The 72,089-nt window shown below is 38.2% G+C and overlaps 2 protein-coding genes across 2 annotated transcripts; one reads left to right on the forward strand and one right to left on the reverse strand.

Moving 5' to 3' along the window:
* Positions 1-14,036: 14,036 nt before the first annotated feature.
* Positions 14,037-14,404, reverse strand: LOC147618781 (uncharacterized). Its single transcript, XM_086774482.1, has one exon. The coding sequence runs from the start codon at positions 14,339-14,341 to the stop codon at positions 14,039-14,041; it is 303 nt and encodes a 100-aa protein (XP_086630608.1). The 5' UTR covers positions 14,342-14,404; the 3' UTR covers positions 14,037-14,038.
* Positions 14,405-16,804: 2,400 nt separating this feature from the next.
* Positions 16,805-50,503, forward strand: LOC147618782 (uncharacterized). Its single transcript, XM_086774372.1, has 2 exons — positions 16,805-18,541; positions 50,270-50,503. Exons 1-2 carry the CDS (start codon positions 17,009-17,011, stop codon positions 50,501-50,503), a joined length of 1,767 nt encoding a protein of 588 aa, XP_086630498.1. The 5' UTR covers positions 16,805-17,008.
* Positions 50,504-72,089: the final 21,586 nt, after the last annotated feature.

A 72,089-nucleotide genomic window follows, 5' to 3' on the forward strand; every position in this document is an offset into this window, starting at 1 on the left:
GCGTAACTTAACGTATCTGACTGTATCGCAGGAGTCCACCGATCCAGTTGAACCGGCCCATGGGTTAGGTGGGATCCCTTTATATAAAAATTTGGTTCTATTTTGTCCCGGGTACCAAGGAAAAGAGTTCCCAAGCCCCCTAGCCGGCGCTTCAAGCAAAATTCAAGGTAGTCACACCACTTACACACCCAATATGAAATTGCCTTTTTCATAGATTTGGCTATCTTTAAAGCAATCTTTTAATGAAACCATAGTATTACTGATCATAATCCTCTAAAATATCCAGTCCATTATTTTACAAAAATATCATCTGGACCCTCCGTTGAAGACCAGCTAGTCAACCAACTAGATCCAATATAAAATTCCAGTTCACATAAATAATTCCTTTCTAGTCCATCCATATCTTCCTCGACATATGCATGGGTGTCCTAGCAACCGCGAGCCTGTGCATCACCTGGTCAGAATCCTCTAGGATCCTACTTAGGTGTCCTAGCACTTCACTCAGGGACCACTTCGTCGGTCCTCGCCCATCGTACCACTAGAAGCGCACCATTTTAACCATACCAAGGCTGGTCAAGACTCGGCAGGCTTTGTCACGAGCGACGTCCTTTGCGACTCCCCACCACCAGTTGTTGCAAATGAATATCTCCTTAGTTAAATCATACACCAAATACTTCCTCCAGCATTCTGGCGTAAAGCAGTTTCAAAAACAAAGTTTCTATGCAAGTAAGAATTTCTCGTTGAGTTTGATTCCACAAAACCCTTTTTCTCACAAACCAGACTTTCTTAATGAAAATCATGAATCTCATATGAGGATAATTTACCCATCAAATTCAATAAGTTCCAACTCATTTCTCGATGAATTCGGTCTAAGGAAAACTTCTCTAATTCAACCGATAGTCTATTCTTCGTATCAAAGATTTGGAATTGGTCACGAGGTTTTGCTTGATTCAGATTCGAGAGATGGGCAAGTATCTTACTGGCCCGCCATACTCATTGTCGTGGTCTAACCATAAATTACTCGGTTTAATCCGAACTTTCATTCCTAAGGATTTTTTTCTTCTAATTAACTGAAAATTAACCGGTGACTTAGGGAAAATTCCAACTTTATGAAAATTCATTCCTTCCTAGCCACAATAGAATTAAAAAAATAGTTTTATTCGAGAATAATAGGAAAATAACTCTTCTTCCAATAATCCAATTGTGAGTATGTATTATTTTATTGATTTATCCGCATAGAAATATCTAAAATATTCTTTTCAACAGTTTGATCCTCAACCTTAATATACCAAAATTTCCTACATGAAATTATGGCAAAAACTTCTCTTTTAACATCAAAATTAATTTATGCATTTTTTAAACTTAAAATACAATGAAAATTCTTCTTTTAAATAAATAAAAATATCCATTTCTTGGAATATACCAAAAATTCCTCTTTTAACATTTAAATGTTTGAATCTCGAATATCATGGGAATACCTCTTTTTGCATCTAAATTTTTATGCATGAAAATAAATATATCAAAAATTATAATTTTCTCTAATTAAAAAATATTAATAAATACTATAAAAGTATTTTTCATAAAAATAATAAAAATCATTGATTTAGCATAAAATATCTATACCTAGAATATCATAGGAATTCCTCTTTTTGCTTTATTAAAATTATGCATAAAAATAAGATTTATCTTTTTTCTAGAAAATTTTGCCATAGCTTCACTGCAATTATTGAGAATGTTCAATTTTCTATTTTAAAATGAATACTTGTAATGGAAATATGATAGGAACTCTTCTTTTAGACTAAAATTAAATTATGCATACATAACATAATTATGAATAAATATCTTGATTACTCTAAAATAACCATTCCTCATTCCTAAAAATGTTAGCATAACCCTCTTTCATTTTAGAATGAGTTAATATGATTTTTCTTACTCATAATGAAGCTTAAAAGAATTAACCATCATTTTTACTAGATTAAAAATTATGAAAATATTTAATCTCTTTCTCTAGCTTATCAAGCCTAGAGTTTTGATTAAATTAAAGAGATTATCATTGAGAATCATCCTTCTAACAAGGATCTAATCATAAAGATAATTAATCTTATTTCAAGAGAAAACCATTCCATTGAAAGCTTCTCAAGCTTTAAAGGGGTTGAGAAGAAGAAAATCATTGAAAGGAATAAAAAAGCCATTAAATTAGAGCTTACCCTTGATTTTGGCTTGATTCTTGGGATAGAAGTGAAGCCCTCAAGCAAGTCCTTGGCCACCAAGAGGGGGAGGGTAATCTCCAAGAGAATATGGAGAATAGAGAAGCTCCAAAGCTCCCAAAAAAAGAGGCAAAATAGAGGGATAGTAGAAATTACATTAAAAATGAAGATAATACTGGATGTAATTCCTCAAAGATAAAAATACTGGATGTAATTCCTCAAAGATAAAAATACAAAAGAATGAGGGTCTATTTATAGGTGAGGGAGGCCACTAACCAAGTCCAACTAGATTCTAGAGGCTTCCAGCTTTAGTTTGACCCATATTTGGATCAGTTTGGCTCAGTTTGGCTCCCTTTTTGATCCAGTTTGCATCAAGAGAGAGGAGAGATAAAAATATCTCATTTTTTTGAATTAAAAAAGCTAAGTTATGATGATAAAAAAGGTGCCTACTTGACGGGGCTCTCCCTCCTTACTGAGGTGTCGAAAATTCATCATTTTATCAAAATATCTCAATTTTTAACTAATAAACCTTAAGTTTTAACTAATAAACCTTGTACTCAGTCAACTCTTCATCTTATGTGAGCATTTACTCATTTTTGGGGTATTTTTTTTATTCTTTGCATTTTTGTCATTCCAACACTTGGATTAATCCTATTGGCCCATTGGAACCTTATTTGGGCCTTAATCCAAAAATTTCTAAAAATGTGGACACTTAGGCTTAGGCCTTTAATACACACATTGAATTAATTCCTAATACACATTGAAAAATTTATTTTGAACTTCTGTTTCAAGAGAATTCATCTTAGATATTAGGAGAAACTTTATATAAAAAATATCTCAATTTGGAATTACCTCTCTCTAGGCGAAAACAAGGGAAAATAATATTTTCCTGCATTCTAAAATAGGGGATGATTACAAGGGATTGAGGTGAGAGCTTATACATCATTCAGGGCTAAGGAGGAATCTTACATCCTCTCCCACTTGAAAAATGCGAGATGTCCTCATCTTGCAAAGTGGGACTAATCCTTTACCAACTCTTCTTCTTTCTCCCAAGTGGCGTCCTCTAAAGGGAAGAACTTCCACTTGTTGACCAGAAATTCTGTGTGCTCCTAGTAAGAACCTTCTCCCAAACGTTAAGGATTTCTTCAGGACTGAGTACCATCTGACCTTGAGTCGGAGAAACCAATTATTCATCATCATCAAGCACGTGACTCGGGCTAGGTACATACTTCTTAAGTAAACTAACATGGAATACATTATGCACCTTGAGATGGGAAGGTAGAAGAAGTTCATAAGATAAATCTCCTACTTTCTTTATAACAGCATATGGTCCATAGTATCTAGGAGAGCTTCTTGTACTTCCCTAAAGATAAAGAACTTCTTTTGGATCGTACTCGAATGAAGACCATATCTGATTCTTCAAACACTCTCTCTAATCTCTTTTTATTAGCATACTGCTTTTGTCTATCTTGGGTAGCCTTAATATCTTTACGAATTGATTGCATTTGCTGGTCCATATCATCAAGCATTTGTCTGAACATTTCGAACCTAATCAATGGGTCAGACCAAGTTAATGGTGTAAGGCAATCTTTTCCGTACAGAGAGCTTTGAAAGGGCTCATCCCGATACTTCTGTGATAAGAAGCATTGTAAGCTTTGAAAGGGCTCATTCCGATACTTCTGTGATAAGAAGCATTGTAAGCAAACTTAACCAGGTGCAAATAGCTTAACCACTTCTTGGGTTCTCTACCTCAGCATGATCGAAGGATATCTTCTTTTACCTGATTCACTCTTTTAGTCTAACCATCTTTCTCGGGGTGATAGGTTGTACTAAGATCTAAGAAAGTTCCCACTGCTTCGAAGAATGCAGTCCAGAATCTCGATGTGAGGAAAACTCTGGCAACATCTACTATAGTGTAGGTTTCTTCTACTGGAATCAGATGGGCAACCTTGGTTAGTTTGTCAACTACCACAAAAATGGACTTGTAACTTGATTGCACTGAAGGTAGTCCAGTGACCAAATCCATACTGATACATTCCCACTTCATCTGTGGAATGTCTAGGGGATGTAGCTTTCCTAGCATCTTGACTCTCTCTGCCTTGACTCTGTGACACATTAAGCATTGCCGCACATGATCAAGTACATCCTTTTTGAGTCCTAGATAAAAGAAGCTTTTCACAGACATGTAGGTTTTTATGAACCCTGGATGTCCAACTATCAGGATACCATGGGCTTCTCTCATAATCTTTCCCTTCATTCCCTCATCCTTGGGAATGTCTAGGGGATGTAGCTTTCCTAGCATCTTGACTCTCTCTGCCTTGACTCTGTGACACATTAAGCATTGCCGCACATGATCTTGTACATCCTTTTTGAGTCCTAGATAGAAGAAGCTTTTCTTTACAGACATGTAGGTTTTTATAAACCCTGGATGTCCAACTATCAGGATATCATGGGCTTCTCTCGTAATCTTTCCCTTTATTCCCTCATCCTTGGGAATGCATAGCCGATTATTATAATACATGCATCCTTCATCCAATTTGTACCCAAGAAATTGACTCATTTCCTGAGGAGTCTTTCTTTCCCGCATCAGTAGGGTAGCAATAGGGGCAAAGAATTTGTCCTACATGATTTTCTCCCTTACTTCATTGATCAATGGATTTGACAACTGAATGTTATTGGTTGCGAGAGCAAGGAGGCCTTCCTACTGATGAGCGTATCGACTACCACATTTTCTTTCCCTGGCTGGTATTTAATCTCAAAATCGAATTCCTGCAGGGTCTGCATCCACCTTCTTTGGCGCATGTTGAGATCCCTTTGGGTGAAGATCCACTTCAGACTTTGATGATATGTCATCAAGGTGAATCTCTGTCCCAAGAGATAATGTCTCCACAACTTCATAGCATAAACTACTAAGAGTAATTCCAAGTCATAGAAATCATAATTTTTCTTGTGTGTTATGAGCTTTCTTAATTCAAAGGGTATTGCATGACCTTCCTGCATAAGAGCACTGCCTAAGGCAAAAACATTGGCATCTACCTCAAAAGGTTTGGAAAAATATGGCAACTTAAGGACAGGGTTGGTTACTGAAGATGTCTTTAGCTTATCAACACATAGCAGTCATATAGGGTACTCATCTTGAGAAGGTTAGTTAAAGGGGATGCTATCTGAGCATATATGGGTATAAAGATTCGATACTACTCGATTAATCCTAAGAATCCTCTGACTTCTTTCACCATCTTAGGCTTCGGCCAATCTCTACGACTGCTTGGATTAGTCAATCCAAATGGCATGACTGTGCATTCATAATGCCCATAGCAAGTATTGAAAGCTATCTTTGGGATATCTTGTTCCTTGATTCTGATCTGGTAAAACACGAATTTGAGATCTATCTTTGTGAACATTTAAGTTTCACTTAACCAATCCAGAAGTTCATACTTATTTTTAATTGTGAACTGATTCAATCCTTTGTAATCAATACAGAGTCTTAACGTTCCATCTTTCTTCTTCTGAAAGAGAACGGGTGCACCCCAAGGTGAAACATTGGTCTGACGAATCCTTGCTCTCTAGGAGCAGTTGTCTTAACTGCTCCTTAAGTTCTATGGCTTCTGGAACTGGCATTTTGTATGCACGTTGGGCTACTAGCTGAGCTCCAGGGGTTAACTCTATCTCATGATCTACTTCGCGAGTCAGAGGCACCTCAGTCAGCTCTTCTAGGAGAACACATCAACATAATCACTTAACAACTCTGGTTCCTTAGCCTTGAATTTTCTATCTACTGGATTCATCTTAACGACATAAACAGCTTGCCTCTTTCTGAGTCCCTTTAACAATTTAGAAGCTTTGACTAATTGCAGCACTAGGGATCCAAAAATTCCAGTTCCTTAAACTTTATTCCCTTGAAGGTCAAGGAAAGAGATGGCTCCATTGTGATAGTGAATGTCAGCCGCCTGATTCTTATGGAGCCAATCCATTCCAAGGATTCCATCATAGATTCCAAAGGGTAGGACTCTGAACTGGCAATTTGTTACGTTCCCATCTAGATTAAACTGTGAATACGGTTGTCTCAAGGTGTGTGAAAAGAATCTTTCCACTGGCCAATTCCACTTGCATAGGTTTTCCTGATTTTTGATTTAGGACTAACTTAGGTAGACATCCTTAGGGAAATAAAAGAATATGTACTACTTGAATCAATCAAAAGCTTGAATTTCTTACCCTTGTACTTTGTTGGAGTTTGGAGGATTGAGAATTGATTATTTTGCCCCTGATGCTCAATGGCGGCATAGATCTTTCCTTTTTCTTCCTCCACTTTCTCAACTATTGTGATGGCTCTAGCTGCTGCAATCTGAGATGGAACTCTCTCTCTTTAGTTTCCCTAATTCTGGGAGGGAGTTCTGAGACTACTTTGTATTGATGCTGCAGGGCTGAGCTGGCACTCTTATGGGGTTGCCCTGATTTTTTCGAGGGAGATCCTAATTGGACTGATACGAAGGAGTCGGTCTCTGAACTCTGGGACCTTGTCTTTCTTGGCCCATAGAAGGAGTTGGGCAATCCTTGAGCTCTTTCCTCTGGAGTCTGCATTCTAGAAAGAGTTGGAGTTCCTGAAAAAGAGCTTTGAGGAAAAGGTCTTCCTTCATTTCTAAAAGCTTCTAGTCTCCTCGTTCTGATTGGGAGCTTGGTGTCTCTTTGGAGGTGAAAGGTTGGAAGAACTTCCCGTTGTTTGAAACTTTTTGAAGGTCAAGGGAGCTGGCTTGGGCGGGACCTTAACAATAAAGGCATTGGCGAAGTCCTTCGCCATCCTTACTGCTTCAGCGATTGAAACTGGCTTGGTATTCTTTACTAGGGTATCCAAAGGTTCGTTCATTCCCCGAATGAACCTAGCCATCAGCTATTCTTCATCATCCAGCAGTGGCAGGTATTTGAGGAGGAGAGCGAATGCTTGGTGATACTCTTTAGTAGTTATGCTCCCCTGGGTTAACTCCAATTCATTCATCTTGGTTTTGAAAAAGCTGGGAGCACAGAATCTCTTCCTTAGGTAAGTCTTGATTGAGATCATTCCATGTCTGGGTATTCCGATCCAGATGGTTTGTCTTACAATGGTTTCTCCAGGCCACTCTCGCTGTTTCAACTATCTTCAGCCTTGCAAGAGCCAAGGTGAAAACTTCTCTTTTAACATCAAAATTAATTTATGCATTTTTTTACTTAAAATACAATAAAAAATTTTCTTTTAAATAAATAAAAATATCCATATCTTGGAATATGCCAAAATTCCTCTTTTAACCTTTAAATGTTTGAATCTTGAATATCACAAAAATTCTTGTTTTTGCATCTAAATTTTTATGCATGAAAATAAATATATCAAAATTTTCTCTTTTCTCTAATTAAATAAATATGCATAAATACTATAAAAGTATTTTTCATAAATATGATAAAAATCATTCTTTTAGCATAAAATATCTATACCTAGAATATGATAGGAATTCCTCTTTTTGCTTTATTAAAATTATGCATAAAAATAAGATTTATCTTTTTTCGGGAAAATTTTACCATAGCTTTGTTACAATTAATGATAATGTTCTATTTTTAATTTTAAAATGAATACTTGTAATGGAAATATGATAGGAACACTTCTTTTAGATTAAAATTAAATTATGCATACATAACATAATTATAAGCATAATTATGAATAAATATCTTGATTATTCTAAAATAACCAGTCCTCATTTAGAACTAAAAACGTTAGTATAACCCTGTTTCAATTTGTAATGAGTTAATATAATTTTTCTTACTCATAATGAAGCTTAAAAGAATTAACCATCATTTTTACTGGATTAAAAATCATGAAAATATCTAATCTCTTTCTCTAGCTTATCAAGCCTAGAGTTTTGATTAAATTAAAGAGATTATCATTGAGAATCATCCTTCTAACAATGATCTAATCATAAATATGATTAATCTTTCCAAAATAGAGATTTTCTTAAAGGAAACATTATAATTAAGCATAAAGACTAGCATTAATCTGATTAAACATTATGAATCATTGGAAAACTTGATTTCAAGAGAAAACCATTCCATTGAAAGCTTCTCAAGCTTTAGAGGGGTTGAGAAGAAGAAAACCATTCCATTGAAAGCTTTAGAGGGGTTGAGAAGAAGAAAATCATTGTGAGAGGAAAAGAAAAACCCATTAAATAAGAGGTTACCCTTGATTTTGACTTGATTCTTTGGATAGAAGTGAAGCCCTTAAGAAAGTCCTTGGCCACCAAGAGGGGGAGGGTAATCTCCAAGAGAGGAAGGAGAATAGAAAAGCTCCAAAGCTCCCAAAAGAAGAGACAAAATAGAGAGATAATAGAAATTACACTAAAAATGAAGATAATACTAGCATGTAATTACTTAAAGATAAAAATACAAAGGAGTGAGGATCTATTTATAGGTGAGGGAGGCCACTAACCAAGTCCAACTACGTTCTAGAGGCTTCGAGCTTCAGTTTAACCCAATTCGGACAAGATTTGGATCAGTTTGGCTCCCTTTTTGATCCAATTTGCATCAAGAGAGAGGAGAGAAAAATATCTAAATTTTTTAATTAAAAAAGCCAAGTAATGATGATAAAAAAGGTGCCTACTTGATGGGGCTCTCCCTCCTTTATTGAGGTGTAAAAAATTCATCATTTTACCAAAATATCCCAATTTTTAACTAATAAATCCTAATTTTTAACTAATAAACCTTGTACTCAGCCAACTCTTCATCTTATGTGAGCATTTACTTATTTTTGGGATATTTTCTTTTATTCTTTGCATTTTTGTCATCCCAACACTTGGATTAATCCTATTGGCCCATTGGAACCTTATTTGGGCGTTAATCCATGAAAATGTGGACCCTTAGGCTAAGGCCTTCAATACACATATTCAATTAATTATTAATACACATTGAAAAATTTATTTTGAACTTATGTTTTAGGGGAGTTCATCTTAGATATTAGGAGAAAATTTATATTAAAAAATATCTCAATTTTGAATTACCTCTCTCTAGAATATTTCCTCTCTCTAAGCCAAAACAAGGGAAAACATTATTTTTTTTGCATTCTGAAATAGGGGACGATTACAAGGGATTGAGGTGAGAGCTTATACATCATTCAGGGCTTGGGAGGAATCTTACAAAGATGAAGAGGGCATGCGCAAATGACAATGACTGAAGGGACCGTAAAGAAGTCCTTGCCTGAGAGAGTAGGTGAGAGGATGATCGCACAGGCTCAGAAACCATTAACAAGAGGTGAAAAGGCATGTCTAAAAGTGTCTTCTGAGCTGGTGAGGAGCTAGATTGAATTGTTCTCTTTGTGTAGCATGATTATCTACTACTGCTCAGGAAAGATTCCCTTGAAAGTCGATGTCGTGCGATGGTTACATGCTAACATTAGGGGAAATCAGGACTCATTTTGGAGCCCTATAAGATAATCTACGTCACCCTATTTTTTGTGGCCCAAAATTTAGAAAAAGGAAGGATTTTTTACCCTTTTTTTTGTTTTTGTAGAGAGAGATAATCAACATGGTGGTCTAGACCTTAAATGCTGAAGAACAAAGAGAATATACCACCATCCTATGGGTGCATAATAAATATTGATGGAAACACGCTCTCATTAATGCACTTTCTAAGCATGTTTATTTCCTTTTTGGCAAAGGATTTTCCTTCTAGTGACTTTTCTCTCCCATTTTAGACATTCAAGTGCATTTCTCGTGAGCTCGGGCTATTGCAAGCTCATCATTGTGCTACATTGTGACTTAGTTGCATCACATTGATATGGGAGAGAAGAGGAAGCCATATCATATGCATATTGATCTTGAAGAAGAATATGCACCTTTGAAGAAACAAAATCAACCACAGCTTTCAATCAATCAAAGAGAGAAGGAAGAGATGAGAACTTCAAGCTCAAAGCATATAGACTTGTGGTGTGATGGATCTATGTATCCAAATAATCCTTTAACCTCAAGCACACCCTCATTCTCAAATACAGCCTCATCAATTAGATGTGTTGGTGATAGTCACCAAGGACTACTTGGCTATTTCAATGCACTAAGCCAATCGAATAGAGTTCTAAAAGACTTGAATTCTGTAGCACAGTTGGAGTATAGTCATTTGTGATGACATGTGTACATCTCTCTTCAAGAAAGAAGTTCATAGCTCTTGTGCAAAATAGAGTCTCAATCTAAAACAATATAGGAGAGTGACAATAGAGGTTGCACATGTAAAAGAAACAAGCATTGGCATGAGAGAAAGAAAAAGGAATCTGAGTAACATAGAGCAACTTAATCCAAGTGGTAGAGGAGTCAAGAAAATAATACAAGCTGCAAGGTAATAAACTTCTACATTTCTATGATACAACATTTAGTGCATGTAACTTGTAAATTTATAACAAGACGAATTCATTTCAAGTGTCTCCTATATCCAAATAAAGAAAACATGGAATTGAATTTACTAGCCAGACAATATTCCAAGTTTTTATCTTCAAAGATGGTAGGCCAGATGCTCAAGGAGAAGAAGTATAAGAAAGTACGACGAACATTCATAGAACAGTATACAAAGAAAAGTCAGGTATTTCAAGCTCTTGATATACAAAAATGTCTTTATGATGTTGGCATAGGGAGAAAGGGGTATCCCGAGATTTTCAAGCTAATACACTCAAAATACAAAGAAAACAGAATTTGGGCTACACTTCTTCCAAAACCATATCATGTTAGGAGAGAACATGTGGTGCTCAATGAGCAAATCGGAACATGGCTTGGTCAGCCTTTTCACATCAAAGACACCTACCTTAATAATGACGAAGAAATAAGATATGATAAGACCAACAATATTTTCTTTGATTTGAAAATATTACAAAAGGCAATGGTCCAATTGTTTGGAACGACCTTGGTAGAGACTAGAGGAGTGCTTAAGTTTGTTATCAAACTTGATGAATGTGAAGTTGTGAAGCAAAGGAAAAAAGAGAGAATAACAATCACATAATGAACAAGGCATTGGATAACACAATACAAAAAGGGTCCCAGAATATTTGGTGGCTTGGGTCATTTGTGGTATGAAATTATTCTTTTTATTTTTGGCTAAAAAGGGTAAGAGTTACCTCCATAATGGATGGATTCAGGGATTGATGAAGGCCTAGTGAAGGACTCAGACTCAAACAAAGGACAAGTGATGAGGAAACGGCAAAAAATGGAATGAGAGTGGGAACATTGGGTAGGCTCGGGTAAAGGGCTCAAAGACATACTTTTTCCACGTGACCCAAACTGACGGAAAGTGCATGATTTGATTGACATCCTCAAACATTTTCCATGTTGTGCATTCAATGCCAATTAATGCTATATTTAATTGTGCATGCGGTCATGTTCGTCATCATGGGTCTCCCGACCTTTGTTGCTTCTGTGTCTTTGTCGTTGTCTTCGTCTGTATCTTTGCCTTTGTCTTCATGAATATGTTGTTGCTTCTATGTCATCGTCTTCGTCCTCATGACTATGTTATTCCGTGGCTGATTCCATGACATGGCATAGGTACTACAGTGTGACGTGCATTAGGTTTTTGACTGATTCCATAGTTTTTGGATTTCTATGTCGATATTTGCTATTGGGATCGTCGTCTGATTTCTATGTCATTTTCATGTTTCTCTGAGATACAACCTCTAAATAGGTGCTCGTTTAATGTAGGTACCTGAAAAAACATTGTATCCACCAAAACAACCACAACAACGTGTTGGGAGGTCATCTCACTGGTAATTATACTCTGTATCGCACTGTTGTGGTCGCTTTGGTGGATATAAAGTTTTAGAGGTGAGGCCCCTTCTATCTACAAAAACTACCACAATAACGTGAGGGGAGGGCATTCTACCAGTAAGTATGTGTCATATCACATTGTCGTGGTTGTTTTTGTAGCAAAGAGAAATGCAAGATGGGAAGTCCTTTCCATCCCCCCCAAAACTACCACCACAACGCGACACTAGGTCATCCTACCGGCAAGTATACCCCATATCTAGTTGTTGTGGTCGTTTTGGGTGTGAAGGTATGTTTCGTTTGAATGAAAAATCTTATGTTTTGATAAATGAAGGAATGAAGGTATGAAGGTATGTTTCGTTTGAATGACCACAACAATGTGATACAGACAAATCTTAGTGAGAGGATGACCACCATTGCATTGTTGTGGTCATGTCTTGTTTTCGTGTAAGAAAATCCAATGTACAGGAATACAAGTTTCTCAATTATCCTACACAGTGCGTGCAATGTGCAGATATGTACTCTTGTTGCAAGAGGAATATCTAGCACCACAGGTCAAAAGTTTGGATCTTTCTCATGCAAATTAATCAAACAATCTGATTAGAAAAGCTGTGGTGAGTTTAAAGTAAAGCTACAATGAATTAGAAGCTTAAAATTTGGTCAGTGCCGTGGAAGATTGTGTGGCCAACCATCCACCTTTGCCTCGTTATGCAAATTCACATGTTGGACATTCATCTATTTGATACTTCATTTGTTGCTTCCATGTATGAGATTTGTTTCTTTTTGGCGTTTGAATCTTTTTTTTCTTTTTCTTTTTTCTTTTTGTAAAAAAGGAAAAAATATTTGAGGGGGTTGTTAAAAAAGAGAGAAACATAGACAAAAAGTATTTGTAAGATGGGAAAAAAATACTAGTAGATTTCTTTTAAAAAGAGAAGTTTATTTAAAAAGTTAAGAGTGGAAAGGTGAAAGGGAGGGGTTAGTTTTATATTATATATATATCTATGCTAAGATTTCTGAGCTTGTCATGTGCCAAATTAGGAGTAGCTCTTCGTCACTAAAGTGCATCTCCACCACAACAATGACGATCGCCTTCCTATACCAACCCCTAGTTCCAACCTGTGTGAGGATCAGGTTGAGATTATTATTCTCAACCTGTGTGGCTTTCTATTTCCCTCCTCTCTTCCTCTTCCTATAGAAGATACTAGCCTTTATTGTTATTTCACATTCAAAACCAAAGTACAAAGTAAGCCATTAGTTATATACATCAACAAATCCATAGAGATACATGAACCAACAAGAGTATTATCTTATTTGCTAGGGCCATTTTGTTCAAAGTAGAAAGGAACACTAAGGGAAGGAACATCGTAAGTGACAAATTTAATAGCTTGAGACATGACAAACACAATTTTGTTTCCCTTGCAAATATTCAACTGTAATTGCTTACATATTAGGATATTCAAGTCAATTGTAAGGATGGCCCTACCATGCTCATTATCGATATGGTAGCTGGTGGTTAAAAAGAGCTTGTTTTTCAATATCAAAATAAAGGCAAAGTTTAAATGACTATTTGGCTTTGTTTAGGAAATTTCTATTTGGTTTGGTTTTCGATAGTATTACTATTCGCCAATTTATAAGTCAATTATATATGAGTTTCATTTGATACTTAAAAAAAAGCCTACTTAAATTTCACCCTAAATTTTCGACCTTTTCTTCATTTTAGCCAATAGAAACACACTAGAATACCATTTTTCGAGCACAGCCATTGGAAGGTCGTACAATCAGATCATAGACATGAGAAACATTGATACGACCAGTGTTAGAATAAACCATCCTTCAATGTATTTTGCATCAGTACAAATCGAAAAAAAATCAATTGACGTTCTCAATACATGGTGGCCATTATTTATTAGTACAAGCATCATATTAACCCCATACTCAATTACCTCCAACCCTAGCAAGCAGCTAGCTAGCTAGCGGGGGTGGTGGTCACTACTTATATAGCGGGGGTGCCCCGCTATATATAGCTACCCAAGCCTAACCACCAATGCCAGCAAGCAGCTGGCGGGGTGCCTCGCCAGCTTACTAGTTGTTTCCCCCAGCGGTGGTGTTGGTGGAGGTGGCTGTGCTAGTGGTGGCGGCGGCGTCACAACGGCCGTACTGGGATTGGCAGCCGCTGCCACAATAGGCACTATCATTGGGCCCGCCGCAAAAGCCATACTGGCTGCAGCACTCGCCAGTGGAGCAGAAACCGGTGCCGCCCTGTGGCAGCGCTCCGCAGCAAGGCTGTGAGCAGGCTTGCGCATCCACCATTCGTACTGAGGAGCTCCAAGCTGCGGCTGCCAATACTAGAAGCAGAAGCAAGACGGGAGCAGAAGATGAAGCCATGCAGCTCCTTGAGCACGTTGAACAAGATAAGCTGTGAGGATGGTGTGAGGTAAGCTATTGGGCGTGCTTGCATGCGTAGTGGTGAGGGCTTGAGCTCACCATTATATAGTGGGCGGACGCAGATAACACTAGGTCTGAATTTGTTGGGGATAAGACAAGTTGCACTTAGCCCATAGGCCTACCCTCACCGCCATTGCACAGCTGCTCTCTCTCTCTCTCTCTCTCTCTCTCTCTATAGACATCAGCTGAAAAGCATCTCTCCCACACACTTTCTCTCTCACACACGCACACCGACCTCTCTCTGGAGTGTGTGGCCATGAAGGTTATCCAACCGATGATGCTACTGACTCACTCTCATTGCAATTCGCTAGTGGCCTCTCAGCTCTAAAGCCTAGAGGCAACTGGCAAGACTAAAGCTGGGTATCAAGACTAAAGGTGCGAATCACGACAAATATTTGAAATAAAAAAGTAGAGAGGCGGACTGAGCTGGGGTGTGGGTTGGAAGCCCACTCGCCGCGGACTGAGCTATAGCGGAGCTGGGCGGCGTGCAGAGCAGTAAAGAACCGGCCCCACGTTGTCTGTGAAATTTGGCAGAGAAACATGCCTTACTATTTTCCAATGTTCATTTGTTCCTACTACCTTCAACTTGAACCGGCCACAACTGTTAGCTGAGACACATCTTTCCCGTGCGCTCACTGGGTCGAAGACTTCGGAACAGGGCTCGGGAAAAGGTAGGTTCACTTTATCCAAAACCTGCTCGCCATCGACATGGGCTGGTTCAATTCCGGACGAGGAGGCTTATGCCGATTGTTGATTTTTCGCCTCGAAAGGCTTTAGGCCGGTTCGCACGCGTGGGAGAAGGAAAAAAACACTACTCATATAATTAGAGGAGGTTTTAAAAATACAATATATACTATATAATATATATAGTACTAAGTATATGCTATATACTATATATATTATAGTATATGCTATATGCTATATAGTATATTCCACTAACTATAGTATATAGAGTCTAGACTCGAGTGATTAATCATTATAGTAAGTGTATCACTCATAATTTATGAGTGATACACTTACCTAATACGCCAGCCTGGTTGAGCGTTATCTCCATCCCGCTGTCGAGACTCCACATGGCAGGCACCCATGCACGGCCTTATCTGCATTCCAGGCTCCAGCTGAGCGCTCCCCTAACGGTTAACTCTGCGGCCTGCTGTTTATGCCAGCCTCCAGCCTCCAGGACCTCTTTCAAGTTTCGAATCGCCAAAGTTCAAACCCTTAAGGCTTAGTGATTCCTGAATACTGACTCGTACTCCCGACTCTCGAGTCCCTACGTATGCTGTCTGGACTCTGGAGTCTTGACTCTGTGCAGCGTGCACTCGTTGCCCTGCAGGCGGCCTTTCAAGTTTCGACGGTTTCCAAATTCCAGCGACGACATGCAGGCTCTGCTTGTTGTTTGCTGGTGCCCTAACTTTTCTTGAATCTTCTCGTTGCACAGAAGAAGCGTGGCGGCTGGCCTTCACTTCCTGACTCCCGAGTCGTTGTCCTTTCGAAAAACCTGCGAAGTTCGAACAGACTCAACACTGAACAGAGCCTGTCACCTTGCAAGCCTTCAAGGTAAAATTAATTTCTTGTACCCTGTATTATGGAGTCGAGTTTCCTGCTTGAACACTTGTTTAGGTTACATAATACAGACTGAACAAAGATTTTGGAGGGAGCAAGTGGATTCTCACGGTTCACCGACTCTCTGCCGTCTAAAAGTGCATGCTAGGATGAATAAATCAAAAAATAAGTAAATATTATGTGATGGTGGATACGTAGGACATTGTGTATAGATTGTGATTGCCAGCCGAGCTAGCTGCTAAATTTGCTGGAGCGCTCTAAGACTCAAGCGCTCCCAGCCTGGTCCAAGCGATGGATTGGAAATTTGGATGTTGAAAGAACGCTCTAGTCTTTCTTCTGAAGGGTTAGCCAAACCCCTTCCTCCTCATTGCAAGTTCCTAGCGCCTTGCCTTGTCGGTTTGTCCACACAGCAGCTCTTCAGCTCTTAAGACTTACGCACAGGTGATGTGCCCCACGAGTCTGGACTCTGAACTCTGAAGTGAAGGATTTGCAAGAGGGCCTGAGAAAGGATGGCCAGGCTGGCAGCAATGATTCATGAAGTGGAGGGTGGCTCACATGCACTTTTGGGGCTACATAGTTTCTGTGTGCACTGTGGCACACCCGCAGCCACCTCATTGACGCTAAGCAATGTGAGTGGTGGAGCTGCTCTACACTGTACAGGCCCCGCCCTCACCCCTCCTTTTTGGTTATGGATCCTCATCAGAGTTCTCTGTATGGACTGCAGAAGTTAGCAGCACAACAATGGAGCCCAACAATGTTGAAACTGGTAAAAGACAAGGTATCAAAGATAACAAAAAAAGGCAAGGTACGCTTCTCCAGTGGGCTGGTCGGATGGCTTCAAAGGTTAATGGCAAAAGAAAGAAAGGTGATGTACAAAGTCAGAATACTAATTCATCTAAAGCAAGTACTACTGATGAGGTGTTGTCTAGTTTGTCTTTGCCAGAGAGATTAGAGCTTCAAAGGAGAATAGAAGCAAGAGCAGCTTTCCAAGAGAGTTGGCTTCAAACATTTGACTGGCTTGTCTACGACGAGGAGAAAGCTAAGATGTACTGTAAGTTTTGTTTAAAGTATCCCCATCACCATAGTGCATATTCAAAAGATGGTTCCATTAATTTTAAGTTTAGTAATTTAAAAGCACATTGTAGAACACTTTGTCATGCACATTCTATGGAAGCTGTTCTACTTGAAGGGAAGGAAACTATTCAAACTAGCATGCAAAAGGTTGAAAATTTTAAAGATGAGGCATTGACAACTCTCTTTAAAGTTGCCTATCATATGGCAAAAAAGAGATATGCTTTTGTTGGTTTTCCAGATATGATTAGTCTTTTACAGGATTGTCGTGTGCCATTCTCAACATCCTTGTATAATGATGACAAGGCTTGCGCAGAGATGGTATTTTGTATTGGTAAGTGTTTGATGAACACCACATTGAAGAAAGTGTTTCGAAGTCCGTTTTTTGGTGTTCTTGTAGATGAATCAACTGATATTTCCAAGCATGGACACTTGATTATTTATTTGTCTTATCTTATTGATGATTGTATTCCTGCCTATTCTTTTTATGGTATTATTCGTGTGAGTGATGGGAGTGCAAAGACCATTTTTAACACCATTCTTTCAGAGCTAAAAAGAAGTAAGTTTGATCTAACGAAGCTAATTGCTTTTGGGTCTGATGGCTGTAGTACAATGACAGGAAAGGAGAATGGTGTCGCCACACTTTTTAAAAGACATGTTAATCCATACTTGACATCCATTCATTGTGTTGCTCATAGGACAGCTTTGGCTGTGTCTTCTGTAGCGAAGAATTTGGAGATTTCCAAGAAAATAGAAAAATTGGTGAATTCCATTGCCCATTATTTCAATGCAAGTGGCAAAATATTGGAAGAGCTAAGGATCATACAAGAGGAGCTTGCTTGTCCTATCTTGAAGATGGAACACACATTTGATGTTAGGTGGTTGAGCCGATCGTCGGCTATGAGCAAGGTGTGTTCTTCTCTTGATGCTATTCTTGTGGAAACCAAGGAAAATGCTCCGAGTATATTTGCAGAAATTTCCAGGTTTGAAATTATCTATTGTCTTCATTTTTTACCGGATATTTTAAAAGGTATGGCTATTGTGAGTAAGATATTTCAAAAAGAGTTTGTAGATGTGACTACAATCCATGATGTTATCCAAAAGGAGATCAATTTAATTCGGCAATATTATATTGATCCTCCTGATGTTGATTGTAATGCTCTTACTTGTGACATTGATGGTTTTGCATTTTTACCGGATCATGGACCTGAGAAGGGTCACTTGTTTACATTGCGAGGAGCTCTTCATGGCAGCATGTTTTTTGACATCAAGATAGATAGGGACATACTTGGAGAAGATCTAGCATCAGCCCTTGCCTTTCAGGTATCTTTTTCGAAAGAAATTATTGCTAACCTTGAAGCACGTTTTGCAGACAATACAATATTAAGCAGATTACGAGTACTAGTGCCTGCACAACATCCTCTTCTAGAGAAGATGATCAAGGACTATGGTAAGTTTGAGGCTCAAGAAATAGCCTCATTCTATGGTAAGGAAAAGTCTCTGGAGGTAATGAATTTTTCTTCTATCATTGATGAAGATGATTTTATTAGTGAGTTTCGGTCTTTTAAACAGCAAGCTTCAATTAGTTGGGCACGCTACAGTCTTCCTGATGTTACAGCTGCAATAGCATGTAATCCAATGTGGCGAGACTCTTATCCTAATGTTTTAACTCTGTGTCAAATTGCTTTAGTTCAATGTTCAAGTAATGCTATTTGTGAAAGAGGTTTTAGCACACGCACACTTATAAAGACCAAGTTGCGTAATAGCATGGAGTTACGGACCTTGGATGCTATTATGAAGATCAATATTGAAGGACCCTCCAAGCTATGTGACTCAGAGTTGGAGGAGAGTATGGTTTTATGGGGAGCAAAGGCTCATAGACATCTTTACACGGTGCAAGGTATTTGTAGCTTAATCATCCAATCATGAAGGTACGCTTTTTGCAGCTTAATCATTTCTTTTGATCGCTTTTTTTTTCATATTCACCTACTAACTTGTTATGGGAGTGGATGAAGTGCATTCACTTTATCCACTCCCCCAAGAGGGCTTGGTGTAGCCATTCAAAATGGTGATGGGGTTCAATTCCCCAACTCTCTCCTTGTATGTCCTCACGTGTTCAATAATATATATATTTTTTATCATTTTGAGCATAGATCGTGATGTGAGAAGGATGTTTTACAGATCATGGATGATGCTTTTTTGTCTACAATGACCATGTGTGTTGTCATATTTGATGGCACATTGAAGGTATGGTTGAGGTTTTGGTGTTTTGAGCTTTGAGTGAGAGAGACTATAATGTTTTGAATATGTGTAATGATGATATCATTTATGTGCAGCTACATCGTGCTCGATGACAAATGCAAACTTTGTCAACCTACTCAAAGCTTGCAACGATTTACCATGTATGTTGTCTTTTTATTTATGCAAAATTTGATCAGATTCAATGCTCAATAACCAGTCTTGATTCATGGATTTGATCAATTGAAAGCATGATAATAGTATCAAACAAGCTGAGATCTCCATAGTTCATACAAAAGATTAAGATTCTATATGAACTATGGAGATCTCAGCTTGTTTGAATATGAGAAAGAACAAGATTCTATTTTTGAATGAAATAGCGATAGATTTGTCGAAAAGGAAAATTTCCGGTTCAATTCAGTTTGAAAAGGATCAAGCTTGTCCAAATTTGGCAAAGCCGGTTCATCTCTGGTCAAGGGGGATATTTTGCTGGTTCACTTTGTAGGTTTTCCCGAGCCCTGCTTCGGAAAGAAATGTTGCACGTGGTTCATGTGCATATCTTAACTAACCATTCCAACAATGACCTCAACGATTCCCAGAAAAAGAACTAGAAAAGGTGAGAATGTTACTCATAAGAATATAAGAAGAAGTTCTCTTACAAATTAGCAAGGATTAGCTCAGACTTGATCCTAAAAGGAAACACAAAAAGAGAACCATAAAGTTTAGTAAAAGAGAAACCCTAGTATTGCAAAATAATGAGTAATATCTTTATTCTATTGGAGCAATGGAGCCCTTGCTTAAACTTGACACAAAAAAAACCAACAAATAGTCCCTAGTGAATGAGGAACCTAAATTGAAATCCCAATGGACAAATAAATCCCTAAAAGCACACTAGTCTTTCGAAATTTGATGTGAAAGAAGACAAAAAAACAAGACGAAATTTGTGTTCTGCCTAGTTTCAAGAGCTTCAAAAAAGTGGAAAACCATAATGTTTGCTTGCGAAATCCTAGGCGTGAACAAATAGCCAAGCAAGTCATATGACGGACCTAAGGAAACAATGAAGTTTGATCTAGAGTAGAAAATCAAAGTCGGCTTAGATTTCCACTGATTTGACGTCAGAAGAAGAGAAAGAACTTGTGGAAACCCTCAAGATATATTTTTGCATGGTCTTCTACCAGTACACCATTTGAATCAAGGCACTAAATTGACCCCAAAAAAAGGGCCTTATGCTGATAGCCAATACTTTGCACGGATGATCAAAGGGGAGCATGATAAGCTCATAGATGTAGGTGGTAAAGTCCATGTCTGCGTCAACTTGAAAAAGGTTAATACAACTTAGCCTACACTTAGACACCATTACCCTCTCTTGATTACAGATCATGTTCTCAAATGAGCGGTTTGTAAAGAGGTGTATAACTTTTGAGATGGCTTTTCAAGATATAAGCGAGTGTCTATACACCTTGCAAATCAACATTGTGGGGGGTGTTTGCATATAAAGTCATGCCCTTTGGTTTGATGAATGCTCCAACGACTTTCCAAATATTCATGTTTCATGCTTTGAATGAGTACTTAAGGGTTTTTCTTAAAATATTCATGGATCGTAATTTATGCATATACTCAACCAAATATCCCACTTAAAGAAAATCTTCCCAAAGTGACGTCTTTACTAAATTTACCTAAACCCACAAAATGTAAATTCATGGTGAGACAAGGTAAAATCTTAGGGCAAGCAAGCTAGTTACAAATACTATGCTCGTAAATTTAGATTTAAAAAACACATAGACCGATCAACTTTAAAAAAATGAACGTCGCAGACACACCCATGCAACCCATGATTTATGTGAATTTACTAGACCTTTTTCCTCAAGCGTGTGGAATGATTACTTAGCCCCTTCACAGCCTTGGGTCAAGAGGAATGAGGAGAGGGGAGGTGATCGAGAGAAAATATGTGGTAGCCAACCCATCCTTGCATTGTAAATCAACACATCTTATACAAACAAAGCTCAAGCAAAGCATAGCTTGAGAAAACACCCCTTTTCTGTGGCAATGGGTCTAGCTTGTGAGATGGAAAATTTGGTAGATATAGAAGAGGACCGTGATGATGATTAAAATGACAATGAAAATGTAGCATAATCCTTGACAAAGGGCGGTGGAAGGTGACTAATGATGAGCCTTGAGAGTATGACTCTCTGTTATGCATGGAAACTTATCTTAGTGATGGCTTTTCTTCTTGGGTATTGACAGGATTTGTGGTGTTAGGTGGGTACAATTCTTGGTAGTGGAAAGATTAGAGCTACACCTTATGCTCACAAGTACCCATCATGATGGATAAGAGAGAGAGAGAGAGAGAGAGAGAGAGAGAGAAACACTTATGAGTGCAAATTTCTATCGAAGGATCGAATTTTCCATCGATGAAAATTTCAGGCCATCGACAAAAATTTCTATCCATTATCGCTAGGTTGAATTTTTCGTTCAGAAAAAGTGAAATTTATGTTTATTTATGGATTGAAATTTTTCTTTTTCCACACACAAATTTGACTTTGTCAGAAATTTCAATCTGTTCACAGAATTTCAGATTTCAGAATCCACTTTGTCAACAATTTGGATTCCCATTTTCATCAGTTTTTCAAAACGACAACTATTGTCTTTTTTCATGGCTCAAAATTTAATTGTTATAAACTAAAAATTGTGTTCTTGCAAAGTCTATAACTCTAAATTGAACCATTAGATCAAAATAAAGTAAATTGATAAATTGTAGTACTTAGTATCATCTAAAATTTGACCGTTTGGATCGCTAGTTTTCTATCTAAATCTAGAGAAATCTTTTCTTTAAATAAGCCTCTTCTATGGCCATGGACTCCATATACCTACTTATTTTAACATCAAATAGGTGCTCTAATGTAATGATTGGGATGAAGTGGAATGATTGGGATGAAGTTAGTTAAGTTCTTGTGGAAGAAAAAACTCATTTTTGTAATTCTAAGTAAAGAATGTATTGTAAATTACATATACATGCGTGAATTCATTAGGGGAAGGTTGAGGTCTATAGGGGCCCTTTAAGCTGCCATATTATGATTTTAATGACTTTTTGTTAAAACGTTAAGTTTCTTTGACTTTAGATACCTTCTTGTTCTTCAAACGGCTAGAAGTTTGAATTTCAAAGTTTCTCGCTCAAATTGAATTTGAAATCGAGCAAGCAAAACTATAGCATGTGACATATCTATGGAAAGAGCTCGACGAGTAGATTTTGGATCTGTAATCTTCGATAAATTTTGAGCTCATATGTGACGTTGAAATTTCAAAAACTTTCCCCCCACGTTTTGGAAATGAAGGCATCTTAAAGGGCCCCTATAGACCTCAACCTTCCCCTAATGATTAGTAGTTTTAAATAATATTAGATCTTGTCATTGATCTTGTTTTTTTCATTTTTTTATTTGATATGAAAAGTGAAAAATTTTTCACCTTTAAATTAGTAATATGTATATTTCTTAAAAAAAGTTTGAAACTATGCTTATTTTGCAAAAGTTATAAAAAATTGTTCTCTTTAATGTCTCAAATATTGTAAAAATCAAGATAGCCAATTGAAAACGATAACTCATGGACTTGCATTTTTCAAGACTCGGTATTAAGCATGGAAACTTATGTTAGTGATGGATTTCCTTCTTGGGTATTGACGGGATCTGTGGTGTTAGGTGGCTACAATTCTTGGTTGTGGAAAGATGAGACCTAAACCTTATGCTCACAAGTACCCATCATGATGGATGAGAGAGAGAGAGAGAGAGAGAGAGAGAGAGAGAGAGAGAGAGAGAGAGAGAGAGAGAGAGAGAAACCCTTATGAGTGCAAATTTACTATCATGGCTTCTTTAAGACTGATGGGGAAGGATGCAGAGCATGGGGAGAGGCATCAAAACTTAGAGAAGTAGTAGTGAGATGGTGAGGATGGGAGTTATGAATCTTAAGATCTTGCGGGTTATGGATTATGGGTGGTGAAGTTTGACAATTTTGTATTTGTATACATCCTTATGTTAGAAATTCGACTATGTATCAACTCCACTTGGGGTAGTGGTTACTTGATACAAAGTAATGTTTGGGTCCGAAAATGACATAACACAAAACTTGCAATTCTTGACAAATTGCTCTGCATCATAGTAGATGCTCGGCACATTCAAACTTGTACTCGAGCGAGTTTCAAGTTAGCCAAAGTTATCATTGAAAAAACACCCCCATGGTTGTAAATTTTGCTTACGAAGGGCTAGGAGAGGTGGCCATAGCAATATTCATCAAAACAGAATGCTGCCTGCTCTATGATCCAGCAACACCCTAAACCCCTACTTGTTTAGCAGCAACACGAGTCTAATTGTCATCTCCTCTTCTTCAACTGAGAGCTACACGATTACACACATCAAGAGGTTTATCATGGCCTATGTATTTGAGGTAGCTGGAGCCGTTGGAAATGTTTTCGTGAGTGGCATGAAATATTATGGAGCCTATGGAGCTAAACCCAAGCCCAAGAACACCTAGCAAAGAGAGCTTCTCAAATGATGGCTATCTTCGACTCCCAAGATCAAGCTTCTCAAATGATGGATATCCTTGACTCCCAAGACCAAGGTGCTCAAAAGATGGCTATCCTCGACTCCCAAGTCCAAGCCCAATAATGAAAAAAACAAGGACCTATGGCGAGAGTGTGTAGCTAGATCATCATCTCCCAAAAGTGTCAATGCAATCTCTTGAAAAAAAAACTTTTCTCTCATATATGGAAGATAACATGCTCAACTATACTTTAATTTTTATGTGTGGTACAGAGGATCAACTTGAATCATGTTACAATATGAGATAATCACAAGACAATATTAACGTTGTGTGAGTTTTGCCATCACTTGCTATATACAATGAGCATGTTTTATTGTTATATATAACAAAGAAAACATCAATAAATATCGATCAATAACCAACTTCTTATCTGTTTTGATCTCTCTTGCTAGCTTCTTTTTGTTTGTTGTCGGTTTTCAATAAGTCTTCTTCTTTATGCTTATGTTATGTGCAAGGTTCTTTTATGTGCAAGAGGTTCCTTCTACCCCTATGTGTAGCAATTTAACTCTCTTCTTTATTCCCTATGCACGGGAAGATCCCCTATTTATGTGGAGTGGCTCTTCCTCTATGTCATGTACATGAAGCTAACCATATTTTACATATACATGCTGGATACTTTGATTTTTTAGTGATTTTTAGCTCTCTTTAGAGTTAAACATAGAAGTAGAATCATTAATTTTTGGTTGATTTGTATGTTTTTAATTTGATTTGTATGCATTAGAGTGTTAGCAAGCATTAGGAGTAGCTTAATTTTTTTAAAAAATCTCCCATTAAAAAACCCTTGAAATTGACTAATCTCTCTTAATTGACTAGTTTTTGTCATTAAGGGTGATTAATCCAATTCAAGAGGCAAAAAGTTTAGAAAATATATCATGTAAGAGGTTGAAATTAGTGTTTTATAGTGTTTTGAGAGCATCTAGATGCATCAAAACACCTAATTAAATCAATTTCTTCATCAATTGGATGAATTTCTCGCTTTTGCTTAATTTTGCATAAAGAGAAGAGACTAAAATTAAGAGTTTAATTAATCTCCAAATATAGATTAATTTACACTTTTGTTAATGCACATAGTTTAGTAATTTCATGCTCTATCCAATGATGTGCTCAATGGTGTGAATTAATTAGTGTTTAGTGGTTAATTAGATTCCTTGATTAGTCCAAAAGGGAGAAAGATTAATTCTTAAGAACCTTTTTTCATAACTCATTAAGGCTAATGAGGATTTAATGAAAAGATGCCAATGAGTTGTCAAATTGTCCATTTTGGGGGTCATTTATGAAGAGTGTATGGGGATGCCATAAAAGTGTTTACTTTTTTGATTCGCAGTTGCCTTTTTGGAAAAATGCCCATATCTCCCCAATTTAAATTAAAAAAATATTCCCTGCAAACAAGGAAATTCGAATTTCCCTAGACTCCCAAAAAAAAAATTCGAGCGTTTCACACGTTAAGGTTTGACACCCTTTAAAAAAAATAATCCGTGAACCACCCATTTCACGTCGTGAACTATATCTATCGTTTCACGTCGTGAAACAGTCCCCACGTAAAAAAAAAGACATTTCATGCGTTAAGGTTTCATGCCTTACCATCACACGCCAAAAAAAGAACCACTTCACATCGTAAACCACACCTTGGTAGTTCACGTCGTGATGAAGGGGAATTCATCGACCAAAAAAAAGCCCTGTTTGGAGGCTCATATCTCCTAAACCGTGAATCCGATGAATGCGCTCTAGTGCTCATCAAAAAGCCAGCATCAAGCTCTTCAAAATTGTTCCGAGTGTTCGAGGGAAAAATTCATCATTTTGGCTTTCGACCAATAGCCTCAAAATTTGACCTAGAAATCGAGGTAAAAAATGGCCCTTACAGCACTAAACATTACCCGAAATAGCCCGAAAACGATTGTGAACCATATTCGGGTAACTGTTTCAGTGTCCAAATGATGAAATAACATAAAACTCAGAAAGACAAAGTTGTAGTACTCCAAAAATACAACTCTCTTATACAGAGTTTTTTCAAATTCCTTTTGGAACACAAGGAATATTTTTTTAAAAAAAATCATCTTGAGACAGTGATGGAAAATAGGTTTTGCTCGGGGGGGTCACTCTATGTAGAATATCCCTATCGCGTGCGTTCAAGGCCTATATTTTAAATCCCTTATCTGTGAATTTTTTAATCCATATAATATCCCCTTTTCTTTATAAATCTGTAAATTTTTTTGAAAAAGTTTTAAATCATACCCTTATGTAAATATATTTCTATAAGTTTCATAAATTAAAAATATGCTTCTGTTGAACTCACGTGATATTCACATTTTTTTGTGAGTGACCCCCCCGAGAGGTTTTGAGACCTCCTCTTCCACCTGGGATGCTACTGGCATGCACTTTTTCCTCAAAAAATATCTCTAAGAGGTCATTCGTGTGCATACAACGCTTAAGCTAATTAGGGCAAACAGACACTCGTTTGACCCAACGAAGACTACGCCATGCTTCTTGAGGCTGTAATGAGCTGTAAGAAAACCTAAAAAGCAAAAAAAATAAAAATATGCTTGCTCTCATTAAGGAGCTATTGACAACATCAAGATATGGCAACGATATAGGGATTACGTGGGCTCACACCCGGACTGAACCCAATGGTTGATATCTTCGAGCCATTGAGATCTATGCCCAAAATGCATCTCCCTATTCCATTTTTCATGCCTACAAGCGTATCATAGGGTTTTACACCCACTGTCACATCAATCCCTCCAGGATTTGGCCCTTTGCCTAGCACTATCACAAGTCCTGAGCCTTTAAACATGCTAGGTACCAACCCTTTGCAACCCCTAGATACCCACACCTTGGACGTATTAACTAATCTAGGAAGGGGGGTTGCCCAAGGACTAAGTGAGTCCCTAACCACATTAGCACCCACACATGGCCTAGGTGACATACAAAAACACGGCCATACATATTTCCAAAATCATAGGCAAATATGATGGAACAACTGATCCTGTTCAATTCATACAAATGTTTGAACAATGATGTGAAGCCTTTAGAAATCTAAACTACCCCACCAAGGTACATGCGTTAAACCTATGGTTAGTGGAAAAGGCTAGTCGATGGGCCGGATTGAGCACGTTTCCTTCCTGCTCCATCTTGTTGAACAAGGATGTATTTTTGTGAACCACACAAAGTCATACACTTCTTAAGTATAGCCATGACCCCTACTACCCTCTACACACATTCAAGGAATATTATTTAGCATATTTAGAAATTTATATATACATTATTAAGTATATTGCAAAAACAAGGGATGAAAGATTATGAAATATGTACGAAAGTGCTTAGTTCCGCCAATGTTAAGGTGAGATATCCTCAAACCTTCAAGGCATGCTTTAGCAGCCTCTCATTGTTGCTTGTATTTGTGAGAGGTCTCAGACCTCGGCCTTAGTCGTTTTCCAGTCATCGATGTTGAGACAGAAGGAGCTTACTCTTTCCTTCCTTTATTGCTCTTGCACTTTGAACCTTCGATGGCACATTAGATCTCTCATTCTCTTGAGCATACACTTATTGCCCAAGGGCTCCCCTTGATATAAAAAAATGAGGTAATCATGAGAGTAATGGGCAAATTCAAGGTAAGGGTAGCCACTTTTGTTCACTGTCAGGGAAAATGAGACATTGACGAAAGAAGGACAACTCACTATATATGATATATATTTTTTGAAAGATGAAATGAGGGTGGCGTGGGTTAATGAGGGTGTAATGGGGTGATGGGAGTGTTAATGGGCTTGTAAAAGGGGGCTAAGGGAGATGATTTTTTTTGTTGGGACCAATAATATATATATATATAAAGAAAAAGACAACTTACATAAACTTTCAAAACACATAGTTAGGCCTCATCTACATAAGAGTCACCATTCAACAGATTACACATCAAATCCCATCTATCATCTGACACAAAAGAGGATTCCCCCCAAGATAAGTGTTATTCCAGCAAGATGCATGCATCAATCAAAGCTTCAGATGTGTAACCTCTAGGGGTCTGTTTTTCCAAAATATCTCGGCCTTTTATCTCCCCTTTTTGAAACCATATTTTAATAGTTGGTCTAGACCCCACTGGATTGCTAATCAATGCCACAAAAATGTGACTAGCTTATTTGACCTTCTTATACCACCTCTATGTTCTAGGGCCATACCAAGTTGTCTTGATCTTCACCCTTTTCCTTCTGATACCCTGCACAACTATATCTTAGAAGCTAGGCATAGCCTAGTATGTTTGCAAATGACCCCCCATGGGAAAAACTTAGATAATAGTAGACTGCAGAGACTGAATCAGCTGTTGAAATAACTAAGCTCCACTAATTCTATTAATCAAGCATACAAACCAACATATACAAATATATCTATGCATCAATCCACTAACATCCATTCCAATATCACAAGCTTTCTGAAATACAATGGAGTTTCTAGAATTCCATATTTTTCCATAAATAGTAGCACCATCTGATGATATTAAGTATTATATCCACATGTTCACCATCTTCTAAACAGCCAGCCTCTCCCATTGACCATGTAACACCATATTGGGGAATATGGGAATTTTCCATAAGTTTGGGACACGTGGTCAAAAGTTTGGATTAACCATAACTTGAACACCACTAATCCAAAATGAGCGCTTTATAGCTCTTTAGATTCCATTTTTCAAGCGCTTTCCAACGATAGGTCATATGATAGGGTTTTGAGAAACTTACAAACATGTTATCCATGTCCCCTTTTTTAAGTATTAAAAAATGGGAATTGGGAAATTCCCAAATTCACTAATATGGTGTTATGTACTCCTAAGCCATTCTGGACCCATTTTCCAATTTTGACCCAAGCTTCTCTGATAGCAAGGCAATCCCAAAAAGTATGTTTCCCATCTTCGTAGGCAATCCTGCATCAGGGGTAGCATCCACTTGTGAAATTCCTTTGAATCACTTTGGAGCCAATGGGCAGAGCTCCCATACAGACTCTCCACAAGAACATCTAAGATTTAGAATCCACTTTGTCAACAATTTGGATTCCAAAATCTAAAATTTCATCAATTTTTCAAAACGACAACTATCATCTTCTTTCATGGCTCAAAATTTAATTGTTATAAACTAAAAATTGTGTTCTTGCAAAGTCTATAACTCTAAATTGAACCGTTAGATCAAAATAAAGTAAAGTGATAAATTGTAGTACTTACTATCATCTAAAATTTGACCTTTTCGATCATTGGTTTTCTATGTGAATCTAGAGAAATCTTTTCTTTCAATAAGCCTCTTCTATGGCCATGGACTCCATATACTTACTTATTTTAACATTAAATATATGCTCTAATTCAATGATTGGGATGAAGTTAGTTAAATTCTTGTAAAAGAAAAATCACATTTTTGTAATTCTAAGTAAAGAATGTATTATAAATTACATAGACATGCATGAATTATTAGTACTTTTAAAAAATATTAGATCTTGTCATTGAGCTTGTTTTTTCCATTTTGTTATTTGATATGAAAAGTGGAAATTTTATCACCTTTAAATTAGCAATATGTATATTTTTAAAAAAAAACTTTGAAACTATGCTTATTTTGCAAAAGTTAGAAAAAACGGTTGTAAAAATCAAGATATTCTATTGTAAATGATAACTCATGACTTGACATTTTTCATTACTCTCTATTAAGCATGGAAACTTATCTTAGTGATGGCTTTTTTTCTTGGGTATTGACGGGATTTGTGGTTTTAGGTGGGTAGTATGTAATTCTTGGTGGTGGAAAGATTAGACCTAAACCTTATGCTCACAAGTACCCATCATGATGGATAACAGAGAGAGAGAGAGAGAGAGAGAGAGAGAGAGAGCAAAACCCTTATGAGTGCAAATTTCTATTGAAGGACTGAATTTTCCATTGATGAAAATTTCAGGCCATTGACGAAAATTTCTATCCATTATTGCCAGGCTGAAATTTTCCTTCAAATAAGTGAAATTTATGTCTATTTATGGATTCAAATTTTCTTTTTTCAGACAGAAATTCGACTTTGTGAGAAATGTCAATCTGTTCACAGAATTTTGGATTTCAGAATGCACTTTGTCAACAATTTGGATTCCCAGTTTCATCAGGTTTTCAAAACGACAACTGTTGTCTTTTTTCATGGCTCAAAATTTAATTATTATAAACTAAAAATTATGTTCATGCAAAGTCTATAACTCTAAATTGAACCATTAGATCAAAATAAAGTAAATTGATAAATTGTAGTACTTACTATAATCTAAAATTTGACCGTTTGTATCGTTGGTTTTCTATCTGAATCTAGAGAAATCTTTTCTTTAGATAAACCTCTTCTACAGGCATGGAGTCCATATACCTACTTATTTTAACATCAAATAGATGCTCTAATTCAATGATTGGGATGGAGTTAGTTAAATTCTTGTAGAAGAAAAATCACATTTTTGTAATTCTAAGTAAAGAATGTATTATAAATTACATAGACATGCGTGAATTATTAGTAGTTTTAAATAATATTAGATCTTGTCATTGATCTTGTTTTTCCATTTTGTTATTTGATATGAAAAGTGAAAATGTTTTCACCTTAAAATTAGCAATATGTATATTTCTTAAAAAAAGTTCGAACCTATGCTTATTTTGCAAAAGTTATAAAAAACAGTTCTGTTTAATGTCTCCAAAAGATTGTAAAAATCAAGATAGCCTATTGCAAATGATAACTCATGGACTTGTTATCATTTTTCATGACTTGCTGTTAAGCATGGAAACTTATGTTAGTGATGGCTTTCCTTCTTAGGTATTGACGAGATCTGTGGTGTTAGGTGGCTATAATTCTTGGTTGTGGAAAGATTAGACCTAAACCTTATGCTCACAATAAGTACCCATCATGATGGATAAGAAGAAGAGAGAGAGAGAGAGAGAGAGAGAGAGAGAGAGAGAGAGAGAGACCCTTATGAGTGCAAATTTACTATCATGGCTTCTTTAAGTCTTATGGGGAAGGATACAGAGCATGCCGAGAGGCATCAAAAATTAGAGAAGTAGTAGTGAGATGGTGAGGATGGAAGTTATGAATTTTAAGAGCTTGCGGGTTATGGATTAAGGGTGGTGAAGTTTGACAATTTTGGATTTGTATACATCCTTCCGTTAGAAATTCCCTTTGGAACTCTATGTATCACGTGCGTTCAAAGGGTATTAAAAAAGCCCCTTACCAAAAATAATTTTCCCAATTAAACAACCCCTCTTTACTTATGAACTAACGGATTTCTTTCTAAAGTTGAATTAAAGAACTCCTCCTATTAATGTAATCCTGGTAATTTTCTTCAATGTATCTAATTAAAAAAACCCTCCTGATGAACTCACGTGGTACACTAAAGTTTTTCTAGGTGAACCCCCCCCGAGGAAATTCCACTATATATCAACTCTACTTTGGGGTACTGGTTACTTTGATACAAAGTAATGTTTGGGTCTGGAAATGACTTAACACAAAACTTGCAGTTCTGGACAAATTGCTCTGCATCATAGTAGATGCTCGACACATTCAAACTTGCACTCGAGCGAGTTTCAAGTTAGCCAAAGTTATCATTGAAAAAACAACCCCATGGCTGTAAATTTCGCTTACGAAGGGCTAGGAGAGGTGGCCATAGCAATATTCATCAAAACAAAATGTTGCCTGCTCTATGATCCAACAACACCCTAAACCCCTACTTGTTTAGCAGCAACACGAGTCTAATTGTCATCTCCTCTTCTTCAACTGAGAGCTACTCAATTACATGCATAAGGAGGTTTATAGTGGCCTATGTATTTGAGGTAGCCGGAGCAATTGGAAAACGTTTTCATGAGTGGTATGAAATATTATGGAGCCTCTGGAGCTAAACCCAAGCCCAAGAACACCTAGCAAAGAAAGCTACTCAAATGATGGCTATCCTCCACTCCCAAGACTAAGCTACTTAAATGATGGCTATTCTGGACTCCCAAGACCAAGGTGCTCAAAAGATGGCTATCCTTGACTCCCAAGACCAAGCCCAATAATGAAAAAAACAAGGACCTATGGCGAGAGCATGTAGCTAGATCATCACCTGCCAGGAGTGTCAATGCAATCGCTTGAAAAAAAAACCTTTTCTCTCATATATGCAAGATAACATACTCAACTATACTTTAATTTTTATGTGTGGTACAGAGGATCAACTTGAATCATGTTACAATATGAGATAATCACAAGACAATATTAACGTTGTATGGGCTTTGCCATCACTTGCTATACACACTGAACATGTTCTATTGTTATATATAACAAAGAAAACATCAATAAATATCGATCAATAACCAACTTCTTATCTTTTTTGATCTCTCTTGCCAGTTTCTTTGTGTTTGTTGTTGATTTTCGATATGTCTTCTTCTTTATGCTTAAGTTATGTGTGCAAGGTTCCTTTATGTGCAAGAAAGAGGTTCCTTCTACCCCTATGTGTAGCAATCCAACTCTCTTCTTTATTCCCTATGCATAGAAAGACCCCCTATTTGTGTGAAGTGGCTCTTCCTCTATGTCATATACATGAAGCTAACCATATTTTACATATACATGCTAGATACTTTGATTGTTTAGTGATTTTTAGCTCTCTTTAGAGTTAAACATAGAAGTAGAATCATTAATTTTTGGTTGATTTGTATGTTTTTTATTTGATTTGTATGCATTAGAGTGTTAGCAAGCATTAGGAGTAGCTTAACTCCTTTAAAAAATTTCTCCCATTAAAAAACCCTTGAAATTGACTAATCTCTCTTAATTGACTGGTTTTTGTCATTAAGGGTGATTAATCCAGTTCAAGAGGCAAAAAGTTTAGAAAATAAGTTTTTTGGGATCGAAATTAATCATGTAAGAGGTCGAAATTAGTGTTTTATAGTGTTTTGAGAGCATCTAGATGCATCAAAACACCCAATCACATCCATTTCTTCATGAATTGGAAGATTTTCTCTCTTTTGCTTAATTTTGCATAAAGATAAGAGACTAAAATTAAGAGTTTAATTAATCTCCAAATATAGATTAATTTACACTTTTGTTAATGCACATAGTTTAGCGATTCCATGCTCTATCCAATGATGTGCTCAATGGTGTGAATTAATTAATGTTTAGTGGTTAATTAGAGCCCTTGATTAGTCCAAAAGGGAGAAAGATTAATCTGTGATTAATTCTTAAGCATCTTTTTTCATAGCTCGTTAAGGCTAATGAGGATTGAATGAAAAGATGCCAATGAGTTGTTAAATTGTCCATTTAGGGGTCATTTATGAAGGGTGTAAGAGGGTGTCATAAAAGTGTTCACTTTTTTGATTCCCAATTGCCTTTTTGGAAAAATGCCCATATCTCCCCAATTTAAATTTACAAAAATATTTCCCCTAAAACAAGGAAATTCGAATTTCCCTCTAGACTCAAAAACAAATCGAATGTTTCACGCCCTTTTTTAAAAAAAATCCGTGAACCACCCATTTCACGTCGTGAACTAAACCTATTGTTTCACGTCATGAACTGTACCTATTGTTTCACATCGTGAAACAATTCCCACTGACATTTCATGTGGTAAAGGTTTCACGCCTTACCGCCGTCACACGCCCAAAAAAAAACCAAATTTGATAAAATCCGTGAAGTCCACTTCACATCGTGAACCGCGCCTTGGTAGTTCACATCGTGAAGGGGAATCCATCGGAAAAAAAAAACCCTGTTTGAAGGCTCATACCTCCTAAACTGTGAATCTGATGAACGTGCTCTAGTGCTCATCGAAAAGCCGACATCGAGCTCTTCAAATTGGTTCGAGTGTTTGAGGAAAAAATTCATCATTTTGGCTTCCGACCAATAGCCTCAAAATTTGACCCAAAAATTGAGGCAAAAAATGGCCCTTACAGTACTAAAAGTTGCCCAAAATAGCTTGAAAATGATTGTGAACCATAAAAAAGCATGTCATAGGGTTTTACACCCATTGTCATGTCAATCCCTCTAAGACTTGGCCCCTTACCTAGCACTATCACAAGTCCTAAGCCTTTAAACATGCTAGGTACCAACCCTTTGCAACCCCTAGATACCCACACTTTGGACGTATTAACTAAGCTAGGAAGGGGGGTTGCCCAAGGAGTAAGTGAGTCCCTAACCACATTAGCACCCACACATGGCCTAAGTGACTCATACAAAAACAAGAACATACACTGATTTCCAAAATCATGGGCAAATATGATGGAACAACTAATCCTGTTCAATTCATATAAATGTTTGAACAACGATTGCGAAGCCTTTGGAAATATAAACTGGCCCAGCAAGGTACATGCGTTGAACCTATGGTTAGTGGAAAAGGCTAATCGATGGGCCTGATTGAGCACGTTTCCTTCCTGCTCCATCTTGTCGAACAAGGATGTAGTTTTCTTAATGACACAAAGTCATACACTTCTTAAGTATAGCCATGACCCCTACTTCCCTCTACACACATTCAAGGAAGAATATTTAGCATATTTAGAAATTTATATATACATTATTAAGTATATTTAAAAAAAAGAGATGAAAGATTATGAAATATGTACGAAAGTGCTTGGTGCTGCCAATGTCAAGGTGAGATATCCTTGAACCTTCAAGGCATGCTTTAGCAGCCTCTCGTTGTTGCTTGTATTTGTGAGAGGTGTCACAGACCTCAACCTTAGTCTTTTTCCAGTCATCGATGTTGAGACACAAGGGGCTTACTCTTTCCTTCCTTTATTGCTCTTGCACTTTGAGCCTTCGATGGCGCATTAGATCTCTCATTCTCTTGAGCATCCACTTGTTGCCCAAGGGCTCCTCTTGATATAAGAAAATGAGGCAATCATGAGAGTAATCGAAAAATTCAAGGTAAGGGTAGCCACTTTTGTTAACTCTCAGGTAAAATAAGACATTGACAAAAGAAGAAAAACTCACTATATATGATATATATGTTTTAAAAGATGAAATGAGGATGGCGTGGGTTAATGAGGGTGTAATGGGGTGATGGGAGTGTTAATGGGCTTGTAAAAGGGGGCTAAGGGAGGAATTTTTTTGTTGGGACCAATAATATATATATATATATATAACGAAAAAGACAGCTTTACATAAACTTTCCAAACCCACAGTTAGCCCTCATCTACATAAGAGTCACCATTCAATAGATTACACATCAAATCCCATCTATCATCCTCTAAAACAAAAGAGGATTCCCCCCCAAGATAAGTGTTATTCCAGCAAGATGCATGCATCAATCAAAGCTTTAGATGTGCAACCCCTTGGGGTTTGTTTTTCCAAAATCTCCCCTTTTTGAAACCATATTTTAATAGTTGGTCTAGATCCCATTGTATTCTCAATCAATGCCACAAAAATGTAACTAGCTTATTTGACCTTCTTATACCACCTCTGTGTTCTAGGGCCATACCAAGTTGTCTTGATCTTCACCCTTTTCCTTCTAATACCCTGCACAACAATATCCCAGAAGCCAGGCATAGCCTAGTATGTTTGCAAATGACCCCCAATGGGAAAAACTCAGATAATAGTAGACTACAGAGACTGAATCAGCTGAAATAACTAAGCTCCACTAATTCTGTTAATCAAACATATAGACCAACATATACAAATATATTTACGCATCAATCCACTAACATCCATTCGAATATCACAAGCTTTCTAAAATACAATGGAATTTCTAGAATTCCAGATTTCTTGTAAACAGCAACAGCAACATGTGATGATATTAAGTATTACATCCACATGTTCATCACTCCATCCAGATACAGTTGAAAATTCCACCAATTCCTTTACCATCTTAGTCCACATTTCCTTTTCATTACTTAGGCATGTAGGCAGAAACACAACCAATCTGGCAATGGTATGGGAAGGGAGATGGAGGATGCCAAATCCACCATCAGACTTAAGCATACACATTTTATCCCAAGCAAGAGCTCTCTTGTTAGAGTCACCATTCCTCCATACAAAATCTCTAATAGGTCTTACTATCTTCTGCCAGTGCCCTTTTCCAAAGTCCAGCACAGGCCAGAGAAACATATTATAGGCATTCAATACTGTGTTTCATATAGCCACCCTATCATGAAAAGGGACCCTCATACCAGGAAATATAGACACTATTGCCTTGCTTATTACTAGCCCAATTGCACTAGCAAATCCTTCAAGGCAGAACAAAGCCATGGTGGTAACCCAATGATTTTAACCCATATAGGGTAGGATCCAACCAAACTTTTCTTGAAATTAAAGAAGGAATAAAAAGGAATCACATGCATAAACTTGTGATCCATGAATAGGGGAGCTCTAGCAAAAGATCAAGGACTGATTACGTCTTATTAAAAAGAACATTAAAGAAGCCTTTCCCTAGATAAAAGACCTGAGATACTACACTATCATGCAAGACATCAGCGTGTAACCATCGCGCTATCTTAGCTTTCAAGGGAATCTTTCCTGAGCAGTAGATAATCATGCTACACAAAGAGAAAAATTCAATCTAGCTCCTCACCAACTTAGAAGACACTTGCGGACATACCTTTTCAGCTCTTGTTAATGGGTTTTGAGCTTGCGTGATGATCCTCTTAGCTACTCTCTCAAGTGAGGACTTCTTATAGTCCCTTCCCTCATCATCGTTTGCGCGCGTCCTCTTCATCTCAGCAACCCCACCATCCCCCCAATCCCCCCCCCAGCCATTTACCTTTATCTCATCGATTCTCCCAGAGACCCTCCATGCATGCACCTCGTCACCTATCACTTGGTACGAGGACATGCACGAACACGTGTGAGGTACCCCCCACTCTCCCACGATCGCCGCCACCTAAAGCTTGCATCAACTCACATAATCAATAAAAGGTACACACCTAAGCTCCCAAAGTTTCGGGGAGAGGATTATTTTGGTGTGTAAGAGGGGGGATGGGGAGGTTTATTGATAATGCAAGAAGGGATGGGGTCTGGGTTAATGAGGGTATAAGAAGGGATGGATCATAGGGGCTAGACCGTGGGTTAATGTGGGCGTGAGAAGGGATGAGAGGTGTTTTATGGTAATGTAAGAGAGGGGGAAGGAGTGGTACTAACTCTTGCCCAAAACTCTTCCATTATTACTTTTTTCTACCATTGCATTACCACCAATAAACCCATCATTGAATTAGTATTTGTAGTATATCATTGATTTCCATTACAATCGATGTTTAGAAACTAGGCCTCTTAATAATTACCTCTAGCACCATATGCTATCTATAAATTCCTACTCTTATGCAATAATTGAAAATTAGATCATTCAACCCTTGACATGTTACCAACATTGACTATATTAGCCCCCCGAATGTAGTTGTAGGTAGAGCTATCTTTTGGAGCATTGTCTGATAGGCCCTGTCCCCACGCTGATTTTTGGTGCATGGGCGGTGACTTCAACATGATAGAAGCAGTAGAGGACATACTTGGAGGTGGCACGACCACAGTCTCAGGAGTGGAGTACTCTAGATGGGCGGAGATGATATTGATTCTTAGGGGAGAGGACCCTTGGCACCTTCCAGAGTTTTGGCGTAGCCCTGGGAGTCTTAGCTTCTCTTGATCGGATAGGCGAAGCACTGGCCCCAACCTCTCTCGGCGGCTAGGTAGGTTTTATGTTGACGAGTGGGCTTGCAGCCATGGAGGCATGGTTGGTATTCTGGCAGGCACTACATTTTTAGATCATGCCCTAGTTATTCTATCCCCCTAGAGGGCCCATGGAGGCATGACAGATATGCAAGCTCCACGATTCCAGATAGCTTGATTCACGACTGTGAGCTTTGTAGCCAAATAGAGCAGATATGGGCGCGACTAGATTTTTGCTCAGGATCTCCCAACATGCACGTTGGATGATGGCCTTGGGGAGGTCAATATTTTCTTGCAAGAGGCAACCCACTAGATTGGAGGGATTTTGGGAGCAGGGAAGGAGTCTGAGAGAGAGGAGGGGACTAGCCTCTTTACAATGTCTTAGGAGAGTTCCCTAGACAGCTCGTGGATTGAGAGTCAGATTGCTGCCACCCGCACGGAGATTTGGTCCATTGAGGAGAGGAGGGTGGAGTATAGATACCATGCTAGGGCCTCATTCTAGACTCACACCAGTGACAGAGTTACTAGAGTTTTCTTTGAGATAGCCGGCCCACATAGGAGGAGAGATGGTGTTCACAGGCTACGTGGCCAGGATGGAGCTATTGTTTCTGATCCCCCATAGGTGAGAGCCATCGCCACAAATTTCTTCATTCTCTTCTGGTACTCCATTATCCCCCCAAGTGATGGATGCTTGCGCGACAAGGGTCTCGAGGCATGTGAGAGAGGTGGCTCCCCCCTCCCTTCGGTATTTCTTATTGACACCTTTCACTGCAGAGAGGAGCTGGCGGAGACGGTGAAGGCATTACCAAGGGCCAAAGGCCCGAGGCAGATGGGCTTCCTATTTCTTTCTTTCTTTGCCATTGGGAACTCATGGAAGGTGGCCTTTGTGCTGCCTTCAATGAGATTATGCTCACAGGTGCCATGCCAGAGAGGCTCATAGAGGGATTGATACATTTGATTCCCAAGGAGGGTGGTGATAGATTGGAGATCTGGTAGTGGAGACCCATCACCCTTTTAGGGACGGCCTACAAGATTTTGGCCAAGGCCATCAGAGCAGGGGACTTCAACCTTCCCTCCTAGACTTGGTCCATGACACTTAGATTGGTTTTGTTCAAGATCGAAGTTTTCTTGACAACATCTTTACCTTTTGGGAGAGGTGACAACTTCGGCCAAGATGTGACAACAGGACCTCATTGTGCTACTGCTAGACTTTTGAGAAAGCTTATAAAAGGATGGATTGGAACTTTCTGGAGGGTACTATGAGTAGGATGGGATTCTCCATGGAGTGGATTCATGGAGTCTTAAGACTTTATTCAGCATCTCACAGCCAGGTTCTCATTCAAGGAGCCCGAGGCAACAAATTTCCCCTCCTGCGCTCAGTTCGACAGAGCTATCCTTTGGCACCGTACCTCTTTCTATTTGTCATCGAGGCCATGAGTAGTTTTCTCTCCTCCAAGGAGACCGGACTTCAGGGATTACGCCTTCCCCTCCGTACGTAGGAGGAGCTTATGGACTCAAAGTTTACAGATGACACAACAGCCTACCTTGCTAGAGATATTAGGAATCTCTAGAGACTCGCGGAGGCGATAAAGATCTTCTGTCGTGCATCTAGAGCACAGATCAGCTGGCACAAGTCATGTGGTTTTTGGGTAGGTTCAACACCCACCCTGTCTTGGTGACCAGTTTGAGGCTTTCTAGTGGATCCCAAGGAGCACTCCAGTCCAATACCACAGTTGCCAGGTTGGCATTGATATCACTCCGGAGTAGTAGCTCGCTCCGCTTCTTCTGAGTATTTGGAAGAAGCTTCTATACTAGAGCTCAGCAAGGCTATCTATCCCAAGCGGAGTGTTGGTAGCGAACCACGTGCTGCACCATGTGATACATCACCTCATGCTGGGCCTTTTCTTTCGAGCTTGTATTGGCCAGGTACAACGTTTGATCTGGAACTTCTTGTGGGTCAGAAGTGATGGGAGGCCATCGAGGGCCAAAGTGGCATGGAGAGTGATCATTCAGCCACATAGTAGAGGGGGGCTCCGCCTCATTGATCCAGCTATACATATTCGTGCCCTATTGGGCAAGTTGATTGTCATAGGACTCCTACCCTCACCTACCCGCCGGTGGTGAGCCTTGGAAGGATTTCCTCTTGGCCTAGATTTCAACCTACACTTCGAGCCTTGGAGGCTCGTGGCCGTAGAGTACTAGATGGATCTTCACAGATATGTGAGCCCGTGGTTTGAGTCCTTCCTTGGGATTAGGATAATCTCAGGCTAGCCCTCAAACAGATTGTTCCAGTGGCCTCAAAGGACTAGCTTCGATAGCCTTTGATCTGGAACCCCCTGATCCGTTTACCCACTGGCCACATGCTAGGGGCCCAATCGCACACATCCTATGGAGCCTTGAGCCTGGGACCAGCTAGGTCTCTTGGAGATTGGGTTGCACATAGGCAGTTACCTCAAGAGGAGCAGCAGAGAGACCTCACAGGGATCTGGGATAGAGATAGGCTCAGCATCGACATTGACTTAGCTATTCCTCCGGAGTGCGGCTAGGCGTGTTCACCAGACTCCTACCCCAGACGTGACCACTCTAGTGTGGCTAGGCACGTTCACCAGATCGATATCCTCGTGGTAGTCCATGGAGGAAATGAGGACAGTGGTCTGCTCACTTTTTCTATTAGATTACATAGCAGATTAGAGGGATCAGAGCACCCCATGGAGGATTTCAGAGGCTGAATCTTGCAGAGGGTGAGGGTGACTCGTTTTTGGGCGTGGGCATGGCACATAGATTCATCATCGATGACCAAGGTGGCCAGGGAGAGATTTTGGCAGTTATGGATTTGGGAGTGCCGACCTCACCACGCGGTTGCCGTGTGGGACCTTGGAGAGTGGACATGGTATGATCCCACAGATTAGGTGAAGACTCTGGATTTCCCTTTCTTTACATATATACCGTAGGATCCAGATGCCGAAGTAGATGGCACACCGGGAGTAGCAGCACATTGGCAGTCCTAGGGCCTATCACAACACTTTCTTTCAAATTTCTGGAAGAGGCTTTGGGACAACTTTCAGCCGAGGAAGATCACTCTCTTCCTTTGGCTTATGGCAAACAAGAGTCTGGCGGTGGGTACTTGGCTAGCAGTCGGAGGTTGGTAGCTTGCCCCTGAGGTGCAGTCACCCCCACAAGTCTCATTGGCATTGCCTTTGGGATTGCCCAAAGGCTTAGTAGATTGGGCAGTGGATTCTCCGCATCTTCGCTATGGACAAGGCATCAACTCGTATCATCACTTGGGGTACTGTCACTTGGACCATTGAGGCTAGAGTGGTTAGGACTTATGAGAGGAGGATGGGGGAGGACTTGCCCTTCGGGTCTCCCACCATCGCATTGTAGTAGTACTAGTCACAGCCCCACCAATAGCTGACTGACAACCACGCTCATGCCAACGATGGGAGATTTGTAGTAGCATAGCAACCTGGCACATTTGGCATGCTAGATGTAGCTAGGCGATCGGGGGGTACCCACACTCCGTTAGCTGAGACCATCAAGAAAATATGGATCGACATCACTCACACCCTCTGTGGTCTGTGGGGGAATCTGCAGGGAAGTTCTGACCGCGTGCGAAGTGGAGGAAGCCTTCTTGAGACTTTGGAGCCTAGCCCTTTCCTTACAGATAGAGGCACTGACCCCATTTGGCATTACAGACCACCTGTGTGGTTGTTCCCCCCCCCATCGTATGAGATAGCCTTCTCCCCATAGAGTGGCCAACCGGAGAGGAGTAACATCTTCTCCCCATAGAGCGGCCAACCGGAGAGGAGAATTATCTCTTCCCCTTATGATCACTTGTTTCCCGCCCTTACATGAGGCGAGTTTGTATTTAGACCTTCGTGGTTGTACTTAGCCCTTTATGGCTATTTGTTCTTTAACTAATTGAATGATATTTTTTCCAAAAAAAAAACATTGGCTATATTAGCATCACCCCCTTCCTATCTTACACATTAAGGCCAAAAATGAAAAAAAAGGGTCATGTAAGAATTGGATTGACTTTCTTAATCAAAGCGACTTAACTAAAATAGTAGAGACAAATAGCTATATTAAATGCACCTCTTTTACCTCTATTTAGAGGAGAGTGTCTTTAAGATGCCATCCATCAGGCATCTATAGTCTTCAATTCACCTATCCTTTTGGCAGCCCTCTTACCTATTCTGCTACACGTTTTCTAAAATAAGCTAATTTTAAATATTTGAATACATAACATACTTCTCTCTTCCATAGGGCATGACGAGAGTTTTTCCCTTTGTTTTCTTTCTACTGTCTTTTTTCTCTCCCACCATCTCTTGCTTTCTGTTTGGATCATTTCAACTGCTATGCTGACTTCAAGAGCTGATCCACACTTAACGAAAAGACACCATATCATTGCACCTGGAGAAGTATTCATCACAAAGCTGTACATAATTAGGTTGAAGCTCAAAGGCTATGTGCAGAAGGAAAGAAGCATGTAGATTTGTGGGTTCAAGGAGGTCTATACCCGCTTGATCCATCAACTCGTAAGCCTCCATCATTTAGCACCCTGCATGATCTTGCTCGATTCACTGGGGATGGTAAAAAGGCTTATTTGGATATTGCTCAAGAATGAATAATCAAGCTACTATTCTCAAGTAAACTATGCTTAGTCTGTACAAGCAATTTGTTAAAGGACTAGAAGATATCATGATCTCACAAACTTAACATGTAAATGAGTTGGAAAGGCTACTTCAGTCATCTCATCAGGAAGAGGTAATAAAGCTTAGAAAAACTAACCAAAAATTAGAGGAACATGCACTCCAAAAAACCTAACTAAAAAGCACTCATTTTGGGTTAAGAGTGAGATCTAGACAGTTTAAAAGTGTTACATGCCTAGCCGCACATGGGGGTGTTAAGAAAAAATAGATGAGGCTTGATCAAAGCTACATGAATATTTTGGAAGTTTCTGCTTGGATAATCCTCTTGATAGATTTTCTTTGATCAAATCTTCTATAAAAAACAATGACATGATTGAAATGCTCAAGATCTCGCAGTGTGTGCAGGGCTTCGAAGGAAGGTAGTCAAGGAAGTTTGCAAAGAAGTTCATGACTTGGTCAATCCTGATGAGCTGGTGGAGGCATGTGACAAGGTTTCAATAAGCAGAAAGGGATACAAAACCATATCAAAGCTACTCATCCAAGGTATGAAGCCTCAAGTGTTTAATCTTGTTTCAGATTTATTATATCCAAAAGGCACTAGGGATAATTTGCTAAACACATCTTTTGATGATATTAAATCCACGAATATTGATTGTCTTCAAGTGTGGTAGCAACCAATGCAACTGGTAGAAAGTGTACCACCTTATCATGCTTTCACCTAGAATCATAAAGAACATAAGTAAAATTACAAAAAATATCTTGCCAACAATGAGCTTGCAATGTAAATGCTAGAGTAGAAAGATGCATGTGCATCTCTCTTGTCGTGTACACATGTTGTACCTTTGCCTTCCATCCATCTTTTGCTATCTTGAATTCCAAGATATGTCCCTTCCAATGGTATTGTACTAAGCCTCTTAATTGCCTTTTTATCCTATGAGGACCTTTGCATGACGGTTGCATAGTCACCCAATTGTTTAATTTAAAGTTTATACCATTCCACACACCGTGATCTTCTTTAACATTATGAAGAATGCATGATGAAATGTCATTAAGAGTGCGCCTTGGATTAGACTATTGTCGTGACATTGTTAGATGATGAATAGAGGAGAGGATGATGCAAAAATATGATTAGAAAGACGCCTCGGGTAGATTAGGGAATCCAAATGTATTTACTCATTTTGGGGGAAACTAAATTTTTACTTTTTGAAGTACTAACATTTGGCACGTGAGGACATGCCCTTGAAGTTGGAACCCACTAAAGTGACATTGAAATAGCCATGCCGTATCACATTAAAGTGGTGATAATCGACTAAAATAGCCAAAACTAGTGAAGTTTTGGCTATTTTAGTCAGTTATCACCACTTTAATGTGATATGACGTGGCTATTTTACTAAAAAGTGAATATGACATCCAATGTCATATTTATGGTTGAATGTCACATTTCTATTGGTCCAAAGCTTAATCTAAATCCGATAAAAGTGATTAAAATGTGGCCCTTTTTTAACATTTTTGGCCCTAATGCCTGGGAGGTTGTTGAAGTGTGGTGAGTGATGATAACTATTACACTAAGAGATCGCTATACCTAGTTAGAGTTGACTTGACAGTATGTCATTGTGAGTGTTATTGCGATTGTAAGGATGAGTAAAAGGTCTGGTTGTGGAAAAGATCCGTCTTTTTATTTGTGTTTGGGCTTACAACCTCTACCCATGCTAGTAACTCTCTATAGTGTTGCGACCACCCCTCGATCATGGCTACTAGAGTGACATGAATATCTAGAGTAACATCGTGGTTACTATAGGCAAGACCTAGTGTGAGTTAGGGCTAGCTATATATAGCTCCAGCATCCCCACTCAAATAAAGGTCTCCATTTTGCGAGTAAAAAAAACCCTTGGGAGCACAAGGGAAAAACCCGAGCTCCTACATATAAATGTACAATGCCACCTTAAAGTCCATGTGCATGTGCTTCTATATACAAAGTGCAAAGAATAAATGTGCATGATGTGAAGTAATGTGTGAAGTGTCCTAAAGTCTATAGGCTATGTACAAGTCTAGACAAAATTGACATGACGTGAGATGTGCTAATCTCCAAAAAGAGAGGCCACCGCCCGCAACTCCAAGTTCTGATCGCAAAAGTGTAAACCAAGCTTCATGGAGTCCTTTGGTGAGAATGTCTGCAATCATTTGATCAATTGGAAAATGTTCTACCATTATTGCTCCTTTCCTTACTTCATGTCAAACATAGTGATAATGAACTGCAATATGCTTGGACTTGCTATGTTGCACGTAGTCCTTGGCTAGACTAATAGCACTTTGGTTGTCACATCTAAGAGGAGTGCTTGAGGAATGACCAATATCAGCAAGCAATTGTCGAAGCCAAACTAATTCACGAGCTACTAAAGATGCAACTACATATTCAGAGTCTGTAGTAGAAACTGCAACACAGCGTTGTTTCTTGCTAGCCCAAGATACCAAACAACCATTGATAAAGAAGTAATTACCACTGGTGGATCGCATGGACAAGTTAGAGCTTGCCCAATCAGCATCTGAATAACCTAAAAGGTTAAGAGAAGTTGATGAAGATATGTCTTCTTGACGGGCGATATACAAGTCTGAAATCTACAGTGCCCTTCAAGTACTTCAAAACACGTTTAGCTTGAGACCAATGTCTTGTAGATGGAGAGGACAAGTATTGTCCTAATAGATTTGCTGCAAAAACAGAATATCAGGACGAGTGCTCATGCCCACAAATTGAAGACAACCAACAAGATTAGCATAGGGTTGATTTAAAGCTAATGATTCAGCCTCAATATTTGCAGAAGCACTCCTAGTAGAGCTTGCAAGATAGGGAGTGTTTGCCGAATGTGCAGTAGCCAATCCAAACTTTTAACAATATCTTGGATAAACTTTATTTGACGAAGAAGCAAAATACCATTGTGATGATACCTTTGAACTTGAATACCAAGGCATGAATGGATGTCGCCAAGATCCACCATATCAAAGGCTGAGGATAAAACCTTTTTTACTTGTTGCATGAAAGATAGATTATTAGATACAAGTATAGTGTCATCATCAACATAAAGGGCCAATATAACAAAATGGTTATTCACATTGTGCTTGATATAAATATTTGGATTAGAGAAGCAAGAAACAAACCCTTGAGATGTGAGAAATTGATCAATCTTGATGTACCATGATTGTGAAGCTTGTTTTAGTCCATACAAAGCACGGTGGAGTTGGCGTACACGATGTTCCTTTCCGAGAATCGTAAATCCTTCAGGTTGCTCCAAATATATTTCCTCCTTTAAGTCTCCATTAAGAAAAGCCATCTTAACATCCATTTGATGTATTTTCAAATCAAACTGAGTTGCAAAAGCTAGTAGTACTCGAATGCTTGTACTACGAACTACGGGTGAAAAAGTGTCATGATGAGATTTGAATTTATCAAAGGATCCATCTGTCTTTGTTTTAGTCTTAAAAACCCACTTACATTTGATAGGAGTATGATCAGAAGGTAGATTGGTAGAACCCATGTACCTTTCGAGATCAAAGACTCATATTCAGCTTCCATGGCTTCCTTCCATTGTTTCTTTTGTGGAGAGGACATAGCTTTTGCATAAGTTGAAGGATCTTCACAAACAGCCAATACGTGATTACAGGTTTCAATATCACCATATACATGATTTGCACCGTATTTAAGTTTAATAGGAAGATCAACATAAATATCAAGATCTGTAGCAGTCTCCTTTGAAACCGTAGGATGAACATCAATAGACTTGTCTCCAATATCCATCAAAAGAGTGTTGTCATCACGCAAATCATTGTACATAAGTAGAAAAGGAAAAGAAGTGAGTAATGTTTTTGTATCATCAGCATCTTCTGTGGACCATGAACCTCTCATCAATTGCTCATTGAATATAGCATCTCGATGACTAACAATTTTCTTTTGAGAACTTGGATCGTAAAACTTGTAACCCTTTGAGTTGGTCTGAATAACCAATAAAAATAACCTTTAAACCTGAAGGTTCTAGCTTGTGTCGTGTCTCTTTTGGGACATGAATATAAGCAATACACCCAAAGACTTTGAAATGTGCAACAAAAGGAGTTTGGAATCTTACTAGAAGGTGCAGTATAGTTGGAAGATGATTTTGAACAAAAACGGCTGTCAATACTGCTTCTGCCCAAAAAGAGTGAGATAATCCAGAATGAATAAGCATGCATCTGATTGCATTCAAAATTGTACGACTCTTTCACTCTACAACTCCATTCTGTTGGGGAGAATATGGAATGCTATACTCACGACCGTGGTTGATGCAATGAAATATATTCACCACCATTATTACTTTGAAGAATTTTGACTCTTCGACTAGTGTGATTCTCCATAGATATTTGGTACCTCTTAAATGTGTCCAATGCTTCTGATTTATGTCGTAGCAAAAAGACATTTGTATACCATGAATAGTCATCAATAAAAGTAATGAAGTAACGGTAGTAGCAAGACTTGGATGGAGGAAAGGGTCTAGAAATATTAGTATGAATGAGATCCGAAAGATTCTTTGAATGAATATTTGTAGACATTGGAAATGGCTTACGATGATGTTTGCCTAGAGCATAATATTCACATATCTCCATATGCAGGTGAGATTTGAGGTCCATACCTCTCACAAGATCATGACGATGAATATCAAGAAGCTTTGAGAAATTTGAGTGAGCAAACCGATGATGTCATAGCTTACAATCCAGATCTCCTAGAGCTGTAACAACATTTGCAACATCCTCATTCAATGAAAGTTCAAAGAGATTACCATGTCATCAAGGAGCAACCGCAATAGTGGTGCCATCCTTTTCGATGCGACACTTTGTATTATTAAACCCAAAAAATAGACCAAGATCCACAAGCCGCGTAACAGAAAGTAAGTTTCTTTGTAAATCAGGAACATATAAAACTCCCCGTAGTATTTTGGTTGAGGAAGAAGTTCCCAGATATAAGTCGCCAATACCCATTACTTGGCAAGTTGTATTATCAGCAAGATAAACCACTTTCTTGATAGGAATTGGATGATAATTATGTAACCATTGCAATTGATATGTCATGTTGCCAGTAGCACCATAATCAACAATAAAGAGAGAACCATCCCGAACATATAGTACCTTTTCTGGAGAGACATTATAATGAACCAAATTAGCCTCTTGATGAACATTGTCTTCATCATGAGGATTTTGCTGAGTAGCATAAGCTTGATTTCGAGCTTCATCATAACGCCTCTTGAAGCATCGACTGGATGAATGCCTTGTGCTCCCACAATATTCGCAGGGTTGCAGAAGAGGAAGAATCCCGTGATAAATGAGGTTACTTATTTGTAATACCGTGTTCTTCATATTCACAGGTTGCAGAAGAGGAAGGATTCCTTGATAAATGAGGTTACTTATTTGTAATACCGTGTTCTTCATCGTACTCTCGCACCCAACATTTAGATACCAAGTGACCAGTTTTGTCACAATAAGAACAACGCTTTAGGAAATTCAAACGAGAAGAATTACCTCCTCTTTGGAAGCCACGAGATGTAAATTGGGAGGAGGAAGAAGGGCGTTGCTGAAATGGACATCTCCGAACAGTAAAGGCTGTCTCTGATTCTGTGTACTCTTGGGCAATCATGACCATTTCATGAGTTACCAATGTCTGACGATCATGACGTTGAGAATATTCAATCAAAGAAATACATGTATGCTCAAAGTCAATTCCATCCTTCTTAGATAATATAGTGACAATATTATCATACAAAGGATCCTTCACCGTATCAAGAAGGTGTGTAACCAATTGAGTTGGAGGAATAGGATCCCCTGCAGAGCAGAAAGTTGATTCATAATATCTTTGAATGATTTAATGTGACTAGACATGGAATTGAGGCTTGCCCAAAAGATTACGGAGATACAGAATCTCTGTAAACAATTTTCTTCTCAAACATAGTGATAAGATAATCCCATATAGCATATGACGTGGATAATGGATAAACATCTAGCATGAGTGAATCGTTAAGGGCAGAAAAAAAGTATATACCGATGAGCAGCCTTATCACGACGAAACCAGTGTGCATGATCAATTTTCCATTGTTCAAAAATAGGACCTTCGGTAATAATAAAATTATTCTGAAGTGGATCAATAGGTTAAGGAGGGCATGCAAGAATACCAAGAACAATATCTGCCAATTCGTCTCCTTCCAAAATTAATAGCATCTTGTATTTCCAACCAGGAAATCCTTGGCCTTGGAAAACAGGAACAGAACGCTGCCCAGAAGGAAATCCATTAACAAGTATAGTGTTTGCCATGTCGGGTTGTGAGAACACGTACAAGATAAGATCGGAGACTTGCAGACCATGTACGAGATATGAGAAACTGAGAAACGTAGCCAACCAAAAATAGGCATGCACCAGACAACGAGCATAAAGTGATTGTGTGTAAAGAATAGAACGTGAACCAAAATTAGAACTCTAAAAGTGGGAACCCGTGTCTCATGCACGTAAGCAAACTTAGAGGTCCATAAAAGATGAAATAATAATAATAAAAAGCACCACGTTAAGAAAAAGCATCGTGTTATGATGCAACTTGCACGGCAAGTTTTGTATCTAATTGTAGCTTATACGGCAAGCATCCGTCTGAAGCTTTCACGAAAAGCTTTCACAATCAAATCCTGCTTACGACTCAGAGACAACTACCTATTTGCTCTCACAAAGAACCTGTTTTACTGTTTTAGATACAGTTTGCCTGAACTGTCCTAACTTTTGACTCAAAACTCCGATTGACAAACCATTTTTTTAATAGGATTCACCAGCACTGTACCATCTACGCACCAGCACTGTACAACAAGGACACGATTAAGAAACAATTATAATTACAACAAGTGGAGCTATAAAATCATGTAGGCAACATATAATCAAAGAACCAATCAACCCTACACAAAACTGTTACCAAAGATCAATCTTGTAAGACATGAAATCATAATCATAAATTGGACAAGAAGATGTAGATTCTTCCCTTATGATTAGAATCACTCTGATACCATGTTGAATGAATCATACGCTCCACAAGAATGAATCATATTAGTCACAAGTCACATATATATAGGCAAGACCTAGAGTGAGTTAGGGCTAGCTATATATAGCTCCAACATAAAGGACAGTTTTTTCTAGCACTGGTTAGCACTCTTGTCTTATTAATGCTTCTCGTGTCTTTCATTTGGTTGTGCAGCCTCCTAATGTCAATGCTCGAAAAATGGCATTCTAGTGTATTTGTACAGGCTAGAATTAAGAAAAGCTAAAAAAAAAAATTGGCTAAAAAAATTTGGGTGAGATTTTAAGTAGGCCTTATTTTAACAAATGATTTTTTTATATAATTTAGTTATAAACTGGCATATAGTAGAGATTTCGGAAACAAAATCGGATAGAGATTTCCTGAACAAAACCGAATAGATTTAAGAGTTTGTCCTTATTTTGATTGTTGAAAAATAAGGAACAAAACCGAACAAAACCGAACAGATTTAAGAGTTTGTCCTTATTTTGATTGTTGAAAAATATGTTTTTTCAAGTACTGGCTCCCATATTGATAAACGAGCATGGTAGGGCCATCCTCACAATTGATTTGAATACCATAATATGTAAGAAATTACTTTTGAATATTTGCAATGCAAACTAGATTGTGTTTTTCATGCAAAATGGATTGAATTTAGTTCCTCTAAGCTATTAAATTTGTCTCTTGCAGTGTTTCTTCTCACCTAGTGTTCCTTCATACTTTATACAAAATGGCCCTGGTAAATAAGATAATACTCTTGTTGGTTCATGTATCCCTATGGATTCGTTGATGTATATAACTAATGGGTTACTTTGTACCTTTGGTTTTGAATGTGCAAAAACAATAAAGGAAGGTATCTTCTATAGGAAGAGGAAGAGAGGAGGGAAATAGAAAGCTACACAGGTTGAGCCTAACAATCTCAACCTGATCCTCACCTTCATCCTATGGAGGCAAAGGTTGTTTTAGGGGATGTTGAAGATATTCCTCTTGCCGTTATTCCTATGGCCTCCAGTAGTTCATTGGAGTGGTAGGATGGTAGGCATGAACAAGTTGGAGAGATCATTCCAGATTGCATAGAATGGTGACCAAAATGATCACATGTGCATTCTCCCACAGTGTATAGCGAAGCACGGAGAGGTGGCGGGCTGGGGCAAGGCAGAAGAGCTGTCGACGGGCTATGGCGGTCAGCGTGGAGGAGGCAATCCAGCAAAGCAGCAAGGAGAGGAAACGAGCTTTTGTATCGCTGCAACAACCAAAGACGACAGGCATGGCTCAGCTGCACCAACAGGAGTAGGAGGCAGCCGTTATCATAACTCGACAGCGCTAAGAAAAGACGGAAAGGGTGGATAAGCGGCTGTCGGCTCAGTAGCAAGGGAGAAGGCCGGCTGCAGTAGTGTAAGCAACAAGCTTACGTGGCTCAACTACGCAACGGGAGCAGGAAGGCAACCGTCGTCATGGTGGAGACGCACTGCAGTGACGAAGAGATACTCCTGGCTATGGCGCACGATAAGCTCAAAAACCCTAGCACAGAAGGCCTCACACAGGTTGTGTAGGGGCATCACAAGCAATGTGGTCGTCTGAGCTAAGCAAAGGTAGCACGGCCTATCGTGAGGAGGCACAACGAGAAGGTGGGGTGGTAGCTACCTATCATGGTGGAGCGCGGTGGCGAAGAAGGCGGTCGTGGGCGGAGCTCTCATGGCAGTGACAGTCGATGGAAGGCGAACGTGTAGAGTTCTACTTTTGAATTTTTGTTAATTAAAAATATACCCTTTTCCCCTAACATTCAAGCTCCCCAAGGTATTAATGATCATCCTTTCCCCTTTTTTTATTTTTGTTAATTAAAAATATCCTCTTTCCCCGTAAGTTCTAACCCCCAAAGGTATTAATGATCGTCATTTCCCCCTTTTCTCTCATATCATACATGCTTACCTACCACTCCTGCCCCCCTCTCTTACATTACCATAAAACACCCCTCATCCCTTCTCACACCCACATTGCCCCCTTCTCTTACATCTATACAGGATTAAGGGAGAGTGGCCCTCCCTCCACGTGGGCAAAGGAGGGGGGCCTATTTCAAAATACTGCCTCCTCCTTGCAAGCGTGACGTTCACGCTTGAATTTGAAAATAGCCAGTCACGTCACGCTTGGATTTGAAAATTTGAATATTGCCGGGTCCAGTCAATTCGGGTCGCCTGCTGTTCCACGCCTGCTGTTCGCCTCGACCTCCACACGGTGCAGGTACATTTCTAAGGTTCCCTCCACGTGCATTGTCTGCTTTTACTCCGTGTCCATTGTCTGCTTTTACTGCAAGACGTCTTTCATGTCGGGACTGCGATACAGAGAAACGTGGGTGGTGTAAGTGAGGGAAGGCAAAAATACAAAGATGAGAGGGACTGATAAAAAAACAAGATGACCTGCATCTGCACGAATTTGTGTCAGCTTTTCTGCTCGCCATTCTGGATCCCACCATCTCTGTTGGCCACCTCCTCTCCCTCCTTCACCACCTCGGCCGCCTCCTCTCCCGCCACCGCCTCTGCCTCTTCCACCGTGTCGGTTTGGACCTCCCCCTCCTCCTCGCATGGCCATGCCACCTCCTCTGCCTCCTTCACCACCTCGGCCGCCTCCTCTCCCGCCACCGCCTCAGCCTCTTCCACCGTGTCGGTTTGGACCTCCCCCTCCTCCTCGCATGGCCATGCACCACTGAAACAGGGGATGGAGGAGTTTCAACTCAACTTAATTCTCTTTAATCACACGCGTTTCACAGTTAATAATAAGTAGATTCTAAAATACCAAATTAGTTAATTGCTTGCGGAAACTACAGATCTGTCGATAATGAAGAGCCAGAGGAGCAAAGGGACACCAAGATCTACCAAGCACAACTATGTTGAGCTGCATGGGTAAAAGGACAACTGCAAGTGACAGCAAGCCACAGTTAGGTCAAAATACGCAAGAGGATTCCTCATAGCGTCAAAAACGCCCTAGAATATACATGCAACACAGAGAGAGAGAAAAGAGAGCAAACACTGGCATGTTGGCGCCGTGTTTGCTCTACCTGGACCCGATCGATGATAGCCCGCATCTGGGCGAGTTCTTCATGGCGTTGATGAGATGGAAGACGGAGCCGCCCACAGCCCCCATGGCCTGTTGCAACAACAAAAACAACTCCTCTGTTTGCATGCAACAACAGCTCCTCTGTGTTGCATGCAAACAGATTGTGAAGGTGGTGATTGTGAAGGTGCTTACATGAGAGTGGGGAGGCACGAAGGGCAGGTAGGGAGGCAGGGAGGGGCGCTGCTATGGAGGAGAGAAGAGAAAAAGGTTGAAAGAGACATTCTCTATGAGGACTTGGTCTTTGAGTGAGTCCACAGAGCTGTGAAATGCTGAGAGCTAGCTTTCTGGACTGACTCAAAGACCAAGTCCTCAAAGACAAAACACAAAAACCAGAAACACAAGCCGCCTCCAAGCCTGGACGTAGAGGCGGCAGAGAGAGAGAGAGAGAGAGAGAGAGAGAGAGAGAGAGAGAGAGAGAGAGAGGGAGGGAGGGAGGGAGATGATGCATGCATGTCCACCACGGCGCCCACAAAGAGTGAGAAGCTCTCTGCAAACCGACTCCAAGCCTGCAGCCAGCCTGGACGTAGATGCCACCAACGCGCCCAGCAACAGTGAGAAGCTGCAAGCCACCTCCAAGCCTTGACGTAGCCCAGAAACGCTGAGAGCTCTCTGTGTTTACGTGCAAGAAACCGACTCCAAGCCTCTGTGCAAGAAGCCGACTCCAAGCGTTTGCGTAAAGGCGAAAGAGAGAGAGAGAGGGAGGGAGAGGGAGGGAGGTAGGCAGGGAGATGATGCATGCATGGCATATTTCTCCACGTGGCGTAGAGGCGGTAGAGAGAGAGAGAGTAAGAGAGAGAGAGAGGGGGAGATGATGCATGCATGCGTTGACGTGGCAGAGAGAGAGAGAGAGTAAAATGATTTAAAATAAAAGTGATTTATCTCTCTCTCTCTCTCTACGTCAATCTCCAGTTCCACGTGGTAGAGAGAGAGAGAGAGAGAGAGAGAGAGAGAGAGAGAGAGTAAAAAGTGATTTATCTCTCTCTCTCTCTCCACGTCAATCCCCACGCATTCACGTGGTAGAGAGAGAGAGAGAGAGAGAGAGAGAGAGAGAGAGAGAAAAATGATTTAAAATAAAAAGTGCTTTATCTCTCTCTCTCACTTTTTATTTAAATATTAAAATTATATATTTTCTTAAGCATTATTTTTCATTTATAAGTGAATAGTCTATTACATATTTTTTATATTCTAGATTACATTTTTGAAGTGAATAATCTATTAAATATTTTTCCTCTTTGTAGAGTAAGAATGTAAAACTTGAAAATGAATATTTAGATATTAAAATTATATATTTTCTTGAGCATAAATTCTCATTTAGAAGGCCCTCCCTCCACGTGTTTTGTTATACACACACACACACGCACACACACACACACGCACATATATATATATATATATAAAGAGAGAGAGAGAGAGAGGGAGAAAGTGTAGAATAATTTGGGTTTTTTAATGTATGCCAGGCACCTCAGTTTGCTAGCTTTGAGCTCCACGTGATCGTGCCTTCGCGTCCTCGAGCTCCTCGACCGCCTTTGTAGAGTAAGAATGTAAAACTTAAAAATGGATATTTAAATATTAAAATTATATATTTTCTTAAGCATGATTTTTCATTTATAAGTGAATAGTCTATTAAATATTTTTAATATTCTACATTACATTTTTGAAGTGAATAGTCTATTAAATATTTTTCCTCTTTGTAGAGTAAGAATGTAAAACTTAAAAATGGATATTTAAATATTAAAATTATATATTTTCTTAAGCATAAATTTTCATTTAGAAGCTTAAGGGAGACTGGCCCTCCCTCGACGTGTTTTGTTACACACACACACACACACACACACACACACACACACATATATATATATATATATATATATATAGAGAGAGAGAGAGAGAGAGAGAGAGAGAGAGAGTGTAGAATAATTTGGGTTTTTTAATTAAAAAATGATTGAGAAAAAGTGGTTGCATTTTGGCTAGCCTTCAAATTTTTAAAAATTTTGGTTATTCTATGTATGCCAGGCACCTCAGTTTGCTACCTTTGAGCTCCACGTGGTCGTGCCTTCGCCTCCTCGAGCTCCTCGACCGCCTTTGCCTCCTCCAAGTGCAAACCAGAACTGGTACTGCGCTGCTACCTTGAACTCGATGCAATTGTATACATGAGTGTTGTAATGAATTGTTTTGTAATTAATGATTCAACCTAATATAAACATCAATTCAAAACATTCCTAAAAAGTCAAAGACTGATGACTTTTGATTAATGTTTGATAAAGATTTGGATTGTTTTGTTTTAAATAAAGTATTTATTTATATAGAATATATATATATGTATATATATATATATAGAGGACTACCTAAAGATTTCAAACAAAATGTATTATATATATTTATCTATACCTTGAACTCGATGCATTCATGGATGGGAGAGGGGCTATTCACATGAACGGCTTGATAGAGAGAGAGAGAGAGAGAGAGAGAGAGAGAGAGAGAGAGAGTGTGTGTAGAATATTTTGGGTTTTTTAATTAAAAAATGATTGAGAAAAAGTGGTTGCATTTTGGCTAGCCTTCAAATTTTTAAAAATTTTGGTTATTCTATGTATGCCAGGCACCTCAGTTTGCTACCTTTGAGCTACACGTGGTCGTGCCTTCGCCTCCTCGAGCTCCTTGACCGCCTTTGCCTCCTCCAAGTGCAAACCAGAACTGGTACTGCGCTGCTACCTTGAACTCGATGCAATTGTATACATGAGTGTTGTAATGAATTGTTTTGTAATTAATGATTCAACCTAATATAAACATCAATTCGAAACGTTCCTAAAAAGTCAAAGACTGATGACTTTTGATTAATGTTTGATAAAGATTTGGATTGTTTTGTTTTAAATAAAGTATTTATTTATATAGAATATATATATATATATATATATATAGAGGACTACCTAAAGATTTCAAACAAAATGTATTATATATATTTATCTATACCTTGAACTCGATGCATTCATGGATGGGAGAGGAGGCTATTCACATGAACGGCTTGATGTCAACGGTGTGGCCAACGGCAGCCCCTTCGCCATGGCAAAAGGAAACGATCGATCACTGTCTTGGTTTTTGTTGTGATACCTGAGAAGCCCATGGGACCAAATCCCTTCAGCATTGCATTGCCCCTCATACCTCTTATGCTCGAATTATTGACATACACGCCTTCAAGAACAGATTCCTTTATGAAAGTTGGCACAGTATGTGTGCTCTACATGGGGAACATGCATGTTGTTCAAACAATGTGTCCTCTACATGGGGAACATGCATGTTGTAATGAATTGTTTTATAATTAATGATTCAATGTAATATAAACATGGATTCAAAACGTTCCTAAAAAGTCAAAGACTAATGACTTTTGATTAATGTTTGATAAAGATTTGGATTGTTTTGTTTTAAATAAAAGATTTATTTATATAGAATAAATATATATATATATAGAGGACTACCTAAAGATTTCAAACAAAATGTATTATATATATTTATCTATACCTTGAACTCGATGCATTCATGGATGGGAGAGGAGGCTATTCATATGAACGGCTTGATGTCAACGGTGTGGCCAACGGCAGCCCCTTCGCCATGGCAGAAGGAAACGATCGATCACTGTCTTGATTTTTGTTGTGATACCTGAGAAGCCCATGGGACCAAATCCCTTCTGCATTGCATTGCCCCTCATACCTCTTATGCTCGATCGAATTATTGACATACACGCCTTCAAGAACAGATTCCTTTATGAAAGTTGGCACAGTATGTGTGCTCTACATGGGGAACATGCACGTTGTTCAAACAATGTGTCCTCTATATGGGGAACATGCATGTTGTAATGAATTGTTTTATAATTAATGATTCAACGTAATATAAACATCGATTCAAAACGTTCCTGAAAAGTCAAAGACTGACAACTTTTGATTAATGTTTGATAAAGATTTGGATTGTTTTGTTTTGAATAAAAGATATATTTATATAGAATAAATATATATATATATAGAGAGAGGACTACCTAAAGATTTCAAACTCACATGATATTTTACATATTCGTAGGTGAACCCCTTGGGCCCGCACTCTCATCCATCTTTTTAAATGAGTTTCCTAAATGCTAAAATTACGTGAACCGCCTTCAGACATATATAGATATATATATATAAATACATATACATATATATATGTATGTATATGCATATACATATATATATACATATACATATACAAATACATATACAACCATATATGTATGTATATGCATATGCATATGCATATGCATATACATATACATATATATATATACATATAGATACATATACATATACATCATGTGGATACCTTTTTACCATTCATTCACTTGAGCGTAGTTGGGTCTTAATCTATTCTACGTACGTGTCATTTAGTTTCTGATTCACCGTTTCGATTATTTTCATAATCCATACTTTCTTCTAGATTAAATAAAATTTAAAAAATATTTCATTAATATATTTCTTAATGATGTACAGTATGGATAACGAGGGGGAAATTGTGAGGTGTTCCATGGACATTCAGGATAGAGGCCATTGTGCAGAGTATTCAAGACCTCAACAATCTGAGGTAAGAGAAGATAATGTGAAGACTCAACGAATAATGCATGCTTTTAAGCAATGCCAGAGGAAACTAAAAACCTCTAATAAGTGGGTGCGACATAACCATGGTAAGAAGACTCGAAATGGAAAGAAGACAATAAATGTAACATCAGAGAATATACTCCATTTGGTCAATGACACAAACTCCCATGTGTTAAATGTGGAGAGCTTGATTGCTGGTCTTGGTCAGTGCATAAGAAATCATGGAAGTGGGGAGAGCAGTTCAACTCGAGAATCAGTTTCTGCCATTATAAGTAACAATCACGAGATTAAGGATATTGTCGAAGCTACCTACCTCCGCGTAATGGATACATGTGGTGCTTTTGGAGCACACCTATGTGATATTGGTTGTCGAAAGACAATTGATGCTATAAAAGAGCAACAAGACAAGTTAAGTGCCCATGTTGATAGGCTTGGAATGGAAGTATCAAGCCTTAAAGTAACATTGAATAGGTTTGGGGCTTTGCTTACCCAAATGAGTCGTAGATTGCAAACACGTGGAATGTAATTACTCAATTGGTTCACCAATTAGGAGTTGATCTTATGATCCTTTTGTAACACTTATGACACTATTATTTTTTTGTAAGTTTGGGCTCTAAGTACTCTAATGATAATGATGGTCATTTACTTACCAAAATGAGTTATAGATTGTAAACAGGTGGAATGTAATTATTCATTTGGTTCACCGATAAGAAGTTTTTGTTATGATCCTTTTGTAATGCTTATGACAGTATTTTCTTTTTGTAACTTTGGGCTCTAAGTACTCGAATGATAATGATGGTTTTTTTGTCTCTCAGATATCATTGAGAGAGAGAGAGAGAGAGAGAGAGAGAGAGACAGATTGATTTATATATGTGGATATAATCTCTTAGTATTTATATGGAGATTATAGAGAATGTCTCTTTTAATGGTTTTTTATAGAAAATTCTCTTTTTATGGCTTTTTGTCTCTTATATGTACATGGGGGGAAGAGAGAGAGAGAGAGAGAGAGAGAGAGAGAGAGAGAGAGAGAGAGATTTCTAAGCTTGGTTTGGTCATTGGAAGACATTGGATGTTGATTTTATAATGTTTTTGTAATATTTGTGACATTGTTATTGTCTTTTTATAAGTATATATGTAATGTTTTATGATTATAGATTTTGTCTGTTATTTTTATAAATGTAAGTTTAAAGGAAAACTGTGAAATGAAGTTAAGGGGATGGAAAGAGCTCTCATCTATTCTACTTTGTGGATCAATGTAGGTACATTAGCTTTTCATAGGACTGCCATATTGTTGATTTGTCATATAGTTTGGGTCTTCCTTAGTCTTTTGAGGTAAGCTGCCAAAACTTTACTTTATTTTTGTTTTTCTTCTTAATTCTATGTTTATTTTTAGAATTTATGATTTTTAAATACGAATAGCTCGATATAGTTTGATAAGAGCATAAGGATTTTAATGCTCATGAGAAAAGATGAAACTTGGCAAAGATCAAATAAGTTTATGACATTTATTTACCTACATATAAGCACAATCTAGCTTGAGTCAAAGGGATGGATATATATATATATATATATATACATGTATATATATATATATGCATGTATATATATATATATATATATATACATGTATATATATATATATATATATATATATATATATATGCATATATATATATATATATATATATATATATATATACATGTATATATATATATATATATATATATGCATGTATATATATATATATATATATATATGCATATATATATATATATATGTATATATATATATTCATGTATATACATACATATATATACATGTATATATAGATGTATATATATACATGTATATACACATGAATATATAGATGTATATATATATATGTATATATATATGTATATATATATGTATATATGTGTGTGTGTGTGTGTATATATATATATATACATGTATATATATATATACATGTATATATATATATATGTATAGATATATATATACATGTATATATATATACATGTATATATATATGTATAGATATATATACACATGAATATATAGATGTATATATATATATATGTGTGTGTGTGTGTGTGTGTGTGTGTGTGTGTATATATATATATATATATATATGTATATATATATGTGTGTGTGTATATATATATATGTGTGTGTGTGTGTGTGTGTGTGTGTGTGTGTATATATATGTATATACATGTATATATATACACATGTATATATATTGTATATATACACATGTATATATGTATAGATATATATATATATATAGATATATATATAGATATACACATGTATATATGTATAGATATATATATATATATATATATAGATATATATATACATGTATATATATATATATATATGTGTGTGTGTGTGTGTGTGTGTGTGTGTGTATATATATATATATATATGTATATATATATGTGTGTGTGTGTATATATATATATGTATATACATGTATATATATTGTATATATACACATGTATATATGTATATATATATATATATATATATAGAGATATATATATACATGTATATATATATATATATATAGATATATATATACATGTATATATATATATATATATATATATATATATATATACATATATATATACATGTATATATATACATGGATATACATCTATATATACACGTATATATATATTCATGTATATACATGTATATATATACATATATATCTATCTATCTATACATGTGTATATACATGTATATATATATATCTGTATATACATGAATATATATATATATATATATATATATATATATATATATATATATACATATATATATGTATGGTGTGTGTATATATATATATATATACATATACATGTGTATATACCCACTTGAGACTAGACCGCTTAACGTCGACTTAGAGGGTTATTTCTACCCAATCGATGGGGAGACTTGAACCCAGGTGGGTAAATGTCATCCCAAGAGAGAGAGAGAGAGAGCTTTTTAATCTTTTAGTATGTATGTGAAGATTGGAGAAAATCTCATAAGGGATTGTATATTATGTGTATACACAAATATTATAGAAAAAAAATTGCTATTTTTATTCAATGTTTACTATTTTATAATAAAGAAACTGACTTTACTATTTTATGATGGAATTAGGTTTATAGCAAGAATGGTAGAGACACGTAGTTTGAGGCGTCCTCTTCAGACCATTTCCTTGAATGCTCCAAGGAAAAGAAGAAGAAATGAAAAAATAAAATGTGCACAGGAGTCAAGGGATAGTGAACCTCATTGTTGTGATGCAAGGATGCATAATGTTAGCTGTAATACCGGTGATGTATTGATGCAAGAGACTCATAGGATTCCTGCAGAAAACGATACCTTTTGTGCACAAAGACAAGTAGCAAAAGAAACTTTGATGTGTTTACCTCAATCTAGCACTAAGAGGTCTCTCAAATTGCCCTGGGTGGAGATAAAAGGATATCTAACAAGAGTGCTAGAAGTGTTCGCCGTGAAATTGCTAGGAATAGGACTCTTTTGAAAGAAATAACAAGGGAAATGGCAAGTGGAGTTTATTCAGGGATATCACTGGTTGAAAGTTTGAGACTTACAAGAAGGTACCGTCGCTTCATCGCTAGAAATAGGACCTCTTATAATGCAGCTAGAAGAGTAAATGAGGGTAATGCAATTACAATGTGTTCCTTTTTTGCTCATGAAGAGAGAGAAGTACCATTTGCTAATACAATAAGAAGGGAGAGTATCGAAGAAATTCCCTCTTATGTATTTGAAAAAAGAAAGGGAGGAATTTTGTCTATCCTCCATGAACTCTCGCCCGTACAAGGTACACATGTAGCTACTTGGCCTTTGGTATATTCGTGCACTTTAAGTCACTCATTAGGAGGGATGACACATGAGTGTCGGTTTTGTGGAGCACAGTTATGGGCAAGTGAAAAGAAGATGAGTTGTGGACAGGTTCTTAGCAAATATTGTTGTAAACATGGGCGTGTGTCTGTTCCTTCACTTGCTGAACCACCTGAGCCATTAAGATCTCTTTTGATTGGTAGTGACACTACAAGTAAAAAATTTCGAGAAAACATCAGGGCTTATAATAGTGTGTTGGCTTTTTCATCATTGGGTGCACAAATAGATGACTCTCTCTTTCACAATAGTAGTGTCTATACTTTCAAGGTGCATGGGACTGTTTATCATCGGATTGGGTCCTTGGTCCCCAATAATATGTACAATCCTAAGCCACAGTTTGCACAGTTGTATGTGTTTGATACTGAGCACGAATTACAAAATCGACTAGGTGTCATGAATGGATTGGAATCCACAACCCTAGAAGCACTTCAATCGATGATGCACACTTCTAATCCATTTGCACAAGCTTTTAAGTATGTGGGAAGAATGTTGAGTGACAATCCAAGTTTGGATTTGAAAATGACTATATGTGAGACGAAATCCACATCTAGGCAGTACTCAATGCCAACAGCTTCCGAGATTGCTGGTATCATGATTGGTCAAGGTGATGATCATAATGTTGGTCGTCGTGATATTTTATTGCATACTCGAGAAGGCACATGCAAACACATCTCTAATTTGCAGAGGTGCTATATGTCTCTTTTGTACGTCATGTTATTTCCAAGAGGGGAGGATGGATGGCACTTGAGAATCCCTTATGCTGATGCACAAGTGAGTGCATTGAGAAATGGTCATTGTGTGACTCAACGACAATACTATGCTTATCGATTGCAAATTCGCCCAGATACAAATGCATGCTTGCTACGTGGTGGAAGGTTGTTGCAACAGTTTATGGTTGATGCCTATTGCAGTGTTGAAGAGTCACGATTATCTTGGCTACGCCATAATCAAAAAAGTTTGCGTTCAGAGGTTTATAGTGGTTTAGCAGACATGCTTCATGTGGAAGGAAGTGGAAGTGGTATTGCAGGAAGGACAGTGGGAAGTAGAATAGTGTTACCTTCCAGTTTTACTGGTGGGCCACGACAAATGTATCAACTTTATCAGGATGCCATGGCAATTGTTCGTTCAAAGGGCAAGCCCAATTTATTCATTACTTTCACCTGTAACCCAAAGTGGCCAGAGGTATTAGATGCTTTACTCCCGGGGCAAAGTGCATGTGACCGGCCTGATTTGACTACTAGAGTATTTCACCAAAAACATTCAGATATGATGAAAAATATCGTGAAGAAGGACCTCTTTGGTAAGGTGATTGGATATGTGAGTGTCATTGAGTTCCAAAAAAGAGGATTGCCTCATTCACACACGTTATTGATCTTGGATAGTGCCCATAAACCTAAGACTCTCCAAGACTATGATAGATTAGTATGTGCCGAATTGCCTGACAAGCAAATGTTTCCTGCTCTGCATGATGTCGTGTTGCATTGCAATATCCATGGGCACTGTGGGCCATTCAATCCAAGTGCAATTTGTATGGATAAAGGGAAATGCACAAGGAACTATCCACGAGCTTTTGCACAAGAGACTACTGTGGATGAGAGTGGTTACCCCGTGTATATGCGTCGAAATGATGGAAGAACTGTGGCATTGAAAAAGTGTAATGTTGATAATAGATGGGTTGTGCCATATAACCCTTATCTTTCAATCACATATAATGCTCATGTAAATGTGGAAATATGCTCAACAATATCAGCAGTGAAATATCTTTACAAGTACATATACAAGGGGCATGACAGAGCAACAATAAGATTTAGCACTGTACAAGGTGGGGATGTTAATGCTGCTTGCGTAGTCGATGAGATTCAGAGGTATTTGGATGCACGTTACGTCTCTGCATCAGAGGAGACTCTTTGAGTATGATTTACACAATGAGAAGCCTGATGTGCAACGGTTGCAGGTGCACTTAGATGGGGGTCATAATGTTATCTTCAGAGATGATGATAATATTGCAGATGTTTTTCAGAGGGAAAATGTAGGCAAGACTACTATGACTAAATGGTTCACCTGTAATCAACAACATCCTGAAGCAAACAATACATTGTATAGTGATTTCCCTCAACAATGGGTTTGGAACTCCAGGTTGAAGAAATGAACCAAAAGAAAGATTGGAAACACTATAGGGCGCATGTACTTTGTAGCTCCTTTGGCAGGTGAGGCATACTATGTTCGCCTACTTCTTACAATATGTAAAGGATCTAAGTCATTTGAAGATTTGCGTTCGCTCAATGGTCACATCTATCCTTCTTTCAAGGCAGCTTGCATTGCCAGAGGGATACTGGAAGATGATTCTGAATGGGTTGCATGTATGGAGGAAGCATCATCTATGCAAAATGCCTTGCAGTTGAGATGTCTTTTTGGTACTATATTGCTATTTTGTGAGCCTTCCTGTCCAGGAATATTGTGGAAGAGATTTCGAGAAGAAATGATAGAAGATTTTCTATACCAGTTATCGAGAAGCAGGGGTCAGTTTATTGGTATTGAAAAATTAGCTGAAACTCATGCACTACTACATTTGGAAGAAATTCTTCGTGCTCAGAGACGGACATTGGCAGATTTTGAAGGGATGCCTGAACTAAACAGAACTGATTTGGAAGTCTTGGGTGAAAATACATTGCTTTTGGAAGAGAGATCTTTTGATACTGTGGAACAATATAACCTGTCAAGTGCTATGGAGTCAACTTTAACAGATAGCCAGCGTGTTGCTTTCGATGCTGTAATGCATGCAATTGCGACAGATGCAGGTGACATTTTTTTCCTGGATGGTCCGGGGGGATCGGGCAAGACCTATTTGTATAATTGCTTGCTTGCGCGAGTATGTGGACAAGGGTATGTTGCTTTGGCCACTGCATCGTCAGGTATTGCTTCTCTACTCTTGGCGAATGGACGTACTGCACATTCTAGATTCAAGATACCTCTGGAGCTAAACAATTCTTCAACTTGCAAAATCCCTGTACATGGACAACTTGCTGAGGTTTTGAGAGTTTGTAAGCTCATTATTTGGGATGAGGCTCCAATGATTCATCGTTATGCTTTTGAAGCATTGGATAGGAGCTTACAAGATGTATTATTCTCAGATAAGCCATTTGGTGGAAAGGTTGTATTAATGGGAGGATATTTTAGACAAATCTTGCCTGTTATTATGAAGGGAAGACGTGAGGATATTGTTAATGCAGCATTGTGTCGTTCCTTTCTATGGAACTCTATCAAAGTTCTAAAGTTAGCTGGAAATATGTGTATTCAATCAAGCAATACTAATGGATGCAATGAGTTTAAACAGTGGGTCATGAATATTGGGAATGGAGTGGATTGTAGCAATGATAATACGATGGTGACACTACCAAGTAATATGGTCTTGCAAAGATCGAGTCTTAAAGACTTCGTACATTGGGTATACTCTGAATTGGCTATCACTACGACATATGCTTCATACTTTAGTGAGCGTGCTATTCTTGCTCCGATAAATAGTCAAGTGGATATTGTGAATAAGACAGCTTTGGATGCAATGCCTGGTGAGCCTAAGGAATATTTCAGTGCAGATTCAATTCTTGAAAATGATGAAAATTCATTCCTATATTCCACAGAATTTTTTTACACAATCGACCTTCGGGGCGGATATCCACCTCACTGCTTGGTTTTAAAGTTAGAAGCTCCTGTTATTTTGCGTCATAACTTGGATCCAAGACGTGGACTCTGTAATGGTACGCGGATGATATGTAAGGCCTTTCACTCTAAAGTCTTGGAGACTGAAATCATCACTGGTACTAAAGTTGGTGAAAGAGTATTTCTTCCACGGATTACCTTTATATGCAGCGAGGCCCAACTACCATTCACCATGAGGAGGAGACAGTTTCCCGTGCGGCTGGCATTTGGCATGTCAATAAACAAATCACAAGGCTAAACCCTAAATGTCTTGGGGTTGTATTTGGTGACTCCAGTGTTTACTCATGGACAACTGTATGTTGCGTTGTCACGAGCACGGTCTCCTCATGCTGTTAAGGTGTTACTTGAGGATAATGCTAATGTGGAGTGTTCATTTGATGATCTTCAAAGTTATACACCTACAACAAACAATATTGTTTATAAGGAGATCTTAATGACTTCAGAGTGACAAGTCAGGTTTCTTATTTAAGTTCTGCAATTTGATTAATTTTGTTGTGATTTCTTTTTTTATACATATTTGTCCATGGTAAAAGTACCTATTTTTGTTGTTTATGTTTTGACAGACATGTCTAAGATTACCTTTACATTGGACATGCCTTTGTCGAGGATAGTACGTGAGTTTTTCTCTATATTTGCTTAACTTTTCTTGATTACAAAGTATGGAACATGACATTCTATACTAATGTCTATCTGTATACAGAGCCACCGCTATGGTCAGCTCCTATTACTGCAGGTCACGTAGGAGGGATTATGATTGATGCTTATAGGGATGGGTAAGTATAAGTGTAATTGTTAGGCATTGTATGAATATTTTTTGAACCTATATATAAATAATTGTATAACCTATTTGTTATGCTTTGATTTTAGGATATTACATGACATTGATACGTTTATGGTAAGAGTTGTCGACGAAGGCATCGAGATGTACGGGATTGGTGTTCCTGATGAGGAGTGGGGTGTGTATTTGTTCTGGAGAGAGATGGACAGATGCTTTGCATCATTTGAGGGGTATTCAGTACCCTATGTGTGGTTGTTTCTTACATCCATCATGGCCATTGGTATTCGTTATGCGTTTTATACTAGAGCTCCTCATGTACCATCGACTCGATGTTCTATTGTGCGAGGTAATTTTGATTATGTTTTTCTATTATAAGATTTTTTTGAGATTTTATTTATCGATGTGTCGTTATGTGCAGATTTGATTTATCATTGTTTCGTTTGTGCAGGTCCTTTGCATTCATCGATAGTAGAGCATGTGCAGGATGGATCACCGCTTTACAATAGAGAGCGTATTGTGATGAGGAGACAATTGAATGATCCTTCTCACAAGAGAAGAATTCAATTTGTTGACTCTGACATTACTGACTAAGAATACGTATTTTGTGGTGCATTTTGAGAATATGTAATATTGGTCCTTTTTTGCATCTCTGTATGCTACATTACTATGATATTTTTGTTTTCGCCATAAATCTACGAGACATGGATGTTATTTTGAGATATGTATATATAAAGTCACTTGAAATAATGTATTGTGTTTACTTAAAACATGACCTAAATTGGAGAAACTGAGTTTATTTTTTCTAGAACTCTACCTGTCGGCCGCAGCAACGCGCGGGTCCAATACTAGTTACCATAAAGCACCCCTCATCCCTTCTCACACACACATTAACCCACGGTCTAGCCCCCATGATCCATCCCTTCTTATACCCTCATTAACCCACACCCCATCCCTTCTTTCATTATCATTAAACCTCCCCATCCCCCTTTTACACACCAAAATATTCCTCTACCCGAAACTTTGGGAGCCTTAGGTGTGCATACCTTTTATTGATTACGTGAGTTAACATGAGCTTTAGGTGGCGGCGATCGTGGGGGAGTGGGGGATACCTCACACATGTGTTCGTGCATGTCCTCGTATACCTAGTGATATAGTGACGAGGCGCATGCATGGAGGGTCTCCAGGAGAATTGATCAAATGAAGGTGATAATGGCTGGGAGGATTGGGGGGATGTTGGGGTTGCTAAGATTGTGAGACCCCTGCCCTCTCCATGATGCCCCTTCCGGGGCACTGGCGGCGGAAGCAGCGTCACCCTCTCGCGCAAGGTAGGGCTTCCCACTCAGGGTCTCGCCCAGGAATATCTGGACAAGAGACTAGCCCGGCGGTTCCTCCGAAACCAAGCCCAGAAAAACTTCCCTCGCTTGGAAGGCACGAGCGATTCTACCAAGAAAATCATCTAACGGGTCAAGGCTTTAACTATCCGATCTAATCCGACCGAACCCGTAGGTCGCATGGCCAAATCAAGGAAGAGACTTGCACTTGGTTCATAGAAATCACCGTTTTTTCTCCTTAAGCGAGGCACAGCTGATTCTTTCCCACATAACAAGAATCTTCTAGGGACTTATTCTCACTAGCGTAACTTGACGTATCTGACTGTATCGCAGGAGTCCACCGATCCAGCTGAACCGGCCCATGGGTTAGTCCCTTTATATAAAAATTTTGTTCTGTTTTGTCCCGAGTACCAAGGAAAATAGTTCCCAAGCCCCCTAGCCGGCGCTTCAAGCAAAATTCAAGGTAGTCACACCACTTACACACCCAATATGTAATTGCCTTTTTCACAGATTTGGCTATCTTTAAAGCAATCTTTTAATGAAACCATAGTATTACTGATCATAATCCTCCAAAATATCTAGTCCATTATTTTACAAAAATATCATCTGGACCCTCCGACCAGCTAGTCAACCAACTAGATCCAATATCAAATTCTAGTTCACATAAATAATTCCTTTCTAGTCCATCCATATCTTCCTCGACATACGCATGGGTGTCCTAGCAACCGCGAGCCTGTGCATCACCTGGTCAAAATTCTCTAGGATCCTACTTAGGTATCCTAGCACTTCACTCAGGGACCACTTCGTCGGTCCTCGCCCATCCGAGCGCCCATCGTACCACCAGAAGCACACCATTTTAACCATACCGAGGCTGGTCAAGACTCGGCAGGCTTTGTCACGAGCGACGTCCTTTGACGACTCCCCACCACCAGTTGTTGCAAATGAATCTCTCCTTAGTTAAATCATACACCAAATACTTCCTCCAGCATTCTGGCATAAAACAATCCTTTTCAAAAACAAAGTTTCTATAATATTTTTCCAAACCTTTTGAGGTAGTCAGATGCCAGTGTTTTTGCCTTAGGCAGTGCTCTTATGCAGGAAGGTCATGCAGTACCCTTTGAATTAAGAAAGCTCATAACGCATGAGAAAAATAATGATGTCTATGACTTGGAATTACTCTTAGTAGTTTATGCTATGAAGTTGTGGAGACATTATCTCTTGGGACAGAGATTCACCTTGATGAAAGATCATCAAAGTCTAAAGTGGATCTTCACCCAAAGGGATCTCAACATGCGCCAAAGAAGGTGGATGCAGATCCTGTAGGAATTCAATTTTGAGATTAAGTACGAGCTAGGGAAAGAAAATGTGGTAGTCGATGCGCTCATCAGTAGGAAGGCCTCCTTGCTCTTGCAACCAATAACATTGGTGTCAAATCCATTGATCAATGAAGCAAGGGAGAAAATCATGTAGGACAAATTCTTTGCCCCTATTGCTACCCTACTGATGCAGGAAACAAAGACTCCTCAGGAAATGAGTCGAGTTCTTGGGTACAAATTGGATGAAGGATACATGTATTATAATAATCGGCTATGCATTCCCAAGGATGAGGGAATAAAGGGAAAGATTATGAGAGAAGCCCATGATATCCTAATAGTTGGACATCCAGGGTTCATAAAAACCTACATGTCTGTGAAGAAAAGCTTCTTCTATCTAGGACTCAAAAAGGATGTACTTGATCATGTGCGGCAATGCTTAATGTGTCACAGAGTCAAGGTAGAGAGAGTCAAGATGCTAGAAAAGCTACATCCCCTAGACATTCCACAGATGAAGTGGGAATGTATTAGTATGGATTGGACTACCTTCAGTGCAATCAGGTTACAAGTCCATTTTGTGGTAGTTGACAAACTAACCAAGGTTGCCCATCTGATTCCAGTAGAAGAAACCTACACTATAGTAGATGTTGCCAGAGTTTTCCTCAAGGAGATTTTCAGATTGCATGGCTTACCTAGGAGGATAGTAAGTGACAGAGATCCTAAGTTCACATCGAGATTTTGGACTGCATTCTTTGAAGCAGTGGGAACTTTCTTAGATCTTAGTACAACCTATCACCCCGAGAAAGATGGTCAGACTAAAAGAGTGAATCAGGTAAAAGAAGATATCCTTCGATTATGCTGAGGCAGAGAACCCAAGAAGTGGTTAAGCTATTTGCACCTGGTTGAGTTTGCTTACAATGCTTCTTATCACAAAAGTGGTTAAGCTATTTGCACCTGGTTGAGTTTGCTTACAATGCTTCTTATCACAGAAGTATCGGGATGAGCCCTTTCAAAGCTCTGTGTATGGAAAAGATTGCCTTACACCATTAACTTAGTCCGACCCATTGATTAGGGTCGAGATGTCCAGACAAATGCTTGATGATATGGACCAGCAAATGTAATCAATCCATCAAGATATTAAGGCTACCCAAGATAGACAAAAGCAGTATGCTAATAAAAAGAGATTAGAGAGGATGTTTGAAGAATCAGAGATTAGAGAGAGTGTTTGAAGAATCAGAGATGGTCTTCATTCGAGTACGACCCAAAAGAAGTTCTTTATCTTTAGGGAAGTACAAGAAGCTCTCCAAGATACTATGGACCATATGCTGTTATAAAGAAAGTAGGAGATTTATCTTATGAACTTCTTCTACCTTCCCATCTCAAGGTACATAATGTATTCCATGTTAGTTTACTTAAGAAGTATGTACCTAGCCCGAGTCACGTGATTGATGATGATGAACAATTGGTTTCTCCGACTCTCGCTCTGACTCAAGGCCAGATGGTACTCAGTCCTGAAGAAATATTTAACGTTTGGGAGAAGGTTCTTATTAGGAGCACAGTCCTCAGAGAATTTCTGGTCAAGTGGAAGTTCTTCCCTTTAGAGGATGCCACTTGGGAGAAATAAGAAGAGTTGGTAAAGGATTACCCCCACTTTGTGAGATGAGGACATCTCGTATTTTTCAAGTGGGAGAGGATGTAAGATTCCTCCTCAGCCCTGAATGATGTATAAGCTCTCACCTCAATCCCTTGTAATCATCCCCTATTTTAGAATGCAGGAAAATATTATTTTCCCTTGTTTTCGCCTAGAGAGAGGTAATTCCAAATTGAGATTTTTTATATAAAGTTTCTCCTAATATCTAAGATGAATTTTCGTGAAACAGAAGTTCAAAATAAATTTTCCAATGTGTATTAGGAATTAATTGAATATGTGTATTAAAGGCCTTAGGCTAAGTGTCCACATTTTCAGAAATTTTTGGATTAAGGCGCCCAAATAAGGTTCCGATGGGCCAATACGATTAATCCAAGTGTTGGAATGACAAAAATGCAAAGAATAAAAAAAAACCCCAGAAATGAGTAAATGCTCACATAAGATGAAGAGTTGCTTGAGTACAAGGTTTATTAGTTAAAAATTAAGATTTATTAGTTAAAAATTGAGATATTTTGGTAAAATGATGAATTTTCAACACCTCAGTAAGGAGGGAGAGCCCCGTCAAGTAGGCACCTTTTTTATCATCATTACTTAGCTTTTTTAATTCAAAAAAATGAGATATTTTTATCTCTCCTCTCTCTTGATGCAAACTGGATCAAAAAGGGAGCCAAATTGATCCAAATCTGGGTCAAACTAAAGCTGGAAGCCTCTAGAATCTAGTTGGACTTGGTTAGTGGCCTCCCTCACCTATAAATAGACCCTCATTCTTTTGTATTTTTATCTTTGAGTAATTACATGCCAGTATTATCTTCATTTTTAATGTAATTTCTATTATCCCTCTATTTTGCCTCTTCTTTTGGGAGCTTTGGAGCTTCTCTATTCTCCATATTCTCTTGGAGATTACCCTTCCTCTCTTGGTGGCCAAGGACTTGCTTGAGGGCTTCACTTCTATCTAAAGAATCAAGCCAAAATCAAGGGTAAGCTCTAATTTAATGATTTTTTCTATTCCTCTCAATGATTTTCTTCTTCTCAACCCCTTTAAATCTTGAGAAGCTTTCAATGCAATGGTTTTCTCTTGAAATCAAGTTTTCCAATGATTTATAATGTTTAATTAGATTAATGCTAGTCTTTATACTTAATTATAATATTTCCTTCAAGAAAATATCTCTTTTGGAAAGATTAATCATCTTTATAATTAGATCCTTGTTTGAAGGATGATTCTCAATGATAATCTCTTTAATTTAATCAAAGCTCTAGCTTTGATAAGCTAGAGAAAGAGATTAAATATTTTCATAATTTTTAATCTAGTAAAAATGATGGTTAATTCTTTTAAGCTTGATTATGAGTAAGAAAAATCATATTAACTCATTGTAAAATGAAAGAGGGTTATGCTAACATTTTTAGAAATGAGGAATGGTTATTTTAGAATAATCAAGAGATTTATTCATAATTATGATATGTATGCATAATTTAATTTTAGTCTAAAAGAAGAGTTCCTATTATATTACCGTTACAAGTATTCATTTTAAAATAGAAAATTGAACATTCTCAATAATTGTAGTGAAGCTATGGCAAAATTTTCCAGAAAAAAGATAAATCTTATTTTTATGCATAATTTTAATAAAGCAAAAAGAGGAATTCCTATCATATTCTAGGTATAGATATTTTATGCTAAATCAATGATTTTTATTGTTTTTATGGAAAATATTTTTATAGTATTTATGAATATTTTTTAATTAGAGAAAATTATAATTTTTGATTTATTTATTTTTATGCATAAAAATTTAGATGCAAAAAGAGGTATTCCCATGATATTCAAGATTCAAACATTTAAATGTTAAAAGAGGAATTTTTGGCATATTCCAAGATATGGATATTTTTATTTATTTAAAAGAAGCATTTTCATTGTATTTTAAGTAAAAAACTGCATAAATTAATTTTGATGTTAAAAGAGAAGTTTTTTGCCATAATTTCATGTCGGAAATTTTGGTATATTAAGTTTGAGGATCAAAATGAAAAGAATATTTTAGATATTTCTATGTGGATAAATCAATAAAATAATACATACTCACAATTGGATTATTGGAAGAAGAGTTATTTTCTTGTCATTCTCGAATAAAACTAATTTTTTAATTCTATTATGGCCAGGAAGGAATGAATTTTCATAAAGTTGAAATTTTTCCTAAGTCATCGGTTAATTTTCAGTTAATTAGAAGAAAAATCCTTAGGAATCAAAGTTCGGATTAAACCGAGTAATTTATGGTTAGACCATGACCATGAGTATGGTGGGCGAGTAAGATACTTGCCCCATCTCTCGAATCTGAATCAAGCAAAACCTCGTGACCAATTCCAAATCTTCGATACAAAGAATAGACTACTGGTTGAATTAGAGAAGTTTTCCTTAGACCGAATTCATCGAGAAATGAGTTGGAACTTCATTGAATTTGATGGGTAAATTATCCTCATATGAGATTCATGATTTTCATTAAGAAAGTCTGGT

Source organism: Cibotium barometz, chromosome 34 (genome assembly GCF_041138505.1).
Source record: "Cibotium barometz isolate CiBa-2024 chromosome 34, ASM4113850v1, whole genome shotgun sequence".
Lineage (NCBI taxonomy): Eukaryota > Viridiplantae > Streptophyta > Polypodiopsida > Cyatheales > Cibotiaceae > Cibotium > Cibotium barometz.

Coding starts and splice junctions, on each gene's coding strand:
- LOC147618781 (XM_086774482.1), bottom strand. CDS start 14,341: ATGGCTTCATCTTCTGCTCCCGTCTTGCTTCTGCTTCTAGTATTGGCA.
- LOC147618782 (XM_086774372.1), top strand. CDS start 17,009: ATGTACTGTAAGTTTTGTTTAAAGTATCCCCATCACCATAGTGCATAT. Junction 18,542..50,269: donor GTAAGGAAAAGTCTCTGGAG/GTAATGAATTTT, acceptor ATTCTCCCACAG/TGTATAGCGAAGCACGGAGA.